This window comes from Ambystoma mexicanum, chromosome 4p (genome assembly GCF_040938575.1).
Source record: "Ambystoma mexicanum isolate Mex_15411 chromosome 4p, UKY_AmexF1_1, whole genome shotgun sequence".
NCBI classification, from domain to species: domain Eukaryota; kingdom Metazoa; phylum Chordata; class Amphibia; order Caudata; family Ambystomatidae; genus Ambystoma; species Ambystoma mexicanum.
Window position 1 is genome coordinate 873,321,290 of NC_090927.1, and position 72,089 is coordinate 873,393,378.

A 72,089-nucleotide genomic window follows, 5' to 3' on the forward strand; every position below is an offset into this window, starting at 1 on the left:
AATGCCCAATACCATAGTGTGTATGGCACTGATGCACTAATCACTGCAGTCTTGATGACATTAAAAACAGTGGACTTTTAGCTGAGAGGAACAGTGGCCCTACTATCTTGATTTTGAGACTTTAAAAAGGCCTATAGAATTTATATCAGGAAGCTGAAATGAGATAAGAATTTAGACAAGGCAAATTTCTCCTGTCATAGCATACCATAGAGCTTTCACTTGTAGACAATCCCATTGCTGATTCTCTCCCTATCATTACCATATTGTCTATTTTGGTAAGCATTGAAAAGGGGCTTGTTGCACCAATGTTTCTATCTTATGACTTGTAAGCGTCTGACATCTCTTCAAATGCCAACTCTATGGAAAACAGAGGTAATTTAGGCTATTGATAGATGAGAAACCATTTTTCAAAATGTCTCCTTCATCTGCCCTAACAATCATATACAATAGTATCCTTACTTTTGATGCATTCCTTTAAATAGTAAGTAGTCATCATTGTTTGAATTGAGGTGGTGTTTTTCCTATTATTTCTGAAAAGTTTGGCTAGATGGCCTCGTTACTATAACTTTTTCTTTGGGGAAGTATTTTGCAGTTCCACCAATCTTGTCCAGCCTGACTCTCCCGAAACTATTGCATTGCAAATCAACCAGAACATACATAATGGTAGTCTCTGACCCCACACTAAGTTCCTCAGCCGGCATCTTCAAACATAGTCAACATTGATCTGAAGTTCAATGAATGCCGAAAATAGTCATCCCTGGTGTACCAGTAAATACTTCATGTCAATGAGGCTTAACAGCAGAGCCCGATCAACTGTACCTAATTCCTGGTGGAATCAACCATAGGCACATACGATCATATTGTTCCTGTCCTCTCTAGCATGCACTAGATTCAGGAAGACCTTAGCAAGATAATATGGATGGGACCATCAAAGAGTTTGGATGGTACATGACTGTCACATCTCTGCATCACTGCCTCTGGGTGATGCTGTCTGCAAACCTGAGGGTTATTGTCAGCCATCACCAGAGAGGAACCTGAATCAATATCCAAAAATTCCTTGCACAAATATATATTTCCAGAAACATGGACTACTTTAACCATAATGTACCTGCAAGATATCTGCAAAACCTGGTTGTCTAATCCGAAACAGTTCTTGGACTCTGAATTGCATTCACACTGGAAACAGACAGATGCATTTCAATGGAATAGAACACTCAGAACAGTTATCTTTTTTGTTTTTGTTTGTCAGCACTGGATCCTCTCCCACAGTCCTTGACAGTAATGCCTATTAACCACACGTGTTACTGCTTGTGTGCAGCCCAATCAAACACCTCCACCCTGCCTCCCACTGCTAGGACTGCTTACAAGCAGTCCTAATGATTCTTGTTCCTGCATTGAACTATGAACCTCATGCAGCTGGAAGCTAGTTGGAATCTCTTTCTGCTTTCCTGACCATTCTACATTGTGCCTTGCCTGTGACTTAGCCCTGCTCCTGTGTTTCCTTGCTCCATTTTTCCACAGCCCTGCTGGATAGGTCCTCCACTATCTGCCTGTTGCCAGTGTATTTTCTCGTTTTCTTCACGCTGTGACCCTGAAGCCATTAACCCCTGTTTTGGGGCTGATTTCCTGCAGCTCCCTGCCTCTGCTTATTGTGCTGTGTACCTGAGTCTTCAAGCCTATGTTGCTTGTTATGTTCCCCCTCAGTCTCCTCTGTCCCTGCTCTGCTTTATGTTGCTCTTTTAGGTCTTTTTAATCTCAGGCTTTACCATGCGTATCCAGATTCGGTTTCCCTTGCATTCAACAGCCTTCCCTGGCATAGTTTGTATTTTTCCAGTCAAATGTCCTACTCTGTTTCTGTTGATAAATAATGATACCTCACACCAGTACCATGCTCACCTACCTTCTACCAGTAGCTTGCCTCTGTTACCTTCTAACAGTGGCTTGTCTTGGTTGCCTTGTACCAGTAGCTTGCCCCTGTTGCCTTGTACCAGTAGCTTGCCTCTGTTACCTTGTACCAGTAACTTGCCTCTCTTACCTTTTACCAGCTCTGTGCCTCACTTGCGGTGTACCAGTTCTGTGCTCGAAAGTTCTGAATTACTAGTACCTGCTTTCATGTCCTAAATTCTAGTTTCACTTGTGCGGCTCTTACCATCTGGTAAGTGTGTTATATTGTCCTCACATATGCCTTTGTGTAGTCCTTGGCTCATATACATTAGGAGGCAATCTCTGACCTTTCCTTACACTCGTCTTATCAGTAGTCTACAGTGTATTTGATGTAACAGTGTGTTGCTGTTTACACAAAAGGCATCAACTGTATGTTCTGCCTGGACCCACACAGTCTTGTCTCATATAAGTACACTATTGTTTTGTGCCTTATGGTCCAGATACAGAATCCATGCATGCTTTCCCTTTCTGTGGGCTTGCAGGATGTGGTGCCGGTAAGAATATTTTGCACAGAGGCATTGAGCAACTCTTATTTCTGTGGATGGTTTCATGTTTGACCTGTGTACACTCCTAGTGGATTCCTAATGTTTTTCCAGTACATGTATGCCATTCCTTCTTGTTAATCATTGTGGTCTGCCCTTTCTCACTGTCTCATTATTCTTATTTAACTTGTCTATTCTTTCATCTTGTTTACCCACTTGCTGTATGTGCTTGTCTGTCCTTTTATATCTCTTGACACTAACACTATGTCAATTTTTAAAGATGGAGTTCATCTCCTTTATACTTCAGGAATGGATAACATTCTGGTTATTAGAATTGCATTAATCAAATTGCAAAGGAATCACCTGCCAAAAAAAATTTCAAAATTGAATAAAGTTACTGGCACATAATCAATACCTGTTGGTTTTCCATATTGTTTTGATTTGTGTCAATTGTTCCATAGAAAAAGGTGAGATAGATGCAAATTTGAACATCCTTTCCTTGATAGTTTATTTCTAATCCCATTGATCCACTTTCATTCTCTTCATTCTTAAAACTATTGCTGAATGTGGACAGCCACAAGCAGCTCATTACAGCTTTGCAGGTATCCTGGCTGTAAATCCGACAGGATACTGGAAAATGGAATTACCGTTACTGGTACTCGATCCGGTGGAATGTCCACTGGATTATGAGTGCCGGGTGATGGCGTAACTCCCTTTGGACTCCATGCGGGAGTTTGTCAGTATTACCAGCGCCTGGCCTGGACTACCATTGATTTTTCCCGGTGGGTTGGTGGAATGGCCTCCAGCACTTAGCTGGAGGTCATTCCATCCCCCCACACCCGGCAAACTCATAGTTGGGCGGTGCAGTAATGTGCTGGTATATGTAAATTACCGGCACATTACTAGCACACTGGCCAATATGTAATGAGGGACTTGAATTTAATGGTCAAAGTTAACAGATCCCAATAATGATTCAGAATAATTTGAATGAATGGACCAGATGAATTGCTTCCATTTACCATGTAGTCTTCCCCTTTTTCTCAATTACCATCTTTTACTATGCTGATTATTGCTACCTCATTAGCCAATACAATTAATATTGATTGTTGATGTAGATTATTTTAAAGAATACATGAATAAAGATATATCAATTTCTCGTGCAGGTGGACCCTGTGACAAAATCAAAAATGATTTTTCCCCACCCTTATGACATCACATCACACTTATTCCCTAGTGTTTTTCTTTTAACAGACATGATAGGTTGTATCTGTTCCCTACTGTCTTTGCCATGTGCTAGTTAATGGATTGAGAAGTGTCAGGGTGCTCCATCAATTAAGAAAGATGTGGAGTACTCCAGAATGGAGGACAGGTCTGTGGCCACACAAGGTTCTATTTGGACACCCTATGAAGCTGCCATCATCTCCCCCAGTAAAGGATGATAACATAAGTGTGGACTCATGTTTGGTACCCTACTTGAATTGATGAGATCCCTCATGTTCTCCAACAATTCTCTGCACAAACAGGTGAAGGGGGCACTTCTGAAGGTGTCATTTGGAGCCTTCCATTCATTACAATGAGGAGAGTTTATGTTAGTGAAGCAGTATCAACGCAAATAAGCATTGTCCCACAGTTGGCAAGGACCATTCCAGTGCCATTGGCAATGAACTCTGCTGTTTAGGTAAAAGAAATTGCTACTTGGATAAAGATTTCTGCAAATGCACAGTACCACCAGACGCAGGAGCAATACAATTGTTGTAAGCTCAGTGACTGTTAGACATTGCTATCTTTTTGCCTTTGAACCGTGGGAGCCAGTTTCCACTTGACATAGTCCTTAAAGATGTAACCTTTCTCATCTGGTAATCACTGATGATTTAGAATATCATAGCCCCTATAGAACCATAATAATATTGTCCATTGGAGGGTAAAACAAATGAGTTCATGAGGATCTGGGATTGTGGAGTTGAATTATTTCTAGGCTACCTTTGTAAACCAGCAGAGTGCAAATTCCTGACCTGTGCAAAGTATTACTAAATGGACTGTCCAATAAAAGGTATGCCAGACCATTGGCTGTGGAGCATCAGGCTCTAACTTCGGTCCCAATTACCATGAATGAAACGTTGCCTAGTTCAATTAACCCTACTGCTGCCACTGAAAACATGCCTGAGCTAACACACCTATATGATCTCTTGTGCTACTGTTTCTCTGTTTTAGATTTTAGGAGAGGGAATTGGGAAATGGAATGGAAAATTGTCCGTTTCCAAAATGGGTTTGTACTGCCAGAGGTGAGTATTCTCCAGACCAAAGGTCCAATGACTGATAAATAAGCCGGGCAGTAGACCTCCAACAGCGATTTCATACAATGCCTTTTACGGGCAGGTGTAGCAGGAACTAGAATCAGAATCAGATGTCAATGACATTGCTGATTTGTTTGTTTGTTTTCTCATAACTAATTAAAGTTGTAGGAGCACTACAGAGGCATTTAATCTTTGTTCTAATGCATCCCTGGAAATCTGACAGTATAGTATGAATAGAGAGCATCAAACATGTTTTCTCGAGTTTTATAATACTAAGATCGCTTCACAGTGTTTGTGGTATGATATTATTAGTGAGATAGATATGTTTTGGTTCTTTTATGTCATTATTAATACATATTTAGGCACTATTGTGTTTTCAATTCCTTTGCCTCACTTTCAGGTTACAACTCAATTTCCAAACGGTTGGAAGGAGTGGATATATGTCTGCAGCAGCAGAGTGAAGTTTTTCTCTCTACGAGGGCATACGAAATAAGTGATTGGCAGAGTTTGGGATGGTGCAATTAAAGCACTTGCAACTTTTAGTGCCTACCAGAGGCAGGGATTAAATGATTGATTGGGTAGATTACAACATGCAATAGGGCTTATCGCTAGGGGACATTTTACCAATGAATATACAGATATTGATGAGTTACAGATTATTGGAAAATGGAGCACTATCATTATTGAGGTCCTACATCAACTGGTTCAAGAAATGGTATGATCAGGAAAAATGATACTGTGGGTGAACATCTTGACTGTCCCTGCATCCAAGTCCTTGTACGAAAGTCGTGCTATAGATCTTAAATACAAAATAATTTCGAACTGGGCCAAGGAAGTGTTCAGTTAAGTTTATACCTATGACATCACAGTTGAGGGGAAACTTCTGCCTTATAGTTAGTGCTTTCTGCAATTGCATCATCCCCCTAACAAAGCATTAGGCACAGATCTAACATGCCATAACATATGCCATCACACTTGATGCCTCCTGATATATTACAGCACACCATAGTTTACAAGGAATTTGATGGGGAACAGTAGGGCAAAGAGTAAGGTAATTACAATAAGGTAATCTGAGCATTACCCCTGTGTCCCTTTTCCCAGTCCTTAATAGATGAGGATATACCAAGTAGCAGGGTTTGTTGTTCTCACCAATCAACACACTAAGGAATGCCACATTATGTTTTATTGTAGACGCATTACCATTCAATTCAATTATTCAAACAAAACATATAATATTTAGGAAGAGACATGGTAGAAGCCATATAGCCATGTAGCTATCACACATTTGTCAGAAATGCATTCTCCTTTGGCCACAATTCAATAAGTGGCCATGCCAAGAGTTGATTGGCCATGGATCATTGGCAACTCATATGACATAAAACTATCAGGGCAAATCCACCTGCTAAGTGTAGGAGTAGAAAGATGTGCTCCCTTTTTTACCAGAACCAAACAAGTTGAGTATAGACTCAGAAAACTGTAAAAGAGACACCTCATCTACATAGATCGTAACTTTCCAACCATAATCAAGAGGATTATGGTTCTCAATCTATCTTGCCGTTCCAATGAGGTAGAGTGATAGAAGAACACAATCCTCATAAACATTGACTACTGTTAACACCATAGGCCTGAAGCCAGTAGAAGTTCATAGGACAATACGCAAAGGAAGAAATGCAGAACGGGATCATGACAAATAAGGGTCCCAACTTACCAAGTATGTCCAGCAATGGGAAATGCAATCAGCAAAGGAAAGTTAAAGGACAGAATATTCTAAGGATCCTCCTGAAGAGGTTCAAAGGGAGGACTGTCTGGAAGGAAGAGTTTGAAATCTAGGATGATTAATCTCAAATTTCATAGGAAACCAGTAAATGATGCTTAGACTTCAATGGAGGCAGTACTTTCCATTGGTTCCCAGAGGGCACACAAAACAGCTGTTTGGCACTTGGGGAAAAATACCCCAAAAGAAAACATTTTATTGGGATGTCCATTATATTATAAAAAGGGTCAGCAAAACATATCTGACATGCAGTTATTAGTCCAGCACTTTTCAAAAGAATCCCTAGGTCTTCCATACGAATGAACATGATCTTCCTAAACTCTGAACAGCCTTAGCAACATCCACTTAAAATACCCTGTATTTCTAACATGCTTCTCTTCAGATCCAATCCATCTCCCTCACGTGGCACAGGGATACATGAGAGAGGAGGACCAACAAACAGGTGACACTGATACCAGCTGAAGGAACTCAGTGTCATTAGGAGAATGAGGGCAACCCACAAATTTGGAAAAGAGGACGGCAAGGGTGTTTTAGTTTGTCAATGTCAAGACAGAGAAAGGGGATCCTTGTTGCTAGAGCAGTAGTGAGCCAGTAGCAAATTATTTCTTGATGCAAAAAGATCCAGGATTGTGAAACTACATTTTTTAAAGATTACACTTAAGGTATTTGTTGCCCGGGAAAAATCTTCTGTAATGTAAAAACTCAGCCTGACACATCAACAAGCATGTTCTCCATTCCGAGAATGTAATTATCTTGGGGTGAGAAAAAGCTATTCACCCAACCAAGACAGAAGCTGATGTTTAATGGCAACCCCACAGATCAATTTAATACCCTCCAGGATACGTATCACTTCATTACCAAGCATCTGTCATGACCAGATGTGCTGAGCTCATCGACTGCTGACAGAACTACAGATTGGCTCTTAATCCTGTGGATAACTCCTTTGAGTTGGAGGATTGTTGATGTTCCTCTGAGAACTCCAGAAACGGTGTGTTCCTGGTACCCAGTGTACCTCCACAGCCATTCAAGATTGTGTCCATATCTAGAACCAAAGGTGAATAAGTGTGCAATACAAATTGACAAACTGTCTGGATACCACCTATGGCATCCATAATGACCATCCATGAATGAGCCACGTATCTAAATAAGTGTACGTCATCAATCTCTTTCCATGGAGAAGGTACACTTGTTGAATCTGCACGTTGTTGAAGAGTATTTGAGCTGATATTAGACCCAAAGGAAACACCTGAAACTGGAAATTAACTCATGGAATTTTAAAGTGCAGGAAACATTAATGGGTAAGAAGGATCAGATAGTGCAAGTGTGTGACATACAGTTTCACCATGCTTCTGTATTCTCCATAACTCATCAAAGGGATAATGGGCAGAAGATGATATATTTAATTTGATGGGCATCACGTGAATGTGCTTGTTGCTATGCGTGAGGTCAATAATAGGATTCAATAACCCAGGAGTTTGGAATAAAGAATACACTTTAAAATCCGCTGGTACCAATTCATCCAAAGAAATCAGAATCACAGTGATGTTTTCTTTTAGGGGAAGGATTCCACCAGGAACAGTTTATATCTTGATCTGACCAATTGGATGAAGACTGATTTTAACACTGAAGTGCTCCGGACAAACTACAAAGTAGATGGTGAATTCTTCTTGCAATACTTCCAACACTCAGTGAAAGACACGTTTTCCTCCAGTCCAGAACCTGCCCCCCTGCCGAAGCCCTCAGAATGCATCATTGAGAGCAGAATGTGAATCTCGAGGGGCCCTTCAGCTCTCACGCTGTCAGGCACCTACTAACAATTAATGATTACATGTCATTATTGTGGCTGTATATCAGTACATTTGTGTAACTGGACATATGGGTCTTGTTATGTGTTCATTGTTCCAATGAATTTGGTGGATGATCAAAGTAATACATGTTTACTGTTGAGTTAGCAAATGGTTTGAAGTCAATGCCATGAAATACAACTGTCTGAAATATCTGTAGTGTGATCTTTCATTCGAAGCATATACATGAAGTCATGTGATGCATGCAAGTTTGGCAGCTAAATCTCAAACCAAATTGAAATGGCATGGTACACGAGCATCATGTGGTGTGAGACAGTCATGCACACTGCTATGTGCTATTATGGTAGCAGTCACAAATAGTGGCAGAGTATGTAGAAATACCAGCATTTCTCATTGTCCGCCAGACAAAACCTACAATTTCCAACATTGTATATGATCCCTAATTCAGAATATTAAGTTCTGCTCTCCCCATACATTTGCACTGCATATTTCTCCAGTAAACATTGCTTGAAAATGTGCCCAAGATGCTGTCAATCCCTTGGTATTATATCACTGAACAATCCCTAGTAACGGAAAGCCAACACATTAATAAGACTGCAAAAACATTGATCAGATCCAACTCCAACTTTTAAATGTAGAAGATCCAAGTTTCTTGCCATTTGCTGCTCCACCAAGAGCCACAAAGAAGGATTCAGATTGGAGAAAGCTTGCTTTCTTTTTGCTGTATATAGTCGACTGCATGATGTTGTGGGAGTTCACATTTATTGCAAAACTTCACAAGCATCTCAAAGATGTGAAGATTTGTTTGGGCATCGCAAGTTTAGTCTTCAAATTTGGTTATGTGGACATTTAGTAGATTAGATTAGCGATTATGTGCCCTTTACTTTAAATGGTGCTCTGGGGTTGCTTCATTTATTCCCCTTCGCAAACTGTTTTATTAGCCACTGAACCAAAGAAGCCTGTGTGGACAAAAAATCAAGCAAAGCACTGGGTGCTGAAATTATTTCTTGCAAACCAGTTACTTCCATGTCAAAAAGATGATGGAGACAAGAAGGGCATACAATGAAGGGAGCAATCAGTCTATACAGTATGCTACTACCACTTCCTTTTTCTCACTCATGGCAGGACTGGGAGTGAAATGAACTAAATACTTTTGACTGGAAGACATGGATGCATCCTTTCAGTGGTCTTCAATTCTGTCATGCTAAAAGAGGAACGATTCCTAATGACATGAATTGGAAGTAATTAGTTTACTATTGGTGAACTTTTTTAAAACGTATTATGGGAGGAAATGGTGAAGGAGATATAGGAGGCCAGCACAGTAAAAAAAAAGTTGATTTATTTGTTTGTTGGTGCACCCTGTATTACACACACAGGACAATAAAGGTGGCAACGAGAGAGAGGGGGAGAGAGACAGAGACAGAGAGAGAGAGAGTACTGGATCTGCTAGAACTAGAAGTCATTTTGTTTGGTCTTTTTATTTCTGATCAGTATTATATTTCGTGTCTATTTATTTTTCATTTACTAATAGATGTTTGTTATTAGTGTTAATTATTTCTGATTTACATTAGTTTTCACAATTGTATGTTTCATTAATATTTGAATTGTATTCAACTTAGTTTTAATTGTTACTATCTCTACATATTTGTATTATTTCTTCTATAAATATTAAGATATTGTCACTATTGTATTTTCATGATTTATTTTGCAATAGTGTGCATATGTGTAGACTCGAGTGGATGCAATCCAATGAATCATGAAGGAGGATGGCATCAGAAAATGTCAAAAGATTCTGAAATTAATGTTAAAGTAAAAGCCAATAATAAGAATCATATGTCTGAGACTGTGCAAATTTGTTTAGGTTTTACTTTGCTGCACACTGTCCCAAAATTGGCACAATTAGTACTTTTCCATTTCAGCTTTCATAACCTTTTATCCTGCCAGGGCCAGAAGTTCAGTCAGATTCCCTCTTATTCAAGTGTTCAAAGCCTATATCATAACCATAGGAGAATAATTAAAGCCAAGGAGGATTTTGGTGTTCTGGGTTTGGCCTGAAGCACACTCAACACAGGATCCACACAGGCACAGGTTGTTTGCAGGGGTTTATCTGTGCCACAGTTCTATTTACTTCTCTGCTGTTTTTTTTTTTCTTTTCAAGGGTAATATGAGAAAATACAACACAGTTGAACTCACTAGCCTTTTCAATGTCCTCTCCATCTGTTAGCATTGAGCACACCAACATTTGTTCAAGTCTGTCTTCTTCTACATTTGCTTCTCAAGTTGAGTCAAAAGCAGAGGAACCTATTCTGACAGATCTCCCCAAGTGTGGACGGCATAAACAATCAAAAGAATAATTTCCCATATCAAGAAGGACAGCAGAGGCCATGCTCAAGCAGAATCTCACTGATAAAGACCTGCTGACCGTAGATGATACACCTTTGCCTTACTGGCAATGGAACAGTGGCCAATACTATACAATAAGTGGCTGGATATTAATATCTTCTGTGCTGTCAGTGGCAATGAAACATGTATTTGCAGTTTAGTGTGGGCCATCATCTGAGACCAATGTACAACTATGTCTCAGCCAAAAAGGGAATAATCTCAACAATGCTGAAGATGAATTAGCACTTCCCACCCTACACATATACTGTCAAGGTAATGAGGATTTGGAGCAAACACATCTAGGAAACGTTGAACATGTTCCTAGTGCTTCTGCTGACTCAGATGTGAAAAGAGCAGAGAACGGTATCATCATCCACTAGTCTTGCTTAGGTTTGCTGCAGCACCTGCACTGGTGAGACCGAGGTGTGGTCAACACTGAAGGAATTGTGAGCACCTTTATTGTTTCAACCCAGATGTGTGAGTTAATAATTCTTTTAATAAAGTGTATAGTCCCATATAGCACATTTACCTTTCAGGACACGCTTCATTCTACCACAAAATACGGTAAGGAACAAATGACCCTGAACACACACATTAAAGCCATTACAGCACAACACTAATGAAGATCAAGTACATGAGGTTGAACAGATATCTTCCTTCACCAGGCATATTTTCAGAAATCATGTTCTCTTTTTTCATCAGCTACTACTGTCCAGTGAAGTATAATTTAACATAAGAAATACACAAAATGACAAAAATGATAAATGCAAAAGGTACCTATATAAGGCAACCGCATGGGAGGTACTGTCGAGCCTGTCTTCCAAACATGCAAAAATGGTCTCCATATGAAACATTTGCTATGGGTGCTTTTGTTCATTGGTGCCCCTTTTTTATCTATTTATTAGAGTGCTTAAATAGCACTTTTATCAAAAGCTCTGCACAAAACAATCTCGGTACATCAAAATAAACAAATGAGGAAAAGACCAGTGTGATTCCGAGCTTTAGTTCACGTGGCAGATCAAGGGGAAAGTAGACTGCAATACATGAATTTGTAGTTGTTTTTTTGAAGCTGGACAAGAGAAGAACAAGAACAGGTGTCCAGAGGTAAGGTGTTCCATGGCTTGGGAGCGAGAAGTTGAAAAGAGCAAAAGTGTGTGGAGGCACAGAGGGGGGAGAGGAGCGGACAGCAAGGAGTGGGAAGCAGAGCAGTGGTTTCTAGTGGTGTGATGGAGCGAGACCAAAGAGTAAAGATAATAAGGCGGAAGAGCGTGGATACTTTTAAACATTAAGCAGAGAAACTGATATTCAAATATCTACTGAACTAACAGCCAATGAAAACAAATTAGATAGGGTGTGACATGAGCATAAAAAGATAAACCAAAAAGGATTCTTACTGCTGAATGCGAAATGGATAACGTTCGGAAGACCTACATAGACAACACAGCAACAGTAAAGTTTCCTGGAACACACTTGCACTCAGACTTAGGAAAGAAACTTCTCTCATGGCCTCCAGAAAGGCCCTGAAGACCATACTTTTTTAAGTAATCCATACCTTTTCTGCTGTTTTGCCCTGAAACCATACTACTGTACTGTATAACATGTATTGTAACCAACATGTATTTAACACGTAAACTGCATGTATGCAGCAACAGACACGTTGTATATTAACCTTGTACTAAGACTTGCTCCCATGTAACCATCACCTAAGTGAACATTCTTGTCACAGCGCCATGATGCCCGAGGGCTGTTTGTGTGCTTTATTAATGGAAATAAACAAATAAAATAAAATAAATAAATAAAGACTAGAAAGAACTGTGGTTCAGAGCAAAGTTTCAGTTGATGCAAAAGTAAGCAGATGACAATGGTTTGATGTTCAAGAGGTGGAAACAGCAAGATTGGACAATGGCTGCAATCTGAGTCTTTAGTGGGAAAGAAGAATTAATTATAACACTGAGATTACAATCCTGTTAAGAGATAGGCAGATGACGTGTTGAAAAGGAGATGAAAGAGGGAAAAGACATCCTAGAAAAAGCAACTTCCCAAACCCTTTCTTTCTTGTGGTGCGATCACCTGTGTGTACACCCGTGGTGCAAACGTTTATTTTGTCCTTATTTACTTGTCTACAAGCACTGGGTCTGTTGGTGCAAATCTCTGGTAACTTCACCATATAACTTAAGGCATTTGGTCTGCGTTCATGTATAATCAGTATTACATGTTGGAAAGGTCTCTAAAACTGCATGATCCAAATTAACTACTATTGGGTGGAACTAGGCTGACCTTCACAAGTTTCAATCCCATGGCAGGGTACTCACAACCATTGATCAATCCCATGTTGATGAATCAAGTGAAATTAAAATTGGGCAGCCATAACATCTATTTTACCGCACTTGGGAGTGGGAATAATCTGGTGCACAGCATTATATAAGAAGTTATTCTTTTTATTTCAGATCTTTAGTAAATATTGAAGTATGTTGGACCATATATTTGCATATAAGAAGTGTGAGACTAATCACACCTGGAGATTTTTCATGCAGTTCAGATAATGTAATGGAAGTTTGTGGGGCATTAGAGGACTGACGAAAGGGGCCTTAACGTAGAAATAATTCAAGGACAAAACATTATTGTCTGCCATGCAGAAAATCAGTCTAATCTGGACATGACTGTAATTATCCTACATGCACTCTGCCAGTCTGGCTTTCGTGCAGGGTGTGATTTATTCAGCAACCGTACAGGTTCTGACCAACAGTTCTGGACACTAGATGAATACCTTCTTGTGCTAATGAATTGCTTGACATTTACTGATACATTTGACCATGGGATTGTATTATAAATTATCTGTACTCAGCGTAGGAAATTTTCATTTTGTATTTTATTTTAATTTAAATAGCGCCTAGCGCGTAAGCGCTGTACAAAGGACAATGATGGTAGAATAAAATGTGTTTAATCAGGGAAAATGGAGACCAATAAAAAGAAAGAAGTTGAGTCTTAAGTCAAGCCTTAAAAAGAGGGATGGGAGATAGCCAAGTGAAAAAGGGAGAGAGTTTCAATATTTAGGAGCTAGAAGAGATACATGAGAGAGAAATAACAGTAACTGGAGGTTGCCCAGGGAGGACAAGGAACAGATAAATGAAAAAGAGATTGTTAGCAAACAGAGGGAGAGTCGGTGTAGAAAGAGATATGAGAGGAAAGATTTGGGAGGGCAAGACCATGTAGAGATTGTGGGGCCGATTCATGGAACAAACGTGCGCCGAAAATCCATGTGCAAGCAAGCGCAAGGGAGCGCAAGCGTGAGAAACGCAGCGCACGCGCACGCGTGCGATTCAAGTTAGACGCTGCGCGTGTTTCCCGCTGTCCGTGCGCCCAATCCAACCATGGCGCACGCAGGCATACACGGCATGCGCTACGCGCACAGCAAAAGCGCACATAGCGCGGCGCACACAACCAAATTGGGCGTAACAGTGGGCGTAACACGCGGAATGGGGAACAACGCGTGAAAAAGAAGGCGTAACTGGGGAAGTACTGCAGGGAACTACATGGAACGCCCACAAGCACGCGAACAACCCGTATTCATGGATCCGAATACGGGAAATCCGCGCACGGCAAAAGACGCGCACAGGCGTCAACGCGTCCGCCACACGAAGGCAGGCGGAAGCGTCGCCGCGCTCAGCATAAAAGTGCGCGCAAACAACAAACACGTATATACAGCTACGATGAATGCCCCATTTGTCGCAGCACTGATCGTGGGACACCGCAGGAGGAGGAGAATAGCCAGGGCACGCATTTTCGCACCACGGACAAGCCCTTTTGGGATGCCTGACGACCAGGTCTATGGCAGGTATAGGTTTCCACCCCATATCATCCTAGACCGGGTCAGGGAGTGGGAAGATGACCTTACATCCCCCACCCTTTGCTCCCAAGCATTGAGCCCCTTGGAGAAGCTGCTCAATGTCCTGCATTTTTTGGCCACTGGGTCATTTCAGCAGACCACTGCCATAGTGGGGGGGGTCTCACAGGCCACACAGTCACGCTGCCTACACCAGGTACTGGCAATCATGACAGCGCGCCCCTCAGTCTGCAGGCACATATACATGCCCAGAACACCCGCAGAAAGGCAGGCCGTTGTCTTGGATTTTTTCAGGGTGGCACACTTCCCCAAAGTGCTCGGTGCCATAGATTGCACCCATGTGGCCCTACGTCCACCTAGGGCCACTAAGCACATCTACCGAAACCGCAAGCACTGGCATTCCATCAATGTACAGGTGGTATGCGATGCAAAAGGAATCATCACCTCTGTCTATGCAAACTACCCTGGCTCCACCCATGACAGTTTCATATACAGAATGTCCGCCCTGAGCCGGGCCCTGGAAGCTGGGCAGCATGGCGACCTATGGCTCCTAGGTCAGTACAAATGCCCTTCCACATGCATGCAAGTCACACACAGACAAATATCCAAACCCTAATAATCTCAACTATTATCACCTCCCCAGGGGACAGTGCCTACCCTCTGAGCAACCACATGATGACGCCAATCCGGAACCCCACCACACCACCCCAGGTAAGATACAACGCCGCCCATATTGCAACCAGGGCCATAGTGGAGCGCACATTCGGAGTGCTCAAGTCACGTTTCCGCTCCCTTGACCGCTCTGGTGGGCAACTACTCTATGCACCACCAGTAGTGTGCAGGATCATTGTGGCAGCATGTGTCCTGCACAATGTTGCAACACGGCAGGGCGCCCCGGTGGACATGGTGGTGCCCCCACATCCCCAACCACAGGCACAGGCGCTGCCCATGGGAGGGGACAGGGCACGTGGCGAGGAAGCACGGACCCAGCTTGTGGCCACATTTTTCACCTAAACTCCCACCCCTGCGGAGTGCACACAGGCCTGGCACATACCAGGTGACAATCGATGATGCCAAAAAAAAGTCAACTGTCACAACCCTACCACCCTGAGATAGTTGCCATGGAAGTGCCACATCGTCTGCATCCCTATCTACTTAAACACAAGCTATCCCGTGTGACCAAAAGGCACACATATGCCATATGACATGATATGGCCTATACACAAGTATTTCAAGGTGCGATGAGGCAGGGAGGGGGGAACAAGGGAAGACAGGCAACGGTACTACTAGGCCAGGTGTCATTGAGATTGTGCAAGTGCAGGGGTAGGGGGAAGGGGAAGTAGCCCAAAAAAAAAATACATAGGTCGGCTGGTGGCAACTGCAAAGGTAAGTGCAGACAAGTGCTGGGAAGGGTGGGCTGTAGGGATAGAGAGACAGTACCGCAGTGCAGGGGTTGCCAGGTAGGCAGTGCAAGTGGAGAGTGGCTGGGCCAGGGACCGAGGTCAGTGAGAGTGGCCCAGTTGCAGCTCCAGTGCAGTTCCAGTGAAGAATTCTGCAAGGGAGAGGCAGAGAGAAAGCAGAAGCAAAGAGGAAAGTCTTGAGGTGCTTCCAGAACTGGAGATGGTTCCCCTCAAGTTCAAGTGAGGCAGGAAGGCTGTTCCAGAGGGAGGGCCCTGCCGCGGCGAGAGATCTACCCCCAGCTAGTTGCTCTGAGAAGCGGATGACCCTGACATGCAAGGTGTGCATCACACACACCTGCAAAACAGGCCATGGCCATCACTGTCATGTCACTCAAACCCTCCCAAACCACAACATGACATGGCAAGCAATACCCATACACCAACACAGTAACGATAAGGTACACATTGCCATGTCCTAAATGTACAGTGGCATCAGACAATGATGCCTGACCCGGAATCAGATGAAATGACAGACCAACAAAAACTCCCACCCAAAATAAGTCATTTCCAAATGCATTACAAGAGTCGTAGACGTAACATAACAATGAATGCTTGTCTACATGCACATTGTGCATTGCAAAATTAACACTGCAGCTCATGTGTGCAGTGTCCTACTCCTGCAACACACTGCTCAGCGCACAGCACAGTGAACAGCCATTGTGTGTGATACACACCCTGAGCATCACATCTAAGTGACAGACCACATCAAACAGCAAATTAGGCATGTACAGGATCCATAATCGGTCACAGAACATGTGCTGCAGGGACACAGTGGGCACCAGAAGGCAAACAGTGTACATGTGGATATGCAAGGGTGGGAGTACATGTAGTGCATCAGAGTGCAAGTGTGTGGTTCTGCAAGGACATGCACTCCACATATGCATGTGCACTCAAGTGACCATTACTGTTCTCTACACATCACATGTGAACATTCACCATGTGTACACCCCAGCATGTCAAACCACAACTATCCCCTCGCACCTGAAAGGTAAACACAACACATGAACAGGCATCGATCAGCAGAACACAACATGTACATAGGATACCACCATTACAATGTCAGAGTTCCCATCACACTGCAGGGCAAGGCAACTATCAACAACAACCCCCCCCCCCCTCCCTCACAAATGACCATGACCCACTGAACAACTGCACCTGGGTCATGGAGCCTTCAAACCTCAATTCCACCTGGCCACAGAATCACCTTTACCCTTCGTCACCATCTCCCACCTTGTGTGTAAAAAGGTGCCTGCACCCTCATAATCAATGTCCAAAATCACAAAATCCAAGCCAGAAAAACGAACCAGAACACCCTCCAGTAGATGACTTGACGTAGCAGTACCTCACAAAGGCCAAGTACTACCACAATGATGCAACAACCAAGGTAGCACAGTAAACAATGTCACGACAAGATGTGAAACATGTGTGGTACATGACATAGGATGATGCACCATGAACGGATGTGTACTGTCACAGGTCCCCTGTACAGGCGCGGGAGTGGGAGACATGGGTGGGGGCCTGCTGGCAGGTGCCCCACAGTGCTGGGGGGTGGGGTGGTGGGGAACATGAGTTGGACATGGGTGGGGGCCTGGTGGTGGGTGCCCCTGCACTGCTGGGGGGTGGGGGTGGTGGGAGACATGGGTGGGGGCCAGGTGGAGGGTGCCCCATAGTGCTGGGGTGTGGGGGGTGGGAGATATGGGTGGGGGCCTGCTTGCAGGTGCCCCACAGTGCTAGGGGGTGGGGGGGTGGGGAACATGAGTTGGACCTGGGTGGGGGCCTGGTGGTGGGTGCCCCTGCACTGCTGGGGGGAGGGGGGGTGGGAGGCATGGGTGGGGGCCTGGTGGAGGGTGCCCCTGCACTGCTGGGGGGTGGGGGTGGTGGGAGACATGGGTGGGGGCCTGGTGGAGGGTGCCCCTGCACTGCTGGGGGGTGGGGGTGGTGGGAGACATGGGTGGGGGCCTGGTGGAGGGTGCCCCTGCACTGCTGGGGGGTGGGGGTGTTGGGAGACATGGGTGGGGGCCTGGTGGAGCGTGCCTCTGCACTGCTGGGGGGTGGGGCTGGTGGGAGACATGGGTGGGGGCCTGCAGGCTGGTGCCCCACAGTGCTGGGGGTGGGGGTGGTGGGAGACATGGGTGGGGGCCTGCTGGAAGGTGCCCCACAGTGCTGAGGGGTGGGGGTGTGGGAGACATGGGTTGGGGCCTGCTGGCAGGTGCCCCACGGTGCTGGGGGGTGGGAAACATGAGTTGGACATGGGTGGGGGCCTGGTGGTGGGTGCCCCTGCACTGCTGGGGGTGGGGGGGTGGGAGACATGGGTGGGGGCCTGGTGGCAGGTGCCCCACAGTGCTGGGGGGTGGGGGGGTGGGAGACATGGGTTGGGGCCTGCTGGCAGGTGCCCCACAGTGCTGGGGGGTGGGAGACATGGGTTGGGGCCTGCTGGGGGGTGGGGGTGGGGAACATGAGTTGGACATGGGTGGGGGCCTGGTGGTGGGTGCCCCTGCACTGCTGGGGGTGGGGGGGTGGGAGACATGGGTGGGGGCCTGCTGGCAGGTGCCCCACAGTGCTGGGGGGTGGGGGGGTGGGGAACATGAGTTGGACATGGGTGGGGGCCTGGTGGTGGGTGCCCCTGCACTGCTGGGGGGTGGGGGGGTCAGAGACATGGGTGGGGGCCTGGTGGAGGGTGCCCCTGCACTGCTGGGGGGTGGGGGTGGTGGGAGACATGGTGGGGGCCTGGTGGAGGGTGCCCCTGCACTGCTGGGGGGTGGGTGTGGTGGGAGACATGGGTGGGGGCCTGGTGGAGGGTGCCCCTGCACTGCTGGGGGGTGGGGGTGGTGGGAGACATGGGTGGGGGTCTGGTGGAGGGTGCCCCTGCACTGCTGGGGGGTGGGGGTGGTGGGAGACATGGGTGGGGGCCTGCTGGGTGGTGCCCCACAGTGCTGGGGGGTGGGGGTGGTGGGAGATATGGGTGGGGGCCTGCTGGCAGGTGCCCCACAGTGCTGGGGGGTGGGGGGTGGGAGACATGGGTGGGGGCCTGCTGGCAGGTGCCCCACAGTGCTGGGGGGTGGGGGGGTGGGGAACATGAGTTGGACATGGGTGGGGGCCTTTTGGTGGGTGCCCCTGCACTGCTGGGGGGTGAGGGGGTGGGAGACATGGGTGGGGGCCTGGTGGAGGGTGCCCCTGCACTGCTGGGGGGTGGGGGTGGTGGGAGACATGGGTGGGGGCCTGGTGGAGGGTGCCCCTGCACTGCTGGGGGGTGGGGGGAGGGAGACATGGGTGGGGGCCTGCTGGCAGGTGCCCCACAGTGCTGGGGGGTGGGGGGGTGGGAGACATGGGTGGGGGCCTGCTGGCAGGTGCCCCACAGTGCTGTGGTTTGGGGGGGTGGGGGACATGAGTTGGATATGGGTGGGGGCCTGGTGGTGGGTGCCCCTGCACTGCTGGGGGGTGGGGAGGTGGGAGACATGGGTGGGGGCCTGGTGGAGGGTACCCCTGCACTGCTGGGGGGTGTGGGTGGTGGGAGACATGGGTTGGGGCCTGGTGGAGGGTGCCCCTGCACTGCTGGGGGGTGGGGGTGGTGGGGAACATGAGTTGGACATGGGTGGGGGCCTGGTGGCAGGTGCCCCACAGTGCTGGGTGGTGGGGGGGGGTGGGGGGGTTTTGGGAACATGAGTTGGGCATGGGTGGGGGCCTGGTGGTGGGTTCCCCTGCACTGCTGGTGGGTGGGGGGGTGGGAGACATGGGTGGGGGACTGGTGGAGGGTGCCCCTGCACTGCTGGGGGGTGGGGGTGGTGGGAGACATGGGTGGGGGCCTGGTGGAGGGTGCCCCTGGTGGCTGGGGGTGCAGGGGGACATGCGTTGGTGGGCAGTAGTGCAAGTAGACATGTGGGTTGGCTGGGGGGCATGGCCATGGTGGATGGGGTGCCTGCAGGACATGTGCAGGGTAGGCCCCTGTGGTGTGAGCCACCTGCAGGGGCCGTGGAGGGTGTAGAGGGAACACCTGGGAGGACCCACACGTGCAATTCACGTGTGGTGCTCCCCGCGCACCCCTGTAATACACGTACCCTGATGGAATCGCGTTTGGAACTTCGCGCGCACCCCTGAAATACGCGTACCCTGCTCGCACGGGGCCGATCGCGTGTGGAACTTCCTGTGCACCCCTGAAATACACGTACCCTGCTGATGTTGCGTGTGATACTTCCCCCGCACCCCGAAGTACACGTACCCTGATGAGATCGCGTGTGGAACTTCCTGCGCACCCCTGAAATACGCGTACCCTGCTCGCACGGGGCCGATCGCGTGTGGAACTTCCTGTGCACCCCTGAAATACACGTACCCTGCTGATGTTGCGTGTGAAACTTCCCCCGCACCCCGAAATACACGTACCCTGCTGAAATGGCGTGTGGAACTTCCCGCGCACCCCTGAAATACACGTACCCTGCTGAAATCATGTGTGGAACTTCCCGCGCACCCCTGAAATACACGTACCCTGCTGATGTCGCGTGTGAAACTTCCCCGCACCCCGAAATACACATACCCTAAGGAAATCGCGTGTGGAACTTCCCGCGCACCCCTGAAATACACGTACCCTGCTGGAATCGCGTGTGGAACTTCCCGCGCACCCCTGAAATACGCGTACCCTGCTCGCACAGGGCCAATCGCGTGTGGAACTTCCTGCGCACCCCTGAAATACACGTACCCTGCTGAAATCCCGTGTGGAACTTCTGCGCACCCCTGAAATACACGTACCCTGCCGGAATCGCGTGTGGAACTTCCCGCGCACCCCTGAAATATGCGTACCCTGCTCGCACGGGGCCAATCGCGTGTGGAACTTCCCGCGCACCCCTGAAATACACGTACCCTGCTGGAATCGCTTGTGGAACTTCCCGTGCACCCCTGAAATACACGTACCCTGCTGGAATCGCATGTGGAACTTCCCGCGCACCCCTGAAATACGCGTACCCTGCTCGCACGGGGCCAATCGCGTGAGGTACTTCCCGCGCACCCCAGTGATACACGTAGCCCGCTTGCCGTGCTGGTACAGGGTTAGCGCAGCCCTTTGCGCTGGATTGGGGATTTTGATGGCTTTTCCCTGCGCGAGAGGCGTTCTTGGGGGCGTAACTGGCGCTGCTGCATGGTCGCTGCGCCACTGTGCGCCACGGCTGTTTTTGGTGGCTGGAATCCATGAATACGCTGTGCGCGGAAATGGATTTTAGCGCACGCGGCTGGCGCAGGGATTCACACGCGCACACTGTGCGCCAGCCGCGTGCGCCACTTGTGCGCTGAATTCTATGAATTACCCCCTTAAAGACAATACAATGGAAATTACAAAGCAAATTAAGGTTTCGAATACTACTTCAAAAATGTAGCAGGCGCTCCTCCCCAGAAAGAACATGGCATTATAACCTGTTCTGAGATGAGAGTTTGCAGCACACGCTTTTTGCTCACTGTACCTTTCACAGATGGGAAATATCCATTTGCATATCAGTCTTTGTCCCGCCCACATGGGCAGTCCAGCATCGAAATGCTGTGGCAATTCCTCTCTGAACAAGAGTACCAACGGCAACCCCATACACATGTTTCAGCCTTGTTGGGCCTCATCAGTGAAGTGAAGCTGCGCCTCTCTGGGCACAATGAGCAGGGAGTCCACATCTGGTTGCCCCCAGGTAACTCAGTGTGACCAACCCCAAGTTCCTTGCAAATACTTCAAAAAAGGTAGCGGGCGCTCCTCTCCAGAAAGAACATGGCATGATAACCTGTTCTGAGATGAGAGTCAGAATTACAATTAATCTATTAAAAATAATTATTAAGACCCTTCATGGCTCCTTTATAGGTTGTTTTCCTAGTATTGCTCCACCAGACCACCAGCCCACCAGACCAATTTGATCTATGTTTCGTCTCTCACTTTGGCTTCATAGAAAGAGCGCCTTTGGTAAACCCTTGATGCTCATTGACATCAAGCTCTGGAATAACTCCCACTCAGACATGTGGTACATCATTAATCTCTTGCAGTTCTGGAACATGGTAAACATCCTACTATTATTTTCCCTCTATAGTTGTGTGGGTGCTGTTCCTTCATCTTCCCTTTAATTTTCTTTGAATCATGATGAACGCTGTGTAATTGTTTGCTAGTAGCACCTACATACACTGAAATTAAAATTGAAGTTCAAAATGTAACAATATAATTGTCCCATCTTATTCATTTAAATTGATTCACACAAATAATTTCTCACTTTCATTTACTAGCCCCCTCCCTGCCAAATTCACATCCTTCATTCTCACTTGTTCATTCACATTCACCGACCCCTTCCCCGTCTGCATTCTACACACACCCGCCACACCCGCATGCACACGCACACTACACGTGGAGTCAAGAAGAACATTCACACAGGCATGCACCAGTTGTGCTCTGCAAGTGTACGGGGATGAGTAGCTGCTAAACTAACTCAGGTACACATTAACACTAAACCGCAGTAAGCCAATCATAAAGGTGAAAAAGGCTCAGTCCATCAGGTATATCACCAATGACTCTTTTTGTATCTTGTGAACATGGCAATCGTTACTCTTCCAGTAGTATATGAACAGGTACAGATGCAAAATAAAACAATTGTACAGTCGCCTTAAAATAAAATAATGCTCCATCATGGTTCTATTCAAATAGGATATTTAATTAAAACAATTAACATAGCTGATTAAAACCCACAAAGCACGTGGAGTGAGCATAGTGTTTTGTGTGTTGGGAGCCGTATCGTGGAACAATTAGCGGAGTCTCTTTTCACTATCCATTACTTTGAGGAGCGGTTTGCCACTTGCCTGCTGCTGTGAATCACTCTTAAGCCTCACTCCACGCAATGTGTGCAGTGTGAGCAGAGTTTTTTGTGTTCTGCGTTCACAGCTCGAGGCTCGAAAGCTACAACATTGAATCTACAACCACCTCACTGTGGTAAGAACATTTGTTTTTCATCACTGGAGGCTCAATTGTCAAAATAACAAAGCGGACTGCAATGTGGCTGTCCGCAGGGCAGGCTGCAAAGCGAGCTGACAGGGTGGGGTTTGGAATGACTCTCAAGCCCATGGTCACCCTCAGCAACACTGCAGCCATACTGGCTAAATGAATCTAACAAGCTCCTCCCCTACTTGATTACCGTCCAATCAAAGTATAATCTTATATGGCTGCAAGCCTGGCACTGACGCCAAACACCTTGGATAGACAGTGCCTGATTTGACCAGTTTCCAGGAGGGCAGGCCACTCACTAAAAACTTGAAAATAACCATCGCGAGGATATTGCAAATGCAGACTCATCTTTTAATCGTGTTCCCAAATCATGCCCACAAAAGACTTTTTGATTTGGCGAGATGAGGGCAGCACCTCATTCCAAGTCTCAGACTAAAATAGTTGACTTTTATTCAGTCAGCAAAGTGACCAATGCTTCCCTCTCAAGAACCAATAACGCTACTAACCCCCCTTTTTCTGAACTTAGTAATCAGTGGATGGCAGAACTGTCAATTTCAGTCCCATGCTTGGGAACAAAACCTATTGAGTCTGTCTCAACTGCTTTAGGTGGGGGTATTGGCCAACCTACCTCAACTTGTGAAGGCTGTTCCATGCATGAAGTACCTGGAGGCGGAGCGACTCCATAGGGGTCCCTTAATGGTGCAGAGGCTTGTCAGGGAGGGAATCACGTAACCCCTGACACCAGCACTAAGGATGCTCAACCACCCTCTGAGGTTAACACCAGCAGTAACATCTGGACAAATAGATGTGGTGATGATCTCATCTCTGCAGCCACTGGCTCTGATGCCCCACTAATAATATGGTGGCGGTATCGGTGGAGGTGCATCCACCTATCACTTAAACGAACGTAACATGTCCTTTTATCTCAATGAGCATATGGCTGTGTTTGCAGATAATGATGGTTCACTACTTGATGGAATTGTTTTAAATAGACCAAATGCATTTAACTCCTCTCTGACCAGTGCACATAGTGCAAGCAGCTGTGACTCTGCCTGTATGTTTTACTCACCATAATTCTCACTCGATCTGATGACATTCTGATCCATTTAAAGCAACAAGATTCTGCGATTGGTAAATGTGCAAGCGCCTTAAAACAACTACAATCCATTTTAACAGGCCATTCTAGTAGTCTCGTGGACATTGGGGCCAATTTGGAGTGGCTGATGTAAACAAACCAGCAAGCGTGTAAGCCATTAGCACTCTCCAACCAAACTCAAGAAATATCTGGTGTTCCACTGTCATAACGAGGAGTCCACTTCTGCTGGTGAATCAGCTGCTTGGCACATACAGAAAAAAAGGAAGGTCATATGTCAGGCGACGAGGTATGCTGATAAAAACCAAAATAATAAAAAGGCCACAGCTGCTTCCAACCCACTTGCTAATAGTGGTTATGGCTTTGGGAAGGTTGTCCGTGTTTTAAGATAGAAGGCATCCCTGTCGATGGGATAAACACTGATCAACACGCTGTAAAAAGCAAAAATGGCACCTCGAAAAGAATACAAGAATAGATAGGTATTGATGTGACTTTGACAGGAGTCCTGGATGCAATAAGTAAGGATGCCACCGGGGAAAGCGAGCATGAAGAATGAAACAAAGATGGCACCTGCAAAAGAGCACTTCAGGAACAACTGTACTGTGCAAACATCATTATCACAAACATGAGTGTCTCCCCAAGCGCCCCTGTCGACGTGAACACCCAAGTTGAAAAGGATTCCAATTGGGCGTCACACACCGGATCAGGACTCTGGCCCTTAGCTTAGGACGTAGCGCTCAAGTAGAATACATTTTCTTTATTTTCTATGAATTCAGATTGAGCTGGCACCCAACCCGTCTCACGCCCCCTTTCACAAATACCCCGGGTAACAATGGACCCTGACCCAGGCCGGTGGGTGGTAATACAATATTTATTTATTTTAAAATTCAAATGAAAAATCACACAGTTTGAATATTGGGCAGCAATCACCAATGGGTGATCATTACAATGTACACTAATGAAATACACTCGGTTGACCTTCTACTAGAACATATCCAAAGCACAGATGAATAGGAGCAATTTTACTGTTGGGGTAGATAGCACCCAAGTTAAGATATCCGCTATACAATGCTCCCACAAACCCTAACAATCGAATTTTGAGTGGATAGAAAGGAGTAGCAAGGAGTCGGGGGTATTAGGCAGCAAACAGAATTAAAATCTGACCTTCTCTCACAAAATAAACCCTTTGCAATAGCATACAATGACACTCGGAATTGACAAATAATTACATTAATGTGCAGTTGAATCAAGGAGGTAAATATGATTTATCACAGTATCAGGGATATAATATCAGTAGCAACTACAAGACAAGGTATCAACAAAGGGCATACAGTTCAGCAAGCAACTTAAAAGTAAAAACACAGTGCAGACAGAATCACACGTTGAAAAGTTGCACTTTACACTTTTTGCAGTTTTAAATGTCAAAACGATTTTTAGAAAGAAAACGGGTGAAATAGACAGAATCAGAATGCGGTTTTTCAGCTGGGTGACAGATGCGCATCCCAGGCATACTATAGAAGTGAACGAGTGACTCTAGCTGAATAATTGTATGAGATTTTCAATGTAGAAGGAGAATCAGTTTTGGGAAAATAAAAGCAGTTAACAGAGAAAATCAGTTTGGAAAGAAAGGACAAGTTTTACTTATACTAGATTGTGAAGAAGATAGCGCTGCCCATGAAACAGGTTAATTGGATGTCTTAAGTCCCTTCCTGCCGCGTGTCTCTTTATGTGGAAATGAATTAAATTTTTCAAAATATGACTAAGGATCAATGCAAGAAAGAGATGAGTAGAAGAATGACGCTAAGGCTTAATTTATTTTAGTATTTATATTGCGCGCTGCAACCCAAGGGCATAGAGACGCTGGGAAGGATATCTATGCAGGTTTGCTTAAGGGTTGCAAGATAGTGGCCCAGTACAATAAATAAGACAGTTACATCGATTACAGAGGGTTACAATTCGGGTGCAGTAGGCAGAGACAGTCATAAACTGGGCGCTGGGGGATGAGCTTAGGCAAAAAGCTCAGTCTTCAAGGCTTTACAGAAGGTTGTGTGTGATTCGATCATCCTGAGTTGGGAAGGGAGGGTGTTCCAGTGAGTTGCAGCCAAGGTAGTGAGACTAGAGCCACCAGATCTAACTCTTTGTGTATGAGGAACAATGAGGCGATTGGCATACGCCGACCTAGACGGTCTGGAAGGTGTTTTTTTGGTAATCCTCTGAGCTAAGTATGTAGGTGCCAATCCATGGATGGCCAGTGTTTTGAAGAGGATCCTTTCTTTGACGGGCAACCAATGGACCTCCCTTCTTACCCCAGAGATATGCTCTCTGCGATCTGTACCAGTTGAGGCCCTCAAGGCGTTGTTCTGAGCAACTTGAAGTTTAGACAGGTTCTTTTGGGATGTGCCGGCATAGAGTACATTACAGTAATCTAGCCTCGATCCTATAATGTCCCTTGCAATGGTGATGCAGTTGTCTTGAGATAAAAATGGCCTTACTGAATTGATTAGTTTGGAGTGGTATGCAGCTGAGGAAGCGACGGCATTCACCTGTCTTTCCATGGTCATGCTAGGTTCCAGGTACACGCCTAGAGTCTTGATGGCTTTGGACACGGTAATGGGGATGTTATCTATTAAAAATGTGTTGTACTGCGCACCTAGTTTACTGAGTGTGGCTGTGGATCCAATTAGCAAGAGTTCTGTTTTCTCACTATTTAGGCATAGCCAGTTTTCAGCCATCCAGGCCTGGATGGTGGAGTAGATGCGATTGAGAGTATTTGTGTCTGCATGGTAGTCACCAGTCAGAGGGATGAGTATCTGTGTGTCATCAGCATAGTTGGTGTATGCGTTGCCCATGGTGTAAAGGAGTCGGAACAGTGGCCTTGTGAAGAGGTTGAAAGAGTTGGTGATATGCAGGACCCTTGAGGGACACCGCATTTGATGGGACTGGGGGCAGCATTCGAGGAGTCGGAGAACACTTTCATAACTCTCTCTTTGAATGACCAAGAACAGGGTGCACAGAGAATTCAGATAGTTTTAAACAAGTTACCAGGGTACGGATAGGATTACTTAGAGAGTGGACCAAAGACAAAGTATCAATATGCAGTAAGCTATGTGTGGCTATGAGGTAGGGAAATACTCACAATCCACACTTGAGTTTGGGATTTGGCACAGCCAACCGGGTTTCTGGACAGCAAGGCAATATCTGGTCACGGTCACAGCAGCGGACTCTCCTAGCAAAACAGCTGCTGGGCCTGTCTGGTCCCTGGATGGCAAAGGCACAGCTGGCATGCAGATGGTGGGGCAAAAAGTCGGTCTGGTCATAGGATGCTCCCAAAAGGGTACCACAGCTTTCCCCCATAATTATTGGGATTTTTTTAATGGGGTCCCTGGATCAATGGTCCTGCCTGGATAGGGTCATCTATTCTCTGGCTTGGCAGTAGAGTCTGGAATCTTGCAAAGTGGATGTGGAATATCAGGTTACACAGGAGCTGGAAAATTCAGAAGAGAGTCCCTTCCTGTGAGCTTCCCCCCTTTATTTATAAGGTGGCTGACATCACAGGATTTATTGTTGGGCATAGCTAAGCAAGACCTCCCCCTCAGAACTGGATATGTCAGCCTATGTTGGTTGCCTCCTGAAGGAGGGGACTCAGTTTGTCAAAACTGATATAATATTGTTTTGTCTCCATTGTAAATGTTGGCCTATGCCCAGTCGCTTTGTGAGGAAATCTGTATTGCAAGGTTGTGACCTTAAGTTAATCAAGCCTCCATTTTAGGTTACAGCTGCCATTTTGGCTTATCGTGCAAAGTCACCCTGTGGCCTAAAATGGCCGACCTATGTTCTCTTGTTCTTACTTTAACCTCTTCAACCTCTGTAGGTGAGTTAATGTCCAACCTGTCTGCAGGCTACATGTTAGGGTCATGTAGACCTTATCCTTTGTTGACCTAGGGATCAGGGGAATATTCGAATCGGCGATGTTAACCTACAAGTATACAAGAACGATAATGCTATTTAAACATCATATGCAAAACATCTGTTTGACCTGCATTGAAGTAAATGCGTAAAGAGTGTAAAGTCAAATCCAGAGAATAGTAGTGCTTGTTAGTAAATGTATTAAGAAGTAAACCACATGCGCGAGATATGTAAATTAGAAATGAACCTGGCGCGAACCCTAGCCCAGTACATGATTAACTCGTAAGAGGCTGGACATCGTTACAAAGAAACTGTATAAATATGCTGATGTCCAGCTAGCAATTCCTGTTCACTGCTCACATTGAACCTGTTGGTGGTCTCTGTGAAGTACTGATGGCCAAATAGCTATTTGTGTACTTTGTTTTGTAAACTGTTCAGTGTTGCAATAAAGATTCTGGGAATCTTTACAAGCCTGTGTTGGTGTATTTCTCTTTGCATGGTGTAAAAGCCTTAATATTGTATTTTCTGATTCAACAGATGGCACCCGAATAGGGACCCTCAAGATTGACTTCGTCTCGTTGAAGGTTGGCTCAGCTATCTGACCGGGATCAGACGGTGACAGAAAAAAAGGCCCCTCTGGACGAGAAGCGAATTCCTTGACAGAACAGCACGATCCAATTCCCTGAACGGTGAGCTGTAGCCCGGGACGACGTCTTGACGAGGGTCCATATATCGAAGTGGGTAAATTTGCCAAAATCACCAGACACGTGGGTCCTTAGATTGTTCTTAGTAACCCGATCGGGCCTCCCAGTCCTTTGGTCAGGTGAATCGTGACCCGATTCTTAATTTAACCCTGACAATTTGAATTTGGCGCATTGTACTCGCAAGCACAATTATTTGACCAGGTAACACCAGAATTCTGATATGCCTGGGACATTGTCTGCCTGCTTCAGGGCATTATTCCGCAGCGACAGACAATCTTTGGAAGATAGCCGTCCCGCACCACAGGAGGGGTCGCCGGCATGTACTATATACTGTAAGAAAGGCTTTGGTAGTATAGCATTTAATGATATTTGGCACAGACAGACCAGACATAACTCTAATCTTCGGTGGCCAACCAATTGTAGCTTTGAAATCCCTCATATAGAATAACTAGAGTCTGTATTGGTAAAGAAAAAGGCTAGACCTGCAGCATTTGACGCATTGCACAGTTGGAAAACAGAAGCTTTGCAGCAACAAAAGAGTAGAGAGAAACATATGCATCGACATATGACGAATGCCGAAAAAGCACTGTTATATGATCAAAATAAACAATTGGAATCAGTTAGAAACACGGACAGAGCGTTTCAATTAAGCATTCAGAAAATGTATCCTTCAAAAGATTTTCATACGTTCGATGAATTGATTAATAAACTTTTGCATAAACAAAGGCCCGATCCCTCTGCGCCACCCCCGTACGTCCCTCCTCCTGTTGCTTTGCCTCTTCCTGTTGTTATTCCTCCTCCTATAGTCCCCCCGGTCCTTCCTATTGTTCTTCCTATTGTTCCTCCAACCGTCGCTCCTTTGCCTGCTCCCTTGCCTCCACTTGTTGATATTCAGAATGTGCCTACTCTCCCTCTTCCAAGTGATTCCGCATCGCTTGTAGTAGACCAGGGAACGGGATCAAGGGTTGTGACTCATAATAGTGTGTCCCCAGATAAAAAGAATGAATTAATTGCTTGGGCAAAACATTGTATGGAGAAGGGTGAACAAGCTGATGTTTTTTCCACACTCGAAAATCTAAAAAGTATTCCTGAGAAAAATGTTTTTATTGAAGGGTTAGGAATTCATTTGAGCATAATGTGGAATTGATTAAACAATGTAGATCTCCCACAAGGGTTACGGGATTTGAATACCTTAGCATTGTCTAGGGATACTGCGGAGAAAGTACATGAGCATGTCAAGAATATTTTTGTGTATAGGAAGGAGTTGGAAGAGTTACAGAATGAAGAAACTAATGGTGATAGTTTAGGTACTATATTTTTACAGAAACGGTTTTCTCCTCGCCGTGAATTGGTAGGTGAGGAAGCGCAAATTTGTACAAAGGATGCGATAAGATGGATTTCGGACATGTCGATAACTCCAGACGAAGTATATGACATGTATAGTCAGTATACGTTAGAAATGCAAAAGAAAGTGATACAGGTTATGGTAGAATACCTGCACGATGAGTGTGTAAAAAGAAAGATTTGTTGTCCCGCATATTTATTGGGTGTTTATAAAAGAGTCTTTTCGATTGATACTTCTTCGACTGCCTTAGTGCTTGATTTGGTTCTGTTGCTTAGTAAGAGTTCGGAGCTACCTACTTCTCAGTTGCCTATGAGAGAGGTCCCTCTGACATTTGTCCCAAAAGTTGAGATTGTGGCCGATGCTGCACGAGGTATAGTCGCAGTGGACATTCCTGCACATTACATATCGCAGTTTGTTCACGTCCCGTTATCAAGACAGGAAGTGAACACCATAAAGCAATCTATTCCTGATATAAGAAAGAATCCGACCAGGTTCTATAAAGCAATAGAATCGGTCTTACAATCATCGGTATTCACCTTAAGTGATATTGATTTATTATTTCCCGTACTCCTGCCAGTTGATTTGTGGAAACAGATCAGGACTGTAGATGATGTACCTGGGTTAGGAGATACATGGGATAATATGGTTAGGCTCGACAGAGAAAGACCAGCTGGCGAGAGACCACGTCAAGTAATATTAACTTTGCCTGATAGAATTATTGTAAAATTAAAAACTATAGTTCCTGAAAAAAGAATCATTAAGGACAAGCTTACGACCTGTGTCCAAGGAAAGCCTGAAGGTACTACCGAGTTCTTCAATCGGTTCGAACAGGTATTTTCAGATTTCAGTGGACAAGACTTAGGCACAGAGTCAGGGAAAAGGCTGTTTATCGACAAATTTGTACGTGGATTGCTGCCTGACATCCAGTTACAGATTATGTCCTCCGAAAGCGCTTGGCAGGCTAAGTCTCAATCAGAAGTACTGCACATGGCTCAGTACCACGAAAATCGTGTGAATAATGAAAAGGAAAAACTTGAGAAAAGAAAGAGTGACTATTACAACAGATCGTTAGAAGCCCTAGAGGGGGTAATCAATTTAGAGGTAAATACGTTCCACAGGGAAGTACGCCCCTGGCTCCGGTAACCATTAACCAGTGTGCCTATTGTCGACAGGAAGGTCACTGGCGCGCACAATGTCCGACCTTGCAGCAAAGGTCATTTGGGAACATGGGTAGATGATCCAGAGGTCGCCCAGGTGTAGGGGGCCCTGGCAGAGGTCAGTTTGCGCCAGCATCACAGCAACCTTCTTCACAGGATAAACAAGTTTCGAATGTGGATAGATAATAGAATCATTTTTGATCATCCTTCTGCCGCGTACCTCTCTGAAGAACTTCCTTTTGATGACATTTTGTTTCTTTAGGATTGCCCGAAGCAGGATTTGGAACCAACGCCTATTCCCGTTCATCAGAAAGGTCCCTACGTTGAGATGGCGGTGGGAAATAGGAAGCATCTATTTTTAGTAGATACGGGAGCACAAAAGTGTTCCATTGACCATTCACAGGTTCCAAACATTCCCCTGTCAGGGCAGTCCAACGTTTCCACAGGGTTTTCAGGTACACCTGTAGTTTGTCCAGTCTCTTTGCCGGTACCAATAACAGTGGATCCCTTCACGGAGCAGTGTCCATTTCTACTTACTACAAACTGTGGAGAGAATTTGCTGGGGTTAAATTTGTTGAAGGAATTGACTGCAGTAATACATTGCTCCTCGGACGGAGTTCGGTTAACAATTTCACCTCAGCAATCACTCGCCTCTCAGTTTTTGACTCGACCTTTACCGCCAGAATTCAGTAGCATTCCGCAATGCTTATGGGCTATTGATGATAATGATGTGGACATTCTTCAAATTGAACCTGTTAAAATTATTCTGAAACATGGAGTAAAATTGCCTCGCATCCCACAATATAAGATCTCAGTTGAAGGCAAACAGGCTTTGAAATGTATAGTTTCTGATTTTGTACATCGTGGAGTAATTGAGGAAATTACAGATAGTTTGTGTAACAGCCCGATTTTGCCAGTATACAAAAAAGGTGATAATGCGATTCCTTTTCGGTTTATAATTGATTTGCGTGCTATTAACAAAATTGTGGCTCCTCAATTTCCCATTGTACCTGATGTTACAACGATACTAAGTATGATTCCGGCTTCTGCCACTCACTTTAGCGTTGTTGACCTCAAAAACGCGTTTTTCAGTATTCCTATACACAAGGATAGTAGGTATTTGTTCGCGTTTACCCTAGGCGGACGCTCGTTCACATTCACTCGTGCACCACAAGGGTACACTGAGATTCCAAGTATTTATAGTAGAGCATTAAAAGAGCAACTCGATACTCTCGAGTTGCCTACTACTTGCACGTTACTACAGTATGTAGATGATCTCCTCTTGGCTGCTGATTCTGAGAGTGCCTGTAAAGAAGGCACCATGTTGTTGCTTTGTCATCTAGCAAAACATGGCCACAAAGCTTCACTCAAAAAATTCCAATATTGTTGTCAGGAGGTCAAAGGAGGGAAGAAGGTTGACACCTGAACGAATAAAAACTATTTCTGGCATGTCTGTCCCAAATAAGCAGAAGGAAGTCAGAGCCCTGATAGGTATGGCTTCTTACTGTAGATTGTGGATCCCTAACTTTTCGTTAACAATTAAACCAATACTGGCTTTAAAAAAAAAGGGCATTTCTTTGCCATTGCCATGGACTTTGGAACACCAGACAGCATTTGATTTGCTCAAAACCGCGCTGTGTTCGGCGCCGGTTTTAGGAACTCCAAATTATGAAAAGGCCTTTGCGTTGTATGTGCATGAACGTGATGGATGTGCTTTGGCTGTGTTAACGCAGGAACATGGAGGGAAGAATAGGCCGTGCGGCTATTTCTCATCCGCCCTTGATCCTGTTGCATGCGCTTTGCCGAGATGTTTGAGAGCTGTCGCTGCTGCTGCTGCATCTATAAAACAGAGCGAGGGAATGGTCCTGGGTCATGCGTTAACCCTAATGGTACCTCACTCTGTAGATGTTCTATTAAATAGAACTCAAACGCAACACCTTACTTCCGCACAATCGACAAGATACAAATTGATCTTGTTTGCTCCCCACATTCAAATTCAGAGGTGTTGTGTATTAAATCCGGCTGAACTTTTACCTGTCCCGCAAGATACTGTTGATGGTGACGAAACGCCACACGATTGCCTTTACACTACAGAACAAGAGACTAAAGGTAGAATCGATCTTAAAGATACACCTTTGAATAGCCCACAAGGAGAGCTATTTTGTGATGGCTCTTGTTTCAAACTTTCGAATGGTACATCCACGGCTGCTTATGCCGTCACTATCTTAAGCAAGATTGTGGAAACCAAAAGAATTATGCATAATTCCACGCAGGCCGCAGAAATTTTAGCATTAACTCGAGCCTGTGAAATTTCTGAAGGGCTTACAGTAAATACATATACTGACAGTCAGTATGCCTTTGGGGTAGTTCACAACTTTGGTAGACTCTGGAAAGAACGAGGTTTCTTGACCTCACATGGCACAAAAATACAGCACAGCACTTTAATAGTGCGATTACTTTCAGCGCTCGCACTCCCTGTTCAGTTAGCCATTGTAAAATGTACAGCACATCAAAAGGTTACAGATGATTAAGGAAAAGGGAATGCTTTCGCTGATCAGATAGCTAAACAAACTGCCACTTTAGTTCAGAAATGTATGCTGTAAGGGAAACTGTAAATATTTTCACCTTTGGTGAAAGTATTGATTCTGTAAAAGACATTCAAGCAGATGCTACTGTAGAGGAGACCAAGAAATGGGTCGAGGGTGCAGGGAGATTGGATGGTGTTGGGTGGACAATATTGAAGGAAAATGGTTACTCCCTAACGCCTATATTACAATGATGGTCATTATGGCTCATGGTCCGACTCATATCTGTGCGCGTAAATTGACAAAAATGTTACACAGTGTATGGGCCAATGACAAAATCTTCAAAATTGTGGAGCGCTTTGTCCAAGGGTGCATGGTCTGCTTGCAGCACAATGTAGGAAAAGGTACCTCGACTCCTAGAGGACGTTTCGCTCCACCTTCTGTTCCTTTTAAGGTCATCCACTTTGATTTCATTAAGATGGAACGTTGCAACAATCTTAAATATGTGTTGGTTGTCATTTGTGCATTTAGCAAGTGGGTTGAGGCCTTCCCTGTTAGAGATACAACGGCCATAACCACGGCAAAGGAATTCTTTCCTAGGTTCGGGCTGCCGAGAGTCATCTGGTCGGATAATGGGCCACACTTTATCACTGCTGTAATCCTACAAATATGTGAAGGATTACAGATTGATAAACGGTTCCATTCGGCCAGACATGCCCAAAGTGCTGGATTAGTGGAAAGGCATAACGGCATTATAAAGAACAAGCTCGCTAAAACGTGTGCTGGCACCAAGTTAAAATGGCCGGACGCCTTACCGATCGTGTTGCTGTCGATGAGAACAACCCCACAAACTAGGACTGGTCTCTCTCCCTTTGAGGTGGTGATGGGGAGGCCTGCTAATATTTGAGGTATGCCAAAGAGTCGCTCATTGCGGGATGTAGAGAATGTGCTTCTTTCAGATTATTGTAACCAGTTGACTAAAAATCTATTTTCCATTAATCACCAGGTGCGAGAGGCATTACCTGTACAGTACGAGGGTCCCGGTCACAGTCTACGACCGGGGGACTGGATCCTCACGAAAGTTTTCGAAAGGTCGTCTTGCCTAGCACCTCAGTGGCGGGGTCCCTACCAGGTCCTGCTAGTCACCCAGACTGCAGTGTGGGTAGCAGGGCGGAAGAACTGGATACACGCTACACACACCAAACGGATCCCGCAGCCTGTGCCATACGATCCAGAAGACACAGAATCCCTTTCCAATGCTGTAACCAACATGCCCGAAACAGCAACAACCGACAAGAGAGTATCGGAGACCGTTCCAGAATTCGTAAGGCCAGACAAAATGGTCATCTTGTCTCCGCACTCTCCAACAGTGGTACTTCCGGATCATCCATTTTCTGATCCCATTTCCGTTCACTCACTACCTCCAGTGGGAAGTGACGACATTTTGCTTTCTGATCCTTCAACACCGGAAATTGTGAAATATAATTTACGTCCTAGAAGATAGACATACGGCACAGTTTTTCTGTGTGATTGAAGAAATCATTTGAGGGCTTGACTTTTTATCCCGACTATATGAAAGGATTCTGTTGGCTAAGGGTTGTGGGAAAGACATTAAGAAGATGCGCGACTGGATTCGCCAGCAAACAAACAATTGGTGTTTTTCGATTGAAGACTACGATGCCTGCACCCGCTACCGCTCGTACCAAACTTTTAGATAAATATGTTACTAGCAGAGACAATGAGCAAATGTCTGAGGGGACCCCGAAAACGTATTGTTGCCTTTTTGTAATAATAACTGGGTTTTTAGTAACTATTGGTTTTGGGTTATGGTACCTGGAGGAAGCATATCCGCTAGAGGACTTTTTACCTGTTGAAAATGTATCTGTTATACCCACTCCTTCCGTGCAATTGCATACCTTGTCGCCTAGAGATTCTTCGCATAGACGGAACTATCAGAATAATACTCTTTTGTTAATAATGAATGCCACTCATGCAATTTTTAATAGGACCAACTGCTGGATCTGCTCGCATTTACCGCAACATGGGGATAAGGGGCTAGGTTGATACATTCATCCTTTACCTTTGACAACTGCTTGTTATGCTTCTCTTAGAGCACTATTCTTTGGCTGTTGGAATGACAGCATCTCAGGGAACTTTGATGGTACAAATTTGAATAGTTTTGAAAAACGTGTTTTGATGCCCCTGGGATGCTCGCTTTTTGCAAATAGGAGTAAGTCAAACATTGCTTCTGTTAGGCCCTCTGATAGATTGTCTCGTCCTTTTCAGTCTTTGATCTCTTTCAAAATGGCTCCTATAGGCAATAAGGATGCCACGCCTCCATCTTATTCTGTTAACCATAGCCCCGATTCAGAGTCCTTCTGCATACAGAGGAATGGAACACGGTCAATGGGTGATTTTAGAAGTTGCGCCAATGTTGCAATTTGACTAGTGAAAACAGACCTCTGTATGTAGGTGAACCTGTCTATTTCGTTTGCGCTAATGTGGCATTTCCATGGTTGCCCAGGGATTGGCAAGGAACTTGCTATTTAGGGATTCTATTACCTGGGGTATTCATTGCCAGTACTGCAGAAATTTCGAAGACTCGTCCACGACGAGATGTGAAGGGGGATACTCCAACGCAAACTCTAGGAGACATCATGAAATCCTTTGTGCCATTTTCTGGGCAAATTATCAATTCAGAAGATATCAGGGGACTAGTGAGAGCACTGGAGAGAACCATCAACTGGACCACTGACATACTCTATAATATGACGTTAGAACAGAAAGCGATAAGATTAGTAGCTCTTCAGAACCGGATGGCATTAGATGTCATTCTGGCTGAGTGTGGAGGAGTATGTAAATGAGTGGGGTCCGCTTGCTGCGTTTACGTACCAGACTCCTCTGCTACAATCTTTAGGGCGATCCAAAATCTACATGTTCTTAGTTCGGAAGTGCATGTTCCTGAGGGAAACTGGGAACTTAGTGCATGGTTTTGGGACCTCCTACGGTCGTGGGGATGGAAGTTGTTTTTGGCCCTGCTGATTATCTTGGGTAGTTTTCTGTTCCTTTGTTGTTATATACAGTGTCTCCCTGGTATATGTTCGGTATTAGGGGGGTGTTGCACGCAAACAACAAGTGTATTAGGGCCTAAAATATACGCCCCGGATAAGGTTTCCAAGGAGTATGTGTTTAACGAAACTTTAGTGTCTGAACTGATGGCTATAGATATGTCTGATAATGATTCGGGGTGACGTTGAAATGTGGAGTTAGTCGCAAAGTGATTGAGCGTAGTTTAGCGCTTGGCATAGGCCAAAAGGAGGGTTTGTCAAAACTGATATAATATTGTTTCGTCTCCATTGTAAATGTTGGCCTATGCCCAGTCGCTTTGCGAGGAAATCCGTATTGCAAGGTCCTGACCTTAAGTTAATCAAGCCTCCATTTAAGGTTAAAGCCGCCATTTTGGCTTATTGTGCAAAGTCACCCTGTGGCCTAAAATGGCCGACCTGTGTTCTCTTGTTCTTACTTTAACCTCTTCAACCTCTGTAGGCGAGTTAATGTCCAACCTGCCTGCAGGCTACATGTTAGGGTCATGTAGACCTTGTCCTTTGTTGACCTAGGGATCAGGGGAATATTCGAATTGGCGATGTTAACCTACAAGTATACAAGAATGATAATGCTATTTAAACATCATATGCGAAACATCTGTTTGACCTGCATTGAAGTAAATGCGTAAAGAGTGTAAAGTCAAATCCAGAGAATAGTAGTGCTTGTTAGTAAATGTATTAAGAAGTAAACCACATGATATGATATGATATGATATGATGATATGGTATGATATGGCATTTGTAACGCGCCTATACACAAGTGTTTCAAGGCGCGACGAGGCAGGGGGGGAACAAGGGGAGACAGACATCGATCCTACTAGGCCAGGTGTCATTCAGATACCGCAAGTGCAAGGGTAGAGGGCACTGGGAAAAGTGCAAGGGGAAGGGGAGAGGGTGAAAAGTTCTGTACATGGTTAGTAGAATACAAGATAAATAATAGAGCCAGCTGGTGGCCAGTGCAAGGAAAGTGCAGTACATGGTTAGTAGAATACAAGATAAATAATAGGGCCAGCTGGTGGCAAGTGCAAGGTAAGTGCCGGGAGAAGGGGCTGTAGGATACAGAGACAGTCCCGTAGTGCAGGTAGGCAGTGCAGGGAAGAGTGGCTGGGCCAAGGACCAAGATCGGTGTGTGGCCCAGTAGCAGATTCAGTGCAGGTTCAGTGATTTTAGCAGGGGAGAGAGGGAGAGAAAGTGGAGGCAAAGAGGAAGTTTTTGAGGTGCTTCCGGAACCGGAGATGGTTCTCCTCAAGTTTCAGGGATGCAGGAAGGCTGTTCCAGAGGAAGACCCCTGCTGCGGAGAGAGATCTACCCATAGCTCATTGCTTGGAGAAGCGCCTGACCCTGAGGTAGTTGGAGGTGGATGAGTGAAGAGCTCGAGAAGGAAAATATTTCGGAAGAGAGAGTTGAAGGTATTTTGGCCCAAGGCCCCAGAAGGCCTTGTGGACAATGCAGAGGGTTTTTAACTTAATCCTCGCAGCCACTGGGAGGCAGTGTAGTGATTTCAGTCCTGGAGAGATACGGTCCCTGGGCTTGAGGCCAAGGACAAGTCTCGCAGTCCTGTTCTGGATGAGTTGCAAAGGGCGGAGAGTAGAGGCAGGAAGGTTTAGATAGAGGCTGTTACAGTAGTCCAGCTTCGAGAGAACCGGGGCTCTGGAGACAGTGAGCTTGTGGGGGAAGGAGAGGAAAGGAAGGATACCTCTGATGAGGTGTAGCTGGTAGTGTGACTTCTTAGAGATGTCAGATATGTGAGGAGAGAAAGAGAGTGTGGAGTTGAAGATGACCCCAAGGTTTTTTTCCTTGCAGGTAGGCGCAGGAAGAGGGCCAAGGGAGGCCGGCCAGAGAGCTGCAGGGAAGGAGGCAGTGGGTGTGCCGATAAGTAGAATCTCAGTCTTACTGGCATTAAGGTAGAGGTCGTTGGCGGCACACCATTCCTGGATAGCAGAGAGACAGTCAGAGATGAGGGAAGGGGAAGAGGAGGCCGAGAGTAGCCTGAAAATGAGCTGGGTATCGTCCGCGTAGCACTGAAATATGGGTGAGATATGTAAATTAGGAATGAACCTGGCACGAACCCTAGCCCAGTACATGATTAACTCGTAAGAGGCTGGACATCGTTACAAAGAAACTGTATAAATATGCTGATGTCCAGCTATCAATTCCTGATCACTGCTCACATTGAACCTGCTGGTGGTCTCTGTGAAGTACTGACGGCCAAATAGTTATTTGTGTACTTTGTTTTGTAAACTGTTCAGTGTTGCAATAAAGATTCTTTGAATCTTTACAAGCCCGTGTTGGTGTATTTCTCTTTGCATGGTGTAAAAGCCTTAATATTGTATTTTCTGATTGAACACGTTTATGGGGTTGTGTTCTATGAGGTACAAAGCCATCCCACAGTCCTATTTGCCAAAAATCAATCTTTACATAAATCACTCATCTATACAGTTGTGGCACTTTTGTAAATTACATAGGCAAATTGCATATTTCATGCAGAACATGGTATTCGAACTCGCAGGTCTGTACGACATTATTTCACCCTTCTAATATTTCTTCGCTATTTTTAGTGGCAGCCGATTCACCCAAAATTCCACAATTTTAGAAATGTGTACATATTATCATAGAGCATATTTCCATTAATTTTTAAAGGAGAACATTTTCTTCCCAGAATCCTCTAAGTATTCTTCCCCTTCAAATTGGAGGACACTAACTTCCTCCACAAAATGGGACTTTTTGATGTCTTTATTTCTCCTACCCACTCTCTGTTCCCTGGGTTTCCGATTTTTGGGAGCAGGAGATGTTAGTTCTGGGTTCTAGGTGTCCAGGGGCTTTTCAAGGGTGAGGAAGGAAGCTTCCTTTATGGTTTTACACACCCCTAGCCCCATGCCTCCTCCTCTGGAATCGGTGAATTATCAGGGTTCTCTCCCCATCGTTGTTCTGGGGTGCCAGACCCTTTGTTTGAGGGGTTCTGAGCCGCATGCTCATCTAAGGGTTCTGCTGAGCCCTCAACATGCGACCCAGATCCTGTGTGAGGCTCTGGACCTGGCACTCCAGTTGGGACACCCCTCCCAGCTGGTATGGGGGTCTATATTCATGCCTAGGTGGTTCACAGGAGGGGTAACTATCCCTCCTTCCGGAGTTTGCTGTGAATTGGGGATTTTGGTAACCCTCCACCCTTGGCCTCCCCTCTCCTGGATTGGGTATTCTGGACTCCTGAAAGCGGGGAAAGAAAGGGGGGTTGTCCTGCATGTTGGGGTTTTGTGGATACGGGGAAAGAAACTTAACCCAGGATTAGGGGGATTACTGCCCTCCTGAGGGAAGTTAGGAGGGAAGTTTCCTGGGGCAGAACTTACATGTTGGATCTGCCCCTTGGGCTGGGGAGTCCATACATAACCCAAGATAGGCTGGTTGCCCTTGTATCTGGGACTTATGTAATCAGGAGAGTTAGGGGTCCCATTGGTGGGATTACCTCCCTGACTGCCCCCTGCTGCTGATTGGTTAGATGACGATCTTTGCCTCTGATTTTGCTGGTTTTGGGTGTATGCATTTTTAGGCCCCCCATTTCTAGGCCCAAAATGGGGGCAACCTCTACCTCTGCCACCTTAGCAGCAGCAAGGGTGTTGGTCGGTTTGGGGTTTTTCACCTGATTTTTGTTTTATGCAGGTTTTTGGACCTCATAGATGCGGGTAGGCTGCTCTATTACCTAGTCCAGGGATCTTATATCATGAAAATACCTCACCATCTGGCTCATGATGTAATTAGGGAGCGCATGAAAGTAGCAAGTTAATAACTCTCTGCTGTTTGTGCACACTCTCCTGGTGGTTGATGCAAAGGCTCATTTTAGCTCCTGCACAAATTCACGTGGGGCCTGATCTTCTCCGCATTGTAAATTGTAGGCCACTTTGCGAGCCTCTTGGGGGTTTCTGTGGGCGGAAAAGTGTTTCAAGATGGCAGCCCTGTAGGTGGACCATCTTGAATGGGTTTGGTCTTCATGTCCAGCAAAGAAGCTAGAGTACTCTGGAGAGAACGTCCATTTGGCATAATCTATGCAGTTCTGGCCATCTTTAAGGTGAAAAGTGTCCATTATTTGTTCATAGAGTTCCAAATACTTCCAAACAAAATATTTTGCATTTTTATGGTACAGTGTTATGAAATTCCTAATGGCTGTGATCTGGCTAATGGCTTCTTTCACCAGAATTATCTTTAGTTTATTTGCCTTCTTTTGCCACGTCACCTGAGTCCACTCGCCCTCAGACTCAGAGGCACTACTGTTGGAGGACCCCTCCTGATCTTCTAGGCACTCCCTGATTCTTTAAGCTTGTGAGGGGCTCGCAGAATGGTGGAGCCTAGTTTCTTCTCCCCTGTGGCGCACAGGAAAGTAGTTTTCCGACTCCTCCCTGCTTCCAGGATTGGCAGAGGATCCCCCCCACTGCCCTGATTTGGTGGAGGTCTTCAGAATGCTCTTCCTGGGCCTTATTTCATGCTGTTTTTCTGCAAATCGAACCAAATGGTCCCTTTGGAGATAGTGCTTTTGCAGCTCTAATTCCCTGACTTTCTCCTCATAGGAAGCATCCTTGTCAGAGGCATCCACCATATTTTTTTGGAATCTATAAAGGGTTGCCCATCCATCAATTTCTGGGGGGGGCGCTGACCTGTCAGCTCCATTATGCTAGGCCTATTTAATTCTGACGGCCTCAGGGGTTCTGGCTCATGTGAACCAGTAGACATGAAGTCAGTAGTGTACAAAGTATTAAATTGATTTGAGTCCCTTAGTACAGAGGTCATCATACTATCATCAGGGGTTTCCCTGTCCCTCTCTGCTTGTTTGGGGTCCCTCCAGTTTGGATTAAGTCTAGCATACTCTTTCTCCAACCTTGCTAGTTTCTCCTTCTCAGCCCCTACCTATTGATAATAGGCAAAGGTCTGAGCCTTTTGCTCAGCTATCAGGGCTTTACTGGCCTATATGACCCGCTCTTGAGCTGCCACTTGCTGGTGGAGCCAATCTTTCTCCTCACAGAGGGCCTCATCATCTTTTTGTTCTGCCTGTATAGTCTGGGAATACTGAGACAGTTTTTGTTGCAGGAAATTTGCCTCCTGAGTTTGCACACTTTTGGTTTGGGTGTTCTCTTCCAGACCACCTTCTACCCATCGGGTGTGCTCCAATAACTTTCCATATTCTATTTTGAGTTCATTTAGGTTCTGGAGGCCCAACTCGCTTTCCTGTAAATCTGTTTTTTTAGGTTGCTTACTTCCTGACATAGGGCACCTTTCTCCTGATTTAGGGTGCCCCTCTGTTCAGCTAGGGCATCCCTTTGTTGCTTGAAAGCATTTCATTTCTGGCTTTCTTGATCAAATTCTGTTTGCTATTGGAGTTCTTAACTAATTAATTTATTATTCTCCTCTTCCAATTCATCAACCTGTTTTTGTAAAGCGGTTATCTGCTCTGAACAGACCCTGTTATATTTTATTTGTTGGTTCAGCTTCTGTTGACCCTCTTCCAGAGAGTCAACCTTTTCCTGACACTCCACTTTTAATGCATCTAATTGGGCCTCTTGGTCAAATTTATTCTGTTGTAGAGCCAAGTCCTCTTTCAACTGTTTAATGTAGTTTTCACCTTGGACCTCAGAATCTTGGCTCTTTTTCAATTTTTCTTCCACTAATTTTAGCTCTGTCTGGATTTGAGTTAAGAGTTCAGAATGATTTTGCGCAAGAGTTCTATTTTCTTCATGCTTCACCCGCATCACTGCCATATGGGGATACATTTAGGCTGTGATTCTGACAATTTTAATCTGCTCCTCTTTAATTTTTGGAGTCATGTACAACTTGCTCCAAGCTTGATGTAATAGGCCACTGTCCTGCCACATATCCATGTCCATGGCAGTGACCTGTTGCATCATTTCTTCTAGCCAGACTGCCTCATCTTGCTGCTGCCATTCCCCTCTGACAAATAATGTGTGCAGAAGGTGCTCTCTAGCCATGTTTATCTCTTTATTAATTTATTTCTATAAGGGTAACCTGCATTCTGTTACTTTTGGTCTAGTTTGGGGTTGATTTAGCTTTAATTGTATACACAGGCCTGATACCTAGGGTCTTTGGTTTTGGGAAGCGCGTTTTACATGGTAACGCAGTGTTCTAACAACACAAAGTATCACTACCTTGAAGGTTAGCTTGCTGTGTTAAGCTGTCACGGGTGAATACACAATCCCAATTCCAGGCACGAGCCACCCAAGTTGTAAAGGATTCCAATTGGGCATCACACACCGGATCAGGACTCTGGCCCATAGCCTAGGATGTAGCGCTCAATTATTATACTTTTTCTTTATTTTCTACAAAATCAGATTGAGCTGGCACTCAACTCGTCTCACACCCCCTTTTACAAATACCCCGGGTTACAATGGACCATGAACCAGGCCGGTGGGTGGTAATACAATATTAAGTTATTTAAAAATTAAAATGAAAAATCACACAGTTTGAATATTGGGCAGAAATGACCAGTAGGGTGATAATTACAATGTGAACTAATGAAATGCATCCGGTTGACCGTCTATTAGAACATAACCAAAGCACAGAAGAATAGGAGCAATTTTACTGTTTGGGTAAATAGCACCCAAGTTAAGATTTCCCCCTGCACTGCTCCCTCAAACCCTAATTAATCAAATGTAGAGTGGATAGAATGGAGCAGCAAGGAGTCAGGGATATTAGGCAGTAAACATAATTAAAATCTGACTGTCCCTCACAAAATAAGAGGCAAAAAGAGGCAAAAAAGACAGCGCAGCCATCATTTTGTAGCTGCAAAACACAGTTTTTATGCAAGACAATGTTGCTCAAAGGAGCCAGCACAGCAATTTTGCTGGTAACTGCTGAAGTGCCGCGTGGTAATGGAGGGAATTCTGCTGAGTAGGTAAATGTACCCCACAATGTGTATTTCCAGGATAACACGTCTAACATTCAAGACCTGACCCTGACTCCCCTTGCCCCTCCTGCTGCCGGTAAAAAGAAGAGAGGGGCACGCCAAAATAAACAAAAGGCTGGGAAAACCGGTAGCAAAAGTCAATGAGATGTGGTTCCCACGTACAATTGGAAACAACCGTTTAACATTCCTGCTGTTACGACCACTGCCTCTGTGTCTAGAACTTCCATCCCTGAGCCTAAGGGTAAATCCGTCATTACGCAGTGGTTCAAACAAATGTGTGTTCAATTTTTGCCGGATCCTGCATGCATAATTTTGATTTCAATATTGCAAAAGCAGAGAAGTATTTGTAAATCAGAAGACTTTTTTGTAAACACTGACATGACTATCTAAACTGTGCACAGGTACTGGAACTGTCTCACTCTATCATTCCGCTAGTTACCACTGGGAGTAATGACATCATAACTGTATACCAACGCAAGGTGGAAGAATTTGTCACTTCTTTAGTATACTTCTTTACTGATGGGTTGGTTGATTATGTTGCTGCTCATACCCAACTATTCTTTATGTTTATTATGTTAATTGTGTTTAGAGCTGGCTATGAAAGTATTTTAACTGAATTGTAAAAAACCTCCTAGTCTGCACATTGGAGGTGGTGCGCCTTGATGGCGTAAGGCAGCCACTGATTTTTGGGAAGATTGTAACCAATCATATGTCCCTACATGACTATTAACACCTCTACTTGCTGCTCTTGTGGGATCTTGAATTGTATACAGGGACCAGGGAGGGGAGAGGCCTAGGTCAACTAACAATGATGATCATTGGGAATGGTTGGCAGGGATGTTCCATCAGAGGAAATTGCAGGTTTCCTAACAGTACTTTCTTACTCCTCAGTAAGAACACTAGGGGGCACCAACATTTATATGAACAAGACAGCCTCCTAGACCATATAGACTTTTTCAGTGTAATTGCAATACAGGAGACCTGGCTTGTGGAGCCTTTGGTTCTCGATGGGTGGGCCACTATTCAAAATCATGCAGTTAAAGGGAAAAAAGGCAGACCCAAGTGTGGCCTGCTTTTGGACCTAAAGCAGCCCTTAACGCTTTCTAAGATTCATTGTGACTCTTCTAACATTCTTGCTGGCTTGATGATCCTCAGTGATATACAAGGGATAAAAGACTTCATCCTTGTTAATATCTATGACCACCCTATGCCACGCCCGACGCAGTAGTCTTAACAGATTTAGAGGGTTCATTTGACTCTGTGTTCTACGCTTTCCCTATCATTTTGTGTGGAGACTTTAACTCTAGGATCCCAAGCAATTTAAGTCCAGTGGATGAAGGACATGAAGGACATGATACACATTCCTCAGGAACAGTTTTTTAATCTAGGATAGATCGTTCTTACACTTGTTTCATACATTGGGCGACTTTGTTTTACTCTCAAGAGTTTGTTATGATGAATGGAGCATGAACTTCAGACTGTCCCCAATAGTATACAAGGTCAACTGCTTTAAGTTCCAGCACAATTTGACTGCATGTTTGTGGCCAACAAACCCTGTTTGATAATCGATATGGGTATACACCATTGTACAGAGAGCAATCATTTACCTATCATCCTGAGCCTTGATGTGGAGAGGCCTGCCTTCAGAGATCACACACCAGGGACAGTCTTGATTAACAATGCATTGACTCAATTTGTGTGGACTTCCACAAAAATAGAGGCCGTATCGGCCATCGCCCATAAGGTATTTAAAGACTTGGGACCATCATGGTCCATCTCTGACCTTGTCGTTGATCAGCCCTTGGGCCTTTCCACAATGAAAAAATATGAAGAGTGTGTTGCACTTATTAATGAGAGTATTCTTCCTAAAATTATGGGAATAAATAGTAGGGCTACTGGACCAAATAAAATCCACAAACATGGCTATGACAAAATGATCAGGGACAAAAAGAGAACCATTCAAAAAAAGCTATGTTGCTCAGCCCTCTTTGTCCTTGATCAAACACAATATGGATTTGACAGGAGGCTAATTAGAGCCTAATATCTCAAGTGGCTCAAACTACATCGGCAGCTAAGAGAATGCCAAAAGTGGAGAGATCTGATCTCGACCACACTAAATAATGATCCACAGAAATTCTGGCAGATCATAAATTGAAATAATTTGACCCATTCTGACATCAGTGGAATCTCTGAGTCTGCATGGATAGCAATTATTTCAGAAACTTTGGGTGGTCCCAATCTGAGACTAAATAGCACTCACCACCTGCCTAGGGTTTGGAAGTTTGAAATGAACAAGGAAGAAGTTGCTAGGTTCATTAGCATTAGCAAGTCATCTCGTGGCCCTGGCCCAGATGGTCTTTGTAATTTGTTGATAAATGAAGAAGTCAGATTATAGGCAGATGTCCTTCATCACCCTCTTGGCTGTATTGCCGCCACCCAAACATTACCTTGATTTTGGCATGACAGCATACTAGTCCCGGTTTTAAAGAAAGGTTCCCATGCTGACCCTCGCAACTATCGCCTCCTGGCTCTGCTAGATGTTCCATCAAAGGTGTTTGCTATGGTCCTGCTTGAGGAACTGACTAGCTGGGTTGAGGCTGAACATATCATGCTGTCCAACCAAACCGGTTACAGAAAAGGTTGCACTACCACAGTCAATGCCTTAGGACTTAGAACCATCATTCAGCAATCATGGCAGATTCGTAAAAGACCTGTCTATGTGGTATTCGTAGACAATAGTGCTGCCTTTGATATGGTTGACCGATGAAGACTGTAGGGGAAGGTGATCAGTTGGGGGATTCCACCTGGCCTACTAAAAATGATTATGATGTTGCATGATGAGACCCGGGTGAAAGTGCGGCTGGAGGGCAATGGGTGAACCTCAGGATGGATCAATACTAACATGGGACTAAAGCAAGGCTGCATCCAAGCCCCTCTTATTTAACTTATACTTATCTGACATGGGGAAGGCTTTGGCAGAACCGAATTGTACACCACCCAAACTTGGTGATGAAGTGGGACAAAGGATGGGTTATGCCAATGATATTGTTATCCTTGATTAAACCCCTTGTGGACTTCAAACAGTATTGGATAACCTTAACATCTATTCAGAAGTTAACTCACTCAAAGTGAATGCTTCTAAAACCAACATCATATCGTTTGATTTCCAATGTAAAATAGCGGCACAAGCCAACTGGAACCTGAAGGGTGCCCCCATTGAAGTTGTCACCCAGTACATGTATCTTGGAATTATTTTTGACACAAAACTCACAACTGCCCTTCATTTGAACAAATTCAAGGTTTGAACGGCACAAATATTGGGGGGCATCGACTCCCTTGCCCCCAAGGGAGGAAGTTACTCGGGGGTACCTTGTTTAAATTGTACTCCATCAAAATGTTTCCTATCATTTCCTATGCTGATGAGGTATGTGACTTAGTTTCTTTGGAGGTGGTTTCCAAACTTGAAACTGCAGTTTTAAAGAGGATTTGAAGAGTACCCTCATTTGTTTCATCAGGGCTATTTTATTTGGAGCAATTCCCGATTAGAGAGTGCATCATGTTTAATTGATTGACGTTGTACTGGAAACTAGAACACACTCAGAGAAACACACTCATGGGGTTGCTGTTCAAGGTGTTCTCCACTAAAGTTTTTTTTCATGTAGTCCTCTACCCTAGTAACTATTAAGTGGATAACTGATACATGGATTAAGAGCTCTCTGGGGGACCCATTAGAGATGAACTCCAACTGCTACAAATGAACCATGAGGGCCTCCATGAAGGTTTTTATCCACGATCAGTTGATTGTCAATGTGGTCACTAAATCCATTGCAGAATGGTTTATTACATATATATCTGACAGACAGCTGGTTCCTTCATAAATTCATAATTGTATTTGTAATCACTTTGTTTGGGACTACATGTGTCTACAATTTTACGCAGTAAAATCTCTTGAGATCACTGGGGAGGGTGGCACAAGATCCCTAGAAGAAACAGACTTTTTTGCAGCGAGTTAGAACTGGAATCAGTCTGTCACCTTCTCTTTGAGTGCAGCGCAATGGCAGAACTATGAGTAAAGGCAAGGCAACAATTTAGGGATGTATTTTATTTTTGCAAAATCGGGGAAAGAGTTCTATGTAATTATACTGGTTTTAGATGCATAATGTCTCTTGCTTCCTTCTCTCGGTTTTAACAACAGTGTTGAACTGAAGGTGATGAACTGATGATGTGAAATGTATTAAATGTTATTAATGTAACTGTATGAAACTAATAGTAAAAACAAAAAAACACTAAAACTCACTGACTTAAAGAAAACACAGAGAATACAGACTTTGATAGCAAACTGCACACTCTCGGATTTGAGGGGGGTGCATGCATATACTGTGAATTGCAAAATGTCAAACATGCTTGAAAGTGTAATTAAAAAGCAAAGAATGGGATCTAATAAGTCACAAGGGCACTTAGGTGACTAGGGGAAAAGGATCACTTCAAATATGTTTATTACTGGTCTTCGGGACTCAACATTGTTGAACAGGGCTTCTTGGTGGTTTTCAGCAGTTGAGACGTTGTAGATACCAGCGAGTCATGTTGTTGCAGTGGTGAGTCTGCATAGATGTTGCTTTGAGATGGGGTTCTCTGTGGATTGAGTCAATGTTTGAGATGGATCGAGTCGATAACTCCCAACAGGATGAGTTGATGGTGTAATCGAGTTTAGACAATGCTTACACTGGGTTGAGTCAGCAGGTCAGTGGATGGCTTCCAGTGGGTCAAGTCATTTTTCAAGTCTGGCAGAGATGATGCTTCTGCTGGGTCAAGCTGGCACTCAGAATGTGAGGAGTTGCGTGCTTCCAAACTGGTGAGTAGGTGCTACTGTTGTACCAGCGATGTGCTCACTAGTTATAGTCAGCATTGAGATGGCTGAAAGAATCAGGTTAGCTGTTTAAAGTACTGTTAGTGGCAAAAGCAGCCATGCAGGCCCTTGAGTAGCTTGAAGTGAGTTGTGCCTGGCTAAGCCAGCTTGAAATTGTCTTGAGGTTGTAAGCATGGATTAGAGCCGCTTGTGGGCTGCTTCTGAGTTGCTGGGACACGCCAAGGTCTCCAGGGGCATGCTGAGTCAATTGTTCCACACTCCCACTCAAGGAAGATAATCAAGCACCTGCGGGTGTCCTTCACCTTCAGTCAGCAGAATTCTGGTTACAGTCCACAGGCAGCAGAGAGGTTTTGGTCCTCAGGAGTTTCAATCCTAAAAGGTTCAATAGAGCAGGGTAAGGAAAAGTGTTTTCCTTTTCTCTGGAGCCTTTTTGTATTGATATTGTTTCTATGCAGAGGTCTTTGGAATAGATTGAATTGCCAACGGAGTTTGAGGTGAATCTTTCTTGTATTGAAGTCCAAAGATGAATCAGATAAAGGGTGGGTCAAAGCGGTGGAGGGCCATAATGCAACAGTACATTGCAAATCTATTGTTAGGGGTCCAATATAGGCTGCTCTAACAAGTGTCTACTGTATTCTGATGTTAGGCCCAGAGAACATTGTCTGCAGGGAGTGGGGAGTAGCAAGAAGCCATAGCAAAATCCAAGATTGTGGAAACCCTCTATTTCCTAACCATCTCCTTTGGTATACTCTAAATCAACACCCTTCTATGTCTGCCTTCCTCAAAAGGATTCCAGTCATTACCACTTTGGTGTGAGAGCCACTGTCGTGTCTGGACTGTATTTGGAGTGCCAGTTCCCAGGGGAACCTCCCAGGGAGGGTTCCTGTTTCCTGGATGAAGGTGTTGACCCGCATCAGGGTAATGAAAGAGAATGCTACTGGGCATGGGCCCAAACTTTTGTAGTCAATCCACAGGATAGCTAATACATACCCAGCTATGTCAAGAATGAGTCCCCTTACCAAGCTGACAATAAATAAGACATCCAAATGCTTGTGACTTTACTATAGTGTAACCCCAGTAGCCACCATCTTAAACAAGAAACAGCGTGTATTTAACTATGAATTCACTGCCACCAGGTGCTGGGGCCCTTTTAGGGCTTTTAGGAAAGCTCTAAAAACAAAGCTGTTCAACTAGACCACCTTATGTCATGCATTGTCTCTAAAACTTTCCCTCTGTAACCCGTAACACCTTCTCTACAATGTCATATACTGCTGTATACATCTGCTCCTGCAACAATGTTATAACCTGCACCAAAGGTATACCTTGTATAACCTGTATATAACATGCACTAAGTGAATATCCTGTAACAGCGCCACAATGCCTCCGGGCCGCTCGGCGCTTTATAAATCCAAATAAATAAATAAATAAATAAATAAATAAATGATTATTATAATTTCTTGAATTAGGAGTGCTTGCAGTAAATAAGACACCCCTTTTAGTTGGAACTTTGGGTTCCAGCAGCTGAATGCATTAATGTATACGTGACCTTTGATCCAGCCCTATTGCGACTGCAAGGCAGTTACTGAAGATATCCAAATACAGTCACAGCCACGTACATGATACAAAATGCTTTTTGTCTTGGAGCCTTTATGAATGTGAGTCAAATGAACAGTGCTCGCTTTCAGAGACAGAATTTCCTAAATAACTGTTGTGTATTCACTAGACAGGTGTGTGTTTCCTATAGCAACTTGAGCTTTTTCTGACATCTGTGCAAGCACAAAATAAAAACAGATATCTTGAGGGGTTATGTAAATTTTTGGAAAACATAAAAGGCAAACATTTAATTGTTCTAACATTGTAAATCGGCTCTTTTTAAAATGCCACGTTTATTTCTAATGAACACTTCCAGAATGTATTGCAGTCATAATAAGACAGGGACGTTTGTCTTAATGAGCAAAGCCCATTATCAGAACCTAGAATAACCATGTTAATTATTTTCGGATGGAAAATAATCATTCCTGAGATGGACAATGTGGTACGCTCCTATTTTAATATTTCAAAATACACCTGTGAGAAAATAGAAGGGGACACATAGCACAAGCAAGGGTTCCAGTGTGCAACACATACAATCAAAGGACATTTTGGGAACGTAAGTATGACCAAATATCCTTATGGTTGCTATGCATTTGTCTGATAAAAGGCTCGTATGCTGTAATCACTAAGTACATAATGCATATGGTGTGGTGCTTACTTTATTTTTCACAACACTCAGCCTCACATCACAATGTTTGTAACATTGAAGTATATATACTGTAATAGGTCTTTCTTTCTTCTTTACGTGACTTGGTCTTTACGGAATACTGAATTACGGAATTTTAGTTTTTTAAAGTGGATATTTGTAAGATGTGGTTTTATTTTGCTAAAAAAATGTTTCAATTATATGCAAATAAAAAAACCTGTATATATTATACTGTTTTAGACCGCCTGCAGTCTTTATTTTGAGGATAGCATGTCTGTGAAATCAAGCACAGCATTGGTGCCAAGCAGCATCTGTCCATGTGGACCTTTAGATTGGTCTCAGGGCAAGGATGGCTGTGCACATGCTCAGACATGCTAAGAGAATGATATGCCTGCAATACTGTAGACCTGCATTGGAACTGAGTGTGATGTGCACTGATGATTTTCACCTTTTCTGGGCAATGGATATCTGGCAGTGAGGGTTACCAACAGCAGCTCCTCTTTCTTCCCCATATTATTTTGTGATCCACCGGGATCTATTGTGTCAACCACCCTCACAAATATGCGCACCTAAGTGTGGACGACACCACATAAATCATAACGTGTTTGGGGTTTGGGCATTAGGTGCATGGCGGTTTGTCATCCTTCCATGGAGGAGTGTGCAACTCTTGCATAAGTTGAACCCCCACCAGCCACTGGCCTAACGGTTCTTTTCCTGCCACTCCTCTGCAATAACCCTTCAGTAGTTAAGGGCACTGTGGGTTGAGGGAACCCCCGTTTTAGTTCTGGTTTCACACATCAATCTCTGGGACTCACACTGGATTGATCCCTGAATATGCTGGCTCAAAAAGGAATTCTGCCTCATTATTTCAACTTGTACTTTGCACTTTCTGAGGATTTGAGGACAGTTTTCCAACTGTAATTCATGTCATAACTGGACAGTAGGAATTCTGTGTTGGAGCTGGTCCCCTAGTCCTCGATGGCTTCAATACTATATACACTGTCCTCTACTCACCTTGCAGTGAAAGCACACAATATAAAACAAACTAGTGTGCAGGCATGCGTACACCGGCCAAAGCGCAGGTTTTCATTGACAAAGTGGGACCACTATATATACGGAAACAACAGCTCCATATAGCATTGACAACAGGCTTAGGTATGCAAATTGGCATTGCCTCTCTAAATCCTAAGGCAATGACTCCCTCTAGCACTGACAACAAGCAAAGCTGTGACTGCATCAGACAAACATAGAGGGACAAACCTGCATCTGCCCTTTTATGATATTTTTAGATTAGATGCTACTGTTTATTTGCATGGTCTACTGCCTCTGCTCTGGGGAACACTGTCTCTAAATTGGGCTGTGCATCTTATTAAGCCATTCCTGTGGACCATTTCTATGATATAGCTCATTGATGGATTCTTTCAGGGGACCACGGAGTGTCTAGAACTGTACAGGTATGCGCTGTGGAGACCTCATGATTGGAGGAAGCTGAAGCCTGCGGCAGACTTTCACTAGCACGCTAACCCTAGTGGGCAAACCACTTTTAAAGGACATGTGCAATATGCTGGTTTACCCTCTCCTTTCAGAGACCATCTGAACGCTGATGCCTGCAGTCGGTTTCATTCTGTATGAGGTTGTGCCTTTTACTTTTAAAGAGCTGCCTTGCATACATTGTGGGAACTCCAGGTTTTCAATCTGATCTGTGTATAATGTGCAGTCTTTAATTGTGGTCAGTGTTCAACTGGCAGGAGCCTGGTTGATGCTCCAGAAATATGCTTATCAGATAAAACAGTGCGTTCTTTTCCTGAAATTCCTTGGGTGTTGAAAGAGTAGAGTGGGTCCGACCATTATTACCAAATAAAAGACCCTGTAACATACTTGGCCCCAGGTGATGATCTTAGAGTGGATATTCGTGTCATTGTAATTTCCTAGCTTCATTCTGCATAAGTTTTTATATACTCTCTGTGGAAATGGAACCAAACCAATTGTCAGCGATCCGTGTACATAAAAGAAAGAGCAGATACTTAAGGTTCTGGGCCTTCCCTTATCACCTTTTATAGCACTGGACCGCAAAGAGACGCTGTTCTGCCACTCCATTGACCTGCCAACTTTATATCTCAAACACTCCAAGTACAGGTCACAACCAGGGCTATCCTACTCCTCCCGCTCTCCCATAAGGCAAGTGGAAAAAAGATGTATAACAGTGTAAGGTATGGGGAGGTCTACAGCTTCACTCTGGGGCAGAGGTAGAAGCGTGCCAATAAAAGCAGTGGAACTGTGACTTAAGTAGAGGTGACAGGAAGAGCTTGGCGTTACACATCTGTTAGCAGAATAGGGGGCATGTTTAGAGACAAGAGCCTTTATTTTGGCCATGAAGGTTCTGCCAGGCGTTCAAAGAACAGCAACAGTGCAGTTATGGTTATGAGTTTCTCAAGCATACTTACAAAACATTCCGCTATGAGCAGAACGAGTGCGCCCCTCATCCCCCTCCCCCTACAGGCCCACGAACGAGCTGGCAAGGGGACTCTTACAAGTGATTGCAAATCAGTTTACTACTCAACAGGAACCACATCAAGAAAGATGAAGAAATGTACCTTAACTGCAAAACAAAAAGAAAGAAACGCTCTAAATCTGGGGAAAGGGTTGTACATTTTAGTGGCAGTAAAAAAATGGCATGGTGGAACTGAGTTCCCATTACTTGCCGCTCACTTCGACCTCTGCTCTAGGGGAGCAGGGCTCGAGTTGCAGGGGGATCTAAAATGTGCCAGGCTACATTAGCGAAACAAAGTCATGTCAAGTTTGCTGTATTATGCTATTTCTCCAATGTCCCATGCTGTTGTCCTGGTGAGAACTACGCCTCGTTCTATAAAGGTTAGAAGATCGCAAACAAGAGAGAAACATGCACACTGAATTTCATGAACATCATTTGTACAGGTTAAATCTAATAATTAACATAAACATCTTGTCATCAGTGTCCCCATGACCTTGGTTGAGTGATATTTTATTTTAAATGCACACCAGAAAAACAACGGATAACTATTAAAAACAAAGAAGCAAAGATATATACACGTGTTTGCTGCATTTTGCTTGTATTTTACTCTTCATTCCACCTTCTTAGTAATTTCTTGTTTTAGAAAAAAAAGGAACCCTCTCTTTGACAGCATAGGAACGTTTTACCAGAATATGGTGTGACATTTTACTTTCAGTTTTCTGACAAAATTCGAATCTGTGCCGGCGATTTTATGCCATCTGTTGTGTTCGATGTATCAATTCGTTTTCAGACCCTCTCAGAAAAAAAAAAAACAACACAAGAAGTCAGTCCCCAAAGGCGTGCTGAATGCGCTCATTCAGTGCGAGCTTCAACTGAGCAGAACCCCGTATAATCCCCTTAGCCCAGAGGGACAGGGCTGCCACCAAGCCTAATTGATTCTGAAATGAATCTGTATGGAAAACTGGAAGGTTTGGATTCCCTTGTATGCTTCAATGAGGAGCCGGGGTGTAATCCTGACAGGCGAATGGATTCAGAAATGAAAATCTGATAAACGGCTTAAAATTGTACTTAAGTCGGCAAATGATTTTAATGCTTTTCTTAATGGCACAGTGTACATTGTCACCTAGCTAATTATCTGCGAAGATGGCGTCTCGCGAAAAGCGGAGATATGCCAGCTTTTCACAGCTTTTCCTCATCACAAATTTATTAAATTCCGCCCTCCTACTCGCTGGAAGGCAGAAAGAGGGGATTAAGAGGCAGCAGTGCCTCTGTGGCTGTCAGTTCACTTTGCCAAACTTCACACACACAAACTGTTGCGTGTACTGTTCGAGTCAGTTCCTTTACATCTTAATTTGCAAATGAGGCCTTCAAGTTTCCAAGGCCCGCTTCTGCGCACGGCTTCTCAGCATAACAAAGCTACGTCTGTCACTGGCGGCTATTTTATTTATATGTCTGCGGATAGAATGTGGCCTATTTAGAAAATGCGTCAGAATATTTCTTTCTTGTTTTTTTTTTTCTGAGAGGGATGGCCACGCAAGCTCATATTTTATTCAGCGACGTAATATGCGGTTTCGGAAGCACTGACTCTATTTGATAGAGAGTTAAATCATTATCCCCAACTATGTTTCCCAATTGCTTTCCAAAAACCTTTTCCCCATTCTTTTGTATTGGTTGATGGAAGGGCTTAAAAGAGAAGTTCAGAGCGACTAATGAAACACAAGACAGATTGAAAATTGTATTGTCAGACTCTACTGACGCATCATTCCAAGAGATGCAGCTGCCAGGACGTCATGAAATGTTGAGACGCGACATTAGAGCCGAGCAAAGTCGGTCTATTGGAGTGCGAACAATGAAACATCAGCCCTACAGCAGAAGGAGGGTCGGGGGGAACGTGAAGTGTTTCCCCCGGGGATATTTTGACGCTGCACAGGCCAGCTAGGTGGCCTGCATACAGAGCGTCTCCCTAGGGGTATTTAAGGGCCTGGGAAGGTTCGGGAAGCAGGCGACGGTTGGGGACTTAAGATTGATCAGTCCTGGTCGCCTGCTCACGAGCCTTCCCTGATTTGGGCCTCCGAGGGGGGTGTGCAGTCGGATGTGAGTAGGGGAGCAGAGTAGCTGTGGTGGATTTTGGGGTAGGCAGTTAGTAAAATAGAAAAAATAAAAAAAACATTTTTGCATTTAGCAGAGGTACCGTAAATAAGGCACCTCCATTTCTTACTTGTCTAGTAGTATTTAACGTTGTGCTCTGCTTTATGGAGCCGCGGCGTTTCAGGGGTTGGTTGCATTCCAAGTTTTTATAGTTTATTCATTTGGAGCGGAACATTTGTCTTCTGTTCCAAGGGGTGTAGGTGGGTGCGAGTGGGTTTTCTTAGTGGGCGTCAGGCATCATCAGTTTGCAGGTTTTCTTTGCATGGAGGATTATACATTTTTTTTAAAAAAAGTGGCGGCGAACGTGTTTGTAAGAAGCATTCGCTTTATTGGCCTCTTCCTGTTTATATTACTCCGCACAGAGCCCGTGTTTTATTGCGGCTATCTGCAGCACATTCACGCTTCATAGGCATTAGGTCAGAGGGGGCAGTGCAGTCAATTTAAAGGGGCTGCGTCAGTTCATGTGCCTGCCAGTTAGGTGTGGCACTCTCTCCATGTGGGAGCAGAATAAAAAGTGACTGTTGGGGCTAGTGCTCGTAGTTGTCTGTTTTTGTGTGCTCTGGATATTGGGGCAGGTTAGGAGTTACGGGAGTTTTTTTTTTTAGGGCAGGGGTATTATTCAGGTGAGAGAAATTATATTAAAAAAAGACAATGAAATTATTTGTTCTATACTTCTATTTTCGTTTATAGAATTTAATTAACTTTTCTCTAGGAGCGAAATACTCAGACTCTCAATTTTATATTAGTTTTCCATTTCCAGGGGGATTTTGTCCCCTGTTTTGTTGCTGGCTCGGGGGCTTAGTTAGCTATTTGAGAAGTAAGGGGCATATTTTAGTGCACAATAAGTTTATTGTGTGCACCATTGTGGGTCAAGGATCCAGTAAGGAGGGCTTGGTGGATGCTAGGTCTCTGAGAGAGGCGCTAGAAATCATTAGCAGGGCATCCAAGGCCTAATTGGAAAGGGCAGTTGGGAAGGTCACAGAAGTGGGGGAAGTTGTTGAGGGTAGGCCGCAGCGCAGATCAGCGGCTGATGGGGCTCTTGCAGCAGTGGTGGCTTGCACCCCTGCGGCGGACCGGGAAGAGGTCTGGGAATCCAGAGGCAGGAGGTTGAGGAGGGAGATCTAGGGGAGAGGTAGATCTGGGTGTGGAAGGAGACAGGGATGTTTCACATAATGAAAGGGAGGAAGGTGGGGATGTCAGGAGTGCCCATAGAGGGGTAGGACACGGGGCCCCGGATGGTGCTGGTGACTGGGTGCAAATGGGGCATTAGGACAGAGGGGAAAAGGTGTAAAATACCTGCGGAAGAATGCAGGTGGGAGAAGGAGAGAGAGGTCCCCATCAATTAGTGAGGTTAGGGTGGGGCGCGGAATGACCCCCCCGGCTAAGAGGATTTCGGGCGTTGAGCGCTGCGCAGCCCCTGCTGTCACAGAAGGTGAACACGGAGAGGGTTTAAGATCGGCCCCTCCTCAGTCGGCACGTGGACAGTCTAGAGGGTGCAGCATGGCCCCTAGCGATGAGGACCACAGGGTGGAGGAGGCCACACCTCTCCCTAGAGAAGAGGACTAGGAAGGGGTTTCTGCAGCCCTGCCGAGAAGACAACAAAGGAGTGGCAGGGCGGACGCCCTGGGCTCACAAGAGGATCTTGGCAACCCGAGCATGGGCTCGCATCAGCAATGGTATTTCAGGGGTGATGAAGTTGGGATGGAGGATTATGTTGGGCAGTGGGAGGAGGTAGGTTATCGAGCTGTAATGAGGAGGGGGGAATGAGAGAAGGGGTTTTAGGTGGGATGGCGAAGGACAGGAGCAGGGGGATTGGGGGCAAGAGGTCAGGGGAACAATTGGCTGGGTGAGACTGCTCACATGTTTTGTCCCTGCAGTAGGAACCCAGTAAGAAAAGAGATGAGGAGCATTGGAGTGTAGGTCAGACCGCAGACTGGCAATGGCAGGTTGGAAAGAGGTAAGCGGGATAAGGACTAGTCACCTGCATGGCAGAGGGGGGATACAAGAACGGGGGTAGGAAATGAAGGGTTTGGTCTGCAAAGGGTAAGGAGAGAGATTGTTTTTTTTTTTTATTTTTAATTTTATTGGTTTGAAAATCAAACCTTTAAAATGTTTTCACAACGATTCCGCATTCATACTTTTACAATTATCACGGTTTTACTTAAAAATGCCCCTGTAGCCTTCGTCAATTTCTCTGTCTTTTTCTCTGGCTTAAATGACAAATCGTATTTTCTTACTAATCACAAATCTAAAAATCACACGAATTCATTTACATTTTTGGCATAAATTTCTTTAGCAACTCTTCGATTACTGTCAAAAATGAGGTCAGGGGCATGATTAATTTCCGGTCCTTTCCGTTTCACATTTTCTGCCACCAATCTTCGGCACTCAATGCTTGGTGATTTGAAGCCCATTCTCCCAGATGAATAGATCTTTCGTTTTTTAGAGCCGAACAGAATAAGACGAGGTGTTTCAGGGATTCCATATCTTTACCACAGATACGACAGATTACATTTAAGTCAGTTTCTCCTGCTTTCAGTTTGATTCGATCCTTCGTTAAGAAGGCGTTCAGCCTAAATAGCATGTAAAGTCTTCGTGCATTTGGATTTGGGAATAGACTTATGTAGGGAAGCAACGAATTATAACTTCTGGCTTCAGCCGGCGCATCTTTCATCGCACTTGCGGAAAGGCGCTCGTTACTTGTTGTTATCCAATCTGCGCGCCAGATCTTTACTTTGGCACCAGCTGGGTTGACGCAGAGAGATTGTGCATTGATGTTAAACCCAGACAACAAGTCTTCACCTCATTTTGTCCATTGCGACCATATGTCGGTAACACCATCGCTTGAGTTATGGAAGATCTTGAATTGGGGAATTCCAACTTCGGGTTTAGATTTTCGTAACAACACCAGTTGGTTCCAACAGATCTGTGCGTGTAGTGACACGAGAGCAAGTTCGTATCTTATACATGATGTAGAAATGCCTATTGGCAGACTCAGTGCTTTTGACCAAAACATATGTTCTAAAGAGGCCCAATGAGATGGAGGGCAGCCAAAAGCATTTTCTGCACCGTGAGACAAGATGGGGACCACTTTTTGTTCGTAAAAATTCCTCACTGGACATATGGAAAGGCGGCCATATTTCTTGTGGATTACTAGTGCTTGACATGCCAGCTGCCCGCATTTCCTCTTGGAGTCAATTACCCATGGGTCATCACAAATGCTAGAGTTAAGGATCATTCCCAGATATTTTACAGAGGTCGATGACTCTAGCTTGACCTGATTTAAACTCCACCGATATTTTAGTCTCTTTTGATTCCGACTAGATCGTAGATTTTCAAACACCAGAATTTCTGTTTTTGACGGGTTGATTTTTAAACGGTTCTTGTCTACGTATTGTTGGACCACGTCCAATTTACGTTGAAGCCCGATCGGTGTACGATCCAGAAGAACAAGGTTATCGGCATACAATAACCAGCTTACTGGAGCTGAGTTAGCTCTAACAGATTGGATTGCCTCACCTATATCAAAAATAAATAAGCTAAAGATTGCTGCTGCTAATGGGCAACCTTGTTTGACTCCTTTATAGGTGTTGATGTTGGGCGATAAAGCACCTTTTTGATCAAGGCGAATGGCGATCGAAGTGTCAGTATGAAGTTCTTTGATCGCTGCGAGAAGATCTTCTGGACACTCCCAGGTTTCCAATTTCTGCCACAGCACATTGCGATCAATCATATCGAACGCCATTGAGAAATCAACAAAGGCCACGTAGACTCTAGTGTTTGTCCTCAGAGCTTCCATCTTTAGCAGATTCAAGATCAGCAAATTCAATGAGCACCCTACTTGTTTCACAAACCCCGCTTGTCTCTCATCGACTTTTTGCGCCGATTGAGCCCATTTAATCAATTTCTTTTGCAATAACGATGCGTATATTTTACCTAACACATCGAGCAGTGCCACAGGACGATAGTTGTTTGGTAGCGCTCTGTTCCCCTTCTTGAATATTGGTACTATGATACTAGTTTTCCAGGAAGTCGGCACTCGTTTCCCTAGATTTATTCGTATAAACAAGTCGGAGCACAAATCCGTCCATTGGGCAGGAAACTGTTTAATCATAAGATTCGTCAGCCCATCTGGTCCCGGTGCTCTTGAGTTTTTTGCGTTCATTATGACTTCCCGGATTTCAGCTTTTGAAAAAGTCAGGTTCCACTTTAATAGTGTGGATAGTGATAGCCTTTCTGGAGTGCGAGGTTTATCATATAACGTGGTAAAATGCTTGATCCAGTCTTCTTCCGTTACTTGACATGTAACTAACGCCTTCTGTGGTCCTTCCAATTTGTTTATTACTCGCCAGAAATCCCCGCTGTTCTTGGATAATAACATACGTAACATTGCCTCAGCGTCATTTTGATATAGAATGGCTCGGAGGGATTTCATCCAGTTTTTGTAGCGCTGTCTAGTTGCCTTGTTTTTTAGCGATTTTTCTTCTGCTGGACCTTTATTGTTCTTCCTGATTTCTGCTCGCATTGATCTCTTTCATAGTAACACTGCTAAATCAAAGGAGTGATTTCTTTAGAAACTGCGGTTTTTCATTCCATTGATCTTAGATTTGAATTGCATCAAAATCGGAGCGTATTCGATGTCTGTTGGGTGCGATTTAAACTGAGTATAAATCTTGGCGACATCCTGTTCTTCTAGTCTTAAGCGTAGTCTGTTCGGTTCGACTAAAGTGTTAAATCCCCATTTTTGTCTTTGTGTTGCAAGTTTGTTGTCGAATTTTGTTACCAACATGTCATGGTCGCTGTTCATCATTTTACAGACATTCAAAGATTTTATTCGATCCTGAAGTTTATCAGAGACAAAAATGTAATCGATGATTGAACGTTGAGTTCCATTTTGCCACGTGGCTTTAGGTGGCGTATCTCCCTGTATGTGTCCGTTTAACATCTCTAACCCTCTTATATTCAGTTCTTCCAACCAAGATTGTGCGAGGTGTCTTTTAGCTTCGCTCTGCGGTGTAAAAAAGTCGATGTTTAAGTCACCGCAGAGCATAGTGCCTGAACCACTTGAAGATTCCCGCAAGTTGTCGATTATTACGGAAACTTGATCGATAAAAGAATGAGTCCCCGCCGCTTGATGATTCCAATAAATATTAATTATATTTAATGTGTCATCTGACGAAGGTTTGTCAGTGGATTTCTTTAACTCGCATACTTGGATGTAGGGCGTGTGATTTGTTGATTTAATTAGGCGGTAACCGGACGATCGTTTGATCAGGGTTAATAACCCTGCTACCGGGCGTCCTTTTTCACCCTTCGAGGCTGGATTCAGTGCAACTTCAAAATCAGGTAACAATGGAGATTCGCGCAACCAAGTTTCTTGCAGGCATATCACCTGTAGGTCGTCAGACCATGAGGTGTTAAACAGATGAAAAAAGCCGCGAGTGTTCCAAGATGCAAACGAACATTCTTGAGCCTGATTCAGGATCGAACGTTAGCTGTTCTTTTTAATATGCAGGGCTGAAGCTAACCAGGACCATTCCTGCGGGGCCTCATTTTCTACCTGGTTATTTGTATTCAGGGCCATTACCCCAGGTACTGGAGTTCTGTTTGCTATTGTTATTTTGATTTTCTCCATCGGGGTCATTCTCTTTGGCTCACACTCCTCGAGGAGCTCGTCGTTCAGGTTTATGACTTCCTTGTGACAAACATTTCGGAGTTTTTCATTTTGCCTCTGCGGCTGCAGTTTTTCGTTTTGCTTCTGCGGCAGTCGTTGAGAGTAATTAGATACCTTTGCATTTCGTACTATTGGACTGGGCCGTTGTGTATCTGTCTGAGGGGCCCGTGCATCTCGGGGGCCTTTCAGTCTCTGTTCATTTGCACTGCTTTCGACGTCCTCCACTTTATATGAATCAAAACCCATCGATAGCAGGTCTTCTTCAGCCTCCAAAATTTCATTCGCTATTATGTGGGAATTTAAATGAAGGATCACTAGGTCTGTACGGATCTCATCTGGAAATTCTACCGTTTGTATGTCCTTTGAATCAAGCGACCGAAGACGGGGAATGTGATGTAATAATTTTAATACGTTAGATCTATTCAAAATTAAGTTATCTCCTCTAAATAGACTTTCCAACGTTAGTTTGACTAGAATTGATGATTCTTTCTCACCCATTTGTTCTTGCCTTTGTTCAGCCATAGAATCGCTTTTTTTTGGCAATGGAAGGTGATCGAAGGACATTTCCAGTTGAGGACATCGGAATTCAGTGGCGAAAGTAGGGAGGGAGACACCGCTTCTTTCCATTTGGTTGGCTCCATTCATGCCAATGCGGTTGATTTTGCTGGGCACGAACGTATTCTGCGGTTTATTCATACGCTGACCTTCCCGTCTCTCTTGAAGTGTTTTAAAGACCGGACTCCTGGGTACACTGGCCCTTACCCCGTCTCCAGTTATGCTAGGAATAATCTCACATTGCCTCAGTTTGGAGAGGTCAAATGGACACGACAGCGGGTTATTGCTCCCAGGGACAGCGCAACTTTTGTGCGGTATTTGAATATCATTCTGTCGATGAGGAACGTCACATTTTGGAGCAATCGTTAAACCAGTGATACTTCCTTTCTGTGGAACTTCAATGCCTGGCGGCTCACTTAGACCGGAGTCACTTGTTGGATCAGTCTCCTCATATGTGGAAAGATCCAATAACTCAATCTGAATTGAGTGGTCCTCTTGGCATGATAAGCTTTCAATAGTACCAGGTTCCTTTACCGTTTCGATTGAGCGTACGGGTACCTTCTCATTAATCGTATCGGCTAATTTCAAGCTTGAGGTAATAGCCTTATCCACCAGTTGGAACATGTTTAGGTTACGTAGGAATTTGCGAGCACCCTTTTGTTGCCCTTTTTTCCGTGCCGGCAAATTCTTCTGTTTTTTCTCCAAACAAGCTTGTGTTTTTTTGTGGTCACATAGGATTTCAAGTACGTTTCTGCATCCTGACTCCCAAAAATTGGAAAGAGCACGCCCAGCATCACAACGGACGGAGGTTGAATACATGGGTCACTGGCTTGTGACACCTCAGACGCGGGCTGCATGGAACTGGAAGCTTGTTGGGCGTCCAGTAACGCTGGATTCGTAATATTTTTAGATTGTAGAAAAGCAGTGTTAAAGGACATATCTAGGGTATTAGCATCATCCGGCTTATCTCTTGTCGATGTAATGCAGTTGGCTAGGGGCGCAGCCAACGGTTCCACTAGGAAACAACCTACATCACGCGCAGGGGGCAAGGCTGTTTTCTCTTTTTCTCCAGATCCTTCTGCTTGGCTTTCGGATTCTTGCCTTTTAGAAGTCGGCTTTTTGGATAACTTGTCACAATTGAATGTATCCTTTTCACGGGAGCCTTCCTTTGACTTTGTTGATTGTGTTATATCACTTCCCGGAATTTGCACTTCCCAGGTTTGTTCACTTTCCGGTTTTCGAAAGAGAGACAAGGCTTCCCTTGCAACTTCTGCAAAGAGTTTTTTATCGATTTTGTCATTTAGTTTGACTTCATTTAAGGACTTTAGTCCCACTAATATGGTGTGATTTTGTTCCTCATATTTAGATTTTTGGGCGGACTGTAATGACTCCAAGTGCATCACTTTTGAGTTCAGCATGGCTGTTAGGGTCGAAATATCTTTTATATTTTCATTTAGTGATTCATATAACTTTGTAAAAGGTGTTAAGGAAATTGCCATTGCCGAAGTTAGGGCAATTAAAAGCTCATTTGCTGGTACATGCACGCATGGGGCTGGCTGATTCTCCCTGCCTTTTCCTTGTATGTTACGTTTTACGTGTCCATGGCGATTCCTTTCCCGTCTAATTTTCGGAAACGGGCGTTCAATAAATGAGGAGTCTTTTGTGGTCGAATCATTCACAGAACCTTCATTATTTGACTCGTTTGTGATTTGTTGCTGGGAATTCTGTCTGGGATTAGGATTTAATCCACCATGCATCGGGAGTCTTTTTTGTGAGTCTGCCATTATATTTTGCATAGGCGAGACTGACTCATCTGGGGTTACAGGGTCAAGGACTTTGTGATTCATACTCTTGCCATACTCCCAACTACGACTATTTAAAGACGTGATGTTCGGACGACACCTTTTCTGGGGAGTCTCCGACATTGCAACAAACTTAGGAGTGGATGTGACAGAATGTTTATTTGAGTACGATTTGTTCATTAATATCAGGTTCTTTAACACTGTGGATACCACCTCCAGCGAGTTTCTCCTGTCTGAGGTGGCAGACACCGATTCGCCGACCCATAGTTTGTCACCTGATAGGACGTCATCAGTCAAAGCTTGAACATCAGTCAATCCAACATCAGTTGGATTGATTGCGGGTGGGCGTATTAGCGAGAGTGTTGGTGTGTTCAATTGTAGTTGATTATACTTTATGGGCAGTATGCCTTCATGATTCAGCACCAACACGTCATTACCACGATGTGCCTCCGCGACAGAAAGTCCTTCGCCTTCATTGAAGCAGTTCGAACACTTACCAGGCTCCGCAACGACCCGACTGCCGGGACTCGCCTCCGCTAGATCAACAAGTCGCTGTGCAGAATCCACAGCCTCCGCTAGGGAGTCAGGCCCCCGACATCCTCCGCTTCCTCCTCCGGAGCCACCGAACAGCACCGCCCCCCATCCACGGCAAACTCGCCGGAAGCAACCGCCGGCGCCCGCGAGCGCGCATCCAGGGAGGGGGCGCCTCGCATCAGCTCCACCATTGGACTCCGCGACTCCCGGGGGGACTCGCTCGCCTCATCGCAGCCTACAAGGGAGGGATCCGATCCCACCGGTAAGTCCACCGTGGCGTGGTTGCATTTTTCAAGCGAATCACACATCGGTAGTAGTTCGTGGCTCGACATACGGCGAGTCTTAGATCTTTTCTGAGCCAATTTGGGTGTATGATGTGTAACCTGCAAGATATCCAACGTAACGTCAGGGTTTAAGTGGAAGTTGGATCCAGGGGACTTCGAATATGACTTTACTTCGGCTGGGCCAATGAACACATTGTCATTGTCATGTGAATGGGGAATGGATTCTCTCACGTGACCAAAATTGTCTGTGGGGGAGTTACATGAAAAATATTGGCTCACCTGCTTCTGACGGCATTTTTTCGCCAGGGGCTCTGGAGGTTCAAGCGGGGCCACGCGCTTGAGTTGAGCTCGAGTCCTTAGTGTTGTTGAGGCAACCAGAATTGATGGATCCATCGCCTAACTCGCCATCAGCCAAACAGCGTCTCCTCAGCCCTTATACCTCAGGGCTTAACGCCACAAGGGCGGGGGAGGCGGCCTTTTATGCCTTGAGACCTAGTCAGGTGACTGATGACTGGGTAAAAGTCTAAAAGGCACAGGCACACTCACCTCTCAGGACACTGTTTAGCTGCTCCTGGGATCTCTCTCTCCTCTGCTGGTTTCTCTGCTGGATACTACTGTCACTCGCCACAGCCAAACAGCGTCTCCTCAGCCCTTATACCTCAGGGCTTAACGCCACAAGGGCGGGGGAGGCGGCCTTTTATGCCTTGAGACCCAGTCAGGTGACTGATGACTGGGTAAAAGTCTAAAAGGCACAGGCACACGCACCTCTCAGGACACTGTTTAGCTGCTCCTGGGATCTCTCTCTCCTCTGCTGGTTTCTCTGCTGGATACTACTGTCACTCGCCACAGCCAAACAGCGTCTCCTCAGCCCTTATACCTCAGAGATTGTTGTACAGGCTATTCGAGCCTTGGAGGGTGTAAAGGGAAATTGCTCTGTGGAGGTACAAACGGACAAAGTGGTTGAATCGTTGGCACTCGAGGTACAGGTTTCAAAAGAGAAAGAAGCTGAAGTGAAGGGAAAGGAGAAAAAGCTACCTTATATGGGCATCACAAAACCTTTGGGGGCACACTTGATGTCAGCAATTAAATATAAGATTCAGGCAGGTGAATTTGTGGATGTGTTTAAACTTCTCCATAGGGAAGTGAGAGCAATGGAGGGTTCTAAGGAAGGGGAGAAAGAGTTGGCCTCGCGCCTAAGAGTACCAGTGACAATTGAGAACTGGACGTCAGCGTTTATTATTTATGACTGTGTATATTGTGAAAAATTTCCAGAGCGGTGTGTGGCTCTGCTAAAATATATGGATGTGATCAGGAAGGCATTTACAAGTTTTGGGGACTTTCCGTGGGTACGTTATGATGAGGAATTCAGAGCAAGAATGGCTGAGGACAGTCAGGCTGTTTGGGGGGAGATAGACATGGATTTATGGCTGCAATGGATGGCGCCAACGAGGCCTGCCTCGATGTTGCACACAGCAAGCGGGCTGCCTGTGCCTTTCCGGGCCTTTCTTGGTCTCCCCGCCCAGGAGGGGGTGAGGAGTCAGAGGGCAGTCCTCAGCAGCGTGTTGGGCATTTAACAAGGATGGCTGCACAAGGAATTTCTGCAGGTTCAGACATGAATGTAGCAAATGTGCAGGGAAACACTCTCTCACTCAGTGTTTCCAGCAAGGAGACAGGGCGAGGGGGAGAGGAGCTGGCAGAGGGGTTGTGGGTAAAGGCTTTTACGCCAGTTAAGTTGGATGTGCTGGAGAAGTGGTTGGAGTTTTATCCGGACAGGGAAGGGGCTAGGATTTTGAGTGAGGGTTTTTGTCATGGTTTCAGGCTCGGTTATCAGGGACCAAGGGTGCGCCGGTGGGTGGAAAATTTGAAGTCAGCCAAAGAAAATGTGGAGGTGGTAAAACAGAAATTGCGCAAATAAATAGCAGCAGGGAGGATAGTAGGGCCATTTGATGATCTGCCGGGAGACTTAGTGGTATCTCCGCTGGGTGTTGTGCCTAAGAAAGCCCCGGGGGAATTCTGATTGATACACCATTTGTCATGGCCCGAGGGCATGTCTGTTAAAGATTTCATTGCTCCTGAGGAATGGGGGGTGGTATATGCAAGTGTAGACCAGGCAGTGGATTTGGTGAGGAAAGCAGGGTGTGGTGCCTTTATGGCCAAATGCGACATTAAGGCGGCTTTCAGGTTGTTGCCGGTGCACCCGGAGGATTTTTGGCTGTTGGGTTTGCAATTTGAGGACAGGATATACATCGACAAAGCTTTGCCAATGGGGTGTGCAATTTCCTGTGCCTTGTTTGAGCGTTTCATTTCCTTCTTACAATGGGTTTTTCATACAGTTCCGGTTGTCAAAGTGTGCTGCATTGCCTAGATGATTTTCTGTTTATTAGCGGGACGGAAGGAGAAAGAGAGTGCGCAGAGATGCTAAAGTTGTTCCAAGCCTTGATGGGGGATCTGGGTGTGCCTCTAGCAGAAGACAAAACAGAAGGGCCGGCAGTGGTGTTGACATTTCTAGGGATTGAACTGGACTCAGTTGAGATGACCTCACGCTTGCCGCACAACAAGGTGAGCAAATTGGTAGGATTGCTGGAGAAAGAGGTGGGGGCCAGGAAACTGATGCTAGTGGAAATGCAGGGTTTGGTGGGGCATTTGAATTTTGCATGCATGGTGGTAGCCCCAGGGCAGACTTTTTGCAGAAACATGGCGCGGTCTATGGCAGGAGTAAAGCACCCACATCATCGATAAGAGTAACAGGTGCAGTGCGGGAAGATTGTAGAATATGGATGTGTTTTTTGGAGAGTTTCAACAGAGTGTCCATGTGGTTACAGGGAGATCCGGTGTCATGGGAAGTTCACTTCATGGGAAGTTCAGAGTTTTTTCGGATGCAGCAGGTGCAGGAGGTTTTGGAGTTTTTTGGGGAGGAAAGTGGTGCGCGGAGAAGTGGCCATCATTTTGGTTGAGAGAGGGAAGGAGCATTCCTGGAATTCTTTCCTTTGTTGGTTATATTGGAATTGTGGGGGAAGGAGTTGCAAAACAAGAAAGTGAATATCAACATTGACAATGAATTTGTGGTTCATGTAGTGAATCGGCAGTCAGCAAGGGATCTGAGGTTGGCGAGGTTGATGAGAGAGTTTGTTTTGCTTTGCATGGAATGGAATGTGGTTTTCAAGGCAACACATGTGCCAGGCATGGATAATGGCATCGCTGATGCGTTATCTCATTTTCAATGGCAGAGATTCCGTGGATTGGCTACGGAGGTGGATCAGGATGGGAAGAGGATTCTGGAGGAGCTGTGGAAAATAGGAAGCTGAGAGCGCTTTCATTGGTGGAGGGTTTGCTGGCTCCTGCATCTAGAGAGGCTTACAGGAGAGCTTGGGAGGATTTTATAGGAGGGGAGCTCATAAAAGGAAAGGTTGGGGGGATGCGGAAGAACGGAAAAGGGACGATATCACTAATTTCCTTTTGAGGTGCATGGATAGGGGCTGGTCTAGAGCCACTATAGCAGGGAAACTGGCAGGGATTGCTTTCTATGGGAAGTGGTTTTGGAGTTTTCAGCCGAGCGGTGGAGAAATGTCAAGGAGGATGTTGGAAGGATGGGCAAGGGAAAGTAAGAGGGAAAAAGATAAGAGGAGACCGATATCGGCCGAATTGCTAACCAGGTTATGTCAGGCGGTGGGGGGGATTTGCTGGTCGGCCTGGGAAGAAGAATTCTTCGCTACTTGCTTTACTTGGCTATTTTCTGGGGCCTTTAGGGTTTCTGAGTTGGCGGGGGGGATGAGAGGGTTAGATGGACTACAATGGGAAGATGTTCAGTTTACTGAGTTAGGTTTGGACATCAGAATTAAGAGGTCTAAAACAGAACAAAAAGGAAAGGGCTCTTGGGTTTTGCTGGGTCGAGGGAGTAAGGAGTTATGCCCGGTTCGGTCAGGTTTGGTTTGGAAGGAGCATTGTGTGGGTAGGACAGGTTTGGTTTTCCAGCATGAGAAGGGGGAGCCACTATCAGCGCAACAAGTTCTGGGAGTACTACGGAAAGCTCTGGTAGCAGTGGGGGAAAAGGCAGGGGATTTTGGAACTCATTCATTTAGGATGGGGGCAGCATCTGAAGGTAATAGGATGGGATATTCGGATCATGGGGCATTCCATTGTTAAGTGGGCGGGGAAAGAAGCTGAGAAAAGAGTTTTTGGCAGACAATTGGGTTGCAGCTTAAAAAATGTTTTGGTAAAATGGTCTGGTTTAGGGGGGCTTTGCTCGGATCAGTTACTTCCTACACTGGCGGGGTTGAGGGAACGCTACGGGTCTCCAGATGGGGTGATTATTCAAGCGGGGGAAAATTACCTGGTAAGAGATACAGGTGTAGCTCTTCTGAGGAAAATGAAAAGGGATTTGTATGGGTCCGTGAAATGTGGCCTCAAGCATCGGTAGTTTGGACTAAGTTGTTGCCGCAGAGAGTTTGGAGAGGAGCGAGAAGTGAGGGAGCGATAGAGCGGGCAAGGAAAGGTATACACAGAGAGATGGTAAAATTTTGTGCCTCGGTGGCGGTACAGGTTTTTGGACCACAAGGAAATAGTTTAAGAAGGGTTTATGATATTTAGAGAGGATGGTGTCCACTTGTCAGTTTTCGGGAATAGTCATTATCTGGCAGACTTGAGCTCGTTGGTGGGAGATATGCTAAGGAGTTGGAAGTAAGGAGAACTGGTTGGGGTGGGGCAGAAAGAACACCTCGGTGGAGGGTTTTTCTGGTGCCGGGGGCATGGCCCCTTGAGATGTGGGGGGAGGTAAGCACAATGGGGGAATTGTGCGGGAAAGGATGGGGGTGGTGCTGTTTGCACAAATGGGCTACCCCGGGGGAACAGCTATTGAACCTGAAGGGGCATGGCCCCGGTGAGAAAATGGGACGCCTTGAGAATTGGTAAAGAGACAGTAGGGACCAAGGGATGATTAGGGAGAAAGTGGATTTATTTATTTATTTAATTATTCAATTGTTGGGGAAATGAAAGTTTTAATTATTCATTGGTTGTTTAAAACAGTTTGTTAGTTTGTAAAGCCAGGGAGCCAGGTAAGCGTTTATTTGTAAGCTTTGACCTGTCACATTAAAGCGACCTTTTCCACTCTAAACAAGTCTGGGTTTTTGTGCAGTAAGTCAAAAGAGGGGCCCCGGGGGGAATGTTATTTTGACGCTGCACAGGCCAGCGAGGTGGCCTGCACACAGAGCATCTCCATAGGGGTATTTAAGGGCCAGGGAAGGTTCGGGAAGCAGGCGACGGTAGGGGACTTAAGATTGGCCCATCTGCCCACCCCCTTTTTTTTTTTGTTTTTGGGTTATTGTAGGTTCCTGGTTTTAATTTCTGGGGGGGAGGGTGGCCTCTTTTAAGGTGGTTTCTGTGGGGTTTATTTATTATTTTATATTTTTCCTGGGAGTTTGAGCATAGGCTCAATGTTTGTATTGTTTCGGTAGTTTTGTGTGACAGGTTGGGGCATTAGTTTTGAAAGTTGTGATGTATAATATCTGTTGCTGATGTGGCAGGTCAGACTGGCTGCAGGTCATAGATAAGAGGACATTGGTGTAGAGGGGAGTTTTTTATGGGTCTGGGAAGTTGTTTGGTTGCCGGGGGCTTGGCCCCTTTAGATGAGGGGGAGGGAAGCACAATGGGGGAATTGCGCGGGAAAGGATGGGGGGGTGCTGTTTGCACAAACGGCTACCCCGGGGGAACAGGTTTTGAACCTGAAGGGGCATGGCCCCGGGGAGAAAATGGGATGCCTTGAGAATTGGTAAGGAGACGGTAGGGACCAAGGGATGGTTAGGGAGAAAGCGGATGTATTTATTTATTTAATTATTCAATTGATGGGGAAATGAAAGTGTTAATTATTAATTGGTTGTTTAAAACAGTTTGTTAGTTTGTAAGGCCAGGTAGCCAGGTAAACGTTTATTTGTAAGCTTTGACCTGTCACATTAAAGCCACCTTTTCCACTCTAAACAAGTCTGGGTTTTTGTGCAGTAAGTCAAAAGTCACATTTTGGAGATTTTCGGTTGCGAAGGAAGCAAAGCCTTGATTAAGATTTCACTCCTCCAAATGAAATTCTGGAACGGCACCCTGCGTCACACAGAAGAGAAGACGGAACGCGTGTCGAAAACCTCAAAGCTTATAAAGGAGTCTGGCTAGATACTTTTAATAACAGAATTGGTGACTCCGCCAGCCGCCCCGAAAGCTCTGCCGCCTAGTGTGTCTGATCAGTGGATACAAAGCAGAGAGGGCTCATGCATACAGTGTCACCAAACCTTGCGTTCATAGTTGCAAGAGCTCATTTTCATGGAAGCATAAAGAGGCTTTGAAACCGTGTTCTTCTCGCATTCCCATCATCGCTATGAACTCGGAGTTCATCTGGAGGGTATTAGGTGCATGCGTTTTGAGCCAAAACATCTCTGAGCTGGCACAACATGTTAGGGATACGTTTGACTAAGCATAGTTTAGATAACAACGTCTTGCCCATCATCTGTTTATTTTATGTGCTTGCTCCCACCACCACCACAGGGTACGGGCGAGATGCACCATTGGGGGCACAAGACGCCAACTTCCTGACAGGTCTTGGTGCGTTGGTAGTGATTTGGCACAGTTAAAAATATTTCTACAACAAAATAGCATATAGTTCCCCTTTCAATTTGACTGTCCTCTACAAATTTTGTAAGCTGCATCCATTGCTCTCTGACAGGTATGACATCATCCCTGTCATGGTGAAAGAATCATTCACGTGTCAGTCATATTCATAACCTGTCCTTTCGGAGTAGTATAGAGCAATGCAAATTGCAATACAATATTCAGTAGTGAAAAATGGGACATTCAAATTTCCCCTTGGTTGTCTCTAGCAAGATTTGCTCTAGGAACTCTATTGGTGGGCTTGCGCCCAGTGTACCACGGATGAATCTCAGAAACACTTGAGCAGGGAGCTGAAGTATCCTGAACCTGGTCAAGGTATTTTGAGGAAAAACAAAAGTTCTCTTCCGATCTCCACCAGCCACCTTTGGGATTGGCCACCTGAAACCCAACTTCCTCTTCTTATCCCGACCAGTAACTTTTGGGACTCCACAGAGCACTACTTATCCAGTACATTGTTTAACATTGATTTCAAATCATTTATTGACCTGATCTGGAAGCACACATGACCTTTTAATCATGTGTTAATGACACACAAATCTACCTTGTATCAGTTTCAAAAAATTCATTCTTGCCTGTGAGAACAGACATTGCTGAATTGGAAACTGAATGCATGAAACAATCCAAAATTGAATGGAGGAATACTGAGACCCTGTCTTCTGACAAAATCTGCTCAAACGACAAACCCAACTTCTTTCAGCCTGAATGCTCTTCAACTCACTCACCACTCTCACAACAAAGGCAAAACTGTGCTGTCTTCGACATTCAGACCTGAGTAGAGGTGTGCAATATTGGAGATTTTGCGCCACCAGCCGCGAAAGAGAAATCTGTAAGATTTTGATCCACTTTGTCCGACTCCCATAGATTCACCCGAAATTTCCCCACCTGTATGCCGTGCCATGAAACAAATTCATTTTTTTCCACACACGTCACTTTCGCTGACGCACACCTGTTCATTTCGGTTTCGGGCCAGGCCGGTCATCCAGGCATTGTGCGTCACTCCGAATGACGAACTCCGGAATTTGGATTCATGCGCTTGCACATTAACATGACCCTGGCCGGCGCAAGCACTTTGCCTAAACGCTTCTTGCTTTGTTTTGCAGTGGCACTCAATGAGAATATGACATATATATTTTGCGCTTGCGTGAAAACTGGTACACGTGCGAAATGGAGTCCTGCAA